This window comes from Uranotaenia lowii, chromosome 3 (assembly GCF_029784155.1).
Source record: "Uranotaenia lowii strain MFRU-FL chromosome 3, ASM2978415v1, whole genome shotgun sequence".
In the NCBI taxonomy this organism is placed as follows: Eukaryota; Metazoa; Arthropoda; class Insecta; order Diptera; family Culicidae; genus Uranotaenia; species Uranotaenia lowii.
The window spans coordinates 126,960,414-127,032,502 of record NC_073693.1 but is presented as its reverse complement, the minus strand read 5'-3'; the positions used below and the strand labels follow the sequence as shown (position 1 = coordinate 127,032,502).

The window sequence follows — 72,089 nt, the reverse complement described above, 5'->3', positions numbered from 1 at the left end:
CTTTTGATCGCGTTGATCGATTTTTTTAAAATTTGGCCAGATACTAGAATGTACACATTTTGAGTTGAAAACGAAAAATTTGACAAAGTTACCGCGGTGTTACGAAAAGGACACCCGATCAAGAATATCTATTTGGAAATTGATGAAAAAAAGGGATCAAAATATTTCAGTTTACCAGGTAACGGCACTTAGTTACGGTTTTAGACAAAGTTGTCGATCGAAAAATTTCTTTCCGAGAATTTATAAATTTACACAAAACTTATTTGATTGCTCTGTTTCAAAGTGAGAAGAAAATCATGTTCGTTATTCAAAACAAACCATTAGCATCTTTTTCCATACAAACCCAAAAGTTTCAATTGACTCATATAAATGTAACTATTAAGTTCTGCAAAAAATCATGGATGAGTTTAGATCAACATATTCCTGGTTGAGAAAAAAGGGAAGTTTCATTCTTGTTACCCCACTATTGTGAAGTGGGGTGTCTCCCTCCTAGTGACTTCATTCAGACACAGCAGAGGGCCACCTGTAAGCTTGCCAGTGCTTCGCCACATCACACGAATTCCCCTCAGCTATCCCTCACCACCCTTCTGAACAATGTTTCGCGCGGAGTTAATCTTAAAAGCATTTAAACATAAATAAAAATATCACACAATAAGCTCTCGAGGCGACCTGCTGATCGAACCCTGTTGAGACATTCGGCAGAAGACCGAAAACACGCCAAAATATTTTACCCCAACCTCCAATTTCCAAACTTCCAAACCCCATCAATAGGCGCGGTAGCAGTCCGAAATTCTCACATCAGCCAATAAGCACCACCTCTTTCTTTTTTCCCCTCTTCAATGAACTCCCTTGACCAAGCGACTTGAATTGTTGGGGACAAACGACGAAAAAAAAAACCAAAACTATGTTTATGGGGTATCCATTTCTCTTGCTCATTAGACTTTCGGTGTGAATTTCAGCCTCAATCCGAGCATTCGAACCCAATATTGCCGGCTAGTTTGGCTTTTGGTGGCTGAATGGCTAGAGATGCCTAGCATAGTGCAAAGGCAGCAAAAAAAAATTAAGCCCGCACTGAAACCGAAATTCATAAATATTCATAAGCCAGGAAATATTTTGCATTTGATTAATATTACTGTTTGGGGCTGGCTCATATGTTTAGCACCAGGCCAACCAGCAGCGTCCGAAGAGCTGAGGAATCGGGCGAAGAGAGTTTGTTGAGTGCGACCCAAACATATACTTAGGAGTTAAGGTTCAGGAGTCACTTGCTTTGCCGCCGCCATCCTTACCTCATCGATGACCTTCCGAAGAACGCTAGACGACCGGGGGGATGGTCAACGTAATTCCGATCTCGGATAGTCAACGAATGTCAGTGAATGTTAACCAATCAATTGATTGAAATAGTTCATTTTTGGCTTATTTAGATTGTAGTGTCCGTTCCCGATCGTTTATTCCCAGGAATGAAAAAAATCTCGAATTTCCTAACCCCGGGAAATGAATGAAAATTCCCGGGAGTACTTGAATACAAAATTTACTTACCTTATGATCCCGCGCCGGTGCATAGGGCCGTGGTAAAAGACCTCCACTGTTGACGATCCGAAGCCAGCGTCTTCACCTGGTCCCAGTCAAGATTCGCGTCGACAGTTCGGATTTCAGCGGCTAGGCTTCGCCGCCACTAGTTTCTGGGTCTGCCTCTTTTTCGATGACCTTCTGGATTCCAATCAAGCGCCCCTCTGCAAATTTCGTTTTCATCTTTCCGCAGCGTGTGCCCAATCCATCTCCACTTACGTTCCCGAATCTCGATTTTTAGCGCCCTTTGATGACACCGGCGATGTAGTTCCTCATTCGAGATCCAGTTGCCAGGCCACCAAGCGCGGATGATGTTCCGCAGGCAGCGGTTTACAAATACTTGCAGTTTTCGCGTCGTCACCGCATATGTGCACCAAGTTTCGCACCCGTACAGCAATACGGATTTGACGTTTGAGTTGAAGATTCGGATCTTAGTTCGTAGAGAGATCTGGCGTGACCGCCAGATGTATCGGAGACTCGCAAACGCAAATCGGGCCTTTCTGATCCGGGTTTCTATGTCTTTCCTGGTACCACCATCAGGCGTTATCTGGCTACCAAGATACTGGAAGCACTCCACTTTCTCAACTTGTTGCCCAGCTACCATGAAACTGGAGGGATTTCCTGTGTTGATCTCCATCGGTCTTGGTCTTTGCGACATTGACTTTGAGACCTGCTGCCTTGGAACTTTCGGTGAGGTCGTCGAGTTTGCTCTGCATATCCGGTTGTGTTTGGGCGAGCAAAACAATATCGTCAGCCAGGTCAAGGTCGTTCAGTTGCTCCATTGTTAAAGGATTCCACGGCAATCCTCGGTTCGGTGCACAGTCGATCGATCCAGTCAGAATCTCATCCATTACGATGAGGAAAAGTAGCGGTGATAAGATACAACCTTGTCTCACTCCAGCAGTTACCGGGATTGGTTCGGACAAGACACCGTCGTGCAAGACCTTGCACGAAAATGCCTCATACTGTGCTTCGATGAGATGGACTAGTTTCTCTGGGACCCCTCGTCGCCTTAGAGCCGCCCAGATGTTTTCATGGTTAAGTCGGTCGAATGCTTTTTCGAAATCAACGAACACCGGCAGAAGAGAGTCCTGGAATTCGTTGATTTGTTCCAGTATGATTCGTAGCGTTGTGATGTGGTCCACACATGATCGTCCGGATCAGAATCCAGCTTGTTGCCGTCGGAGTGTAGCGTCGATTTTCTCCTGGATCCTGTTCAGGATCACTTTGCAGAGTATTTTGGGGGTTGTACAGATCAACGTTATGCCTCGCCAGTTACCGCACTCTGTCAGGTCTCCTTTCTTCGGGACCTTTACGAGGATACCCTGCATCCAGTCGGCCGGGAAAATTGCAGTATCCCAGATGTCAGCGAAAAGACGGTGCAACATTTGTGCTGATAGGGCAGGGTCGGCTTTCAGCATTTCAGCAGGGATGCAATCGATCCCAGGTGCTTTGTTGGATTTCATGTTTTTGATTGCCGCTTATATTTCAGCCAGCGAGGGCGCTTCCGAGTTGACGCCATTTATGCGACTTACTGTTGGCGCTTCAAGCTGCGGGTTCTGTTGGCCATCGCTATTCGTGACTCGGAAGAGTTGTTCGAAGTGCTCAGTCCATCGTTTGAGCTGATCTGTTCGATCGGTCAATAACTGACCTGCTCGGTCTTTCAGCGGCATTCTCGCATTAGTCCTTGCACCACTGAGGCGACGAGAAATGTCATAAAGTAATCGGATATCTCCATTGGCGCGGCTCTTTCTCCCTCTTCGGCTAGGGAGTTTGTCCAGGCTCTCTTGTCTCGTCTACAAGCTCTTTTAACTGCCTTATCCAGCTCCTCATAACGTAAGCGAACGGCTGCTTTGGCTGACCCGGTACATGCCTGCTCAATTCCGACTTTCGCCTTTCTCCGATCATCGACCATCCTCCAAGTTTCATCCGACATCCATTCACTCCTTCTTCCACAAACTTTACCGAGAGTACCATGGCTCGTCGTGATAAAGGCATTCTTGATTCCACACCATTGTTCTTCGACTGTTCCGTCTGTCGGCAACTCCGAGGCTCGGGATTACAGCTGTTCAACGTATGCCCTGTAAGCTCCCCGTTTTCTCACATCTTGTAACGGTTCCTCTCAACACTGAATTAAATTCAAGACGTTATTTGAAGTCAACGACCATTTAATGAAAATTTAGGCAATTACAAATCATTAGTACCATCTGTACTTTTAATTTAAATCGAAGTTGCAGCCTTTGTATAATGGTGCAATTGAAATGCTCACAATAGCTCTTAAAATTTAAATTTTATGCTCATAATTTGATGCTGGCACTCATGCACGATAATCGAATGCTAATATGCTTAATTGTCTATCGCAATTGATCTTAAGTTCTAAGTTTTCCTTAATGCTACAACCTGCCTTTCGCTCCTTGTTACGCTCCTCGACGGGGCCCCGGGAATCCTCCAAAATCAGCTCATGCAGTTCTCATTCCTTCATGCAGTGTTCTGGTACCTCATTTCCAGCTGTTGTTTTGGTCTGCATGCAATCCTGGCTTGGGAAATCCCCGAAGTCAGCTGTTTTCAAAATAGCACTAGCACTTAGACAATGCCTCTCGTTTCGGCTTCAAACACGTGAATCTTCGGTTTGTTTACATGCACAAACCTTCCTCCGACCAAAATCTTCCACTCTCACCAATCCAGCTCCTGTTGGACTACGCTGTTTGATCCTCGCTTCCCCGTGAATGAATCCGAAAGCTTTTCTCGCTCGAGTACGCACGTTAGGTTCCGATCGGGTGTTTCTCTCACGCATCAAAGGGGTATTAGATCTCCGACGACCGATCCGATTCTCCAACGAGTGTGCGTGGAACCTCGTGACTAACAGTGGTGGTGATGGAATAGCTATGTCGTGAAATCGGCACCTAAATAAAAGCCCTGAAGGCAGACAGAATGTTAGTAAACTCCAACGACTCCAACATAACCAATACGATGACGTCATACCTCTTCTGGAGGGCTTTGTTGCTGTACTGGTGCTCGTGCTTCGACGAGTAATGACGTCACGCCGCTCAGTGATGATATACACCGCTAAATAGGGAATCGCATTTTAGGAATCAGGTTTGAAGCAAACAATCCAGTTAGTTACCTCTCGCTATGCTAGATTTTCTTTTGGGATCCACTGCTATTATGTGTGATAAGACTACGTGCTATTATCTGCCCACACAGTTCAAAGCTGGAAAATCCTTCTTGAGGTTTCTCGGTGATGAACGGATGAGACCTTGAAGGGAGGGGTCATAATTTCAGTTCTGACGATTTAAACGTTGGAAAGTGGATTTTTGTTTACCTGCTCGCTTCTTGACCTGAGTTGAATTATCTCAGCAGGTTTCTCCACGTGTAATTATGTTGATATTTCCCCTTTGCCTTGTCGTTCTCCACAGCAATCTTCGAAGAAAGGTATTCTGTTGAATTCTACCGTCGAATAATCTTAAAGAAAATACCTACATTCAGCTGGTGCTGCTGTCGATATTCTCACACCGCTTCAATCACTGGTTAGGCACTTCGACACTTAGTATATTCGGGTTTATTATCCGACGGCGCTCTAGTCAACGATCGATCACTTGCTTATCTTGTCTTCTTAGCGGAAGTTCTGCTGACATTTGCTCCGATGACAGAGGGTGGTGAGGTGTAGGAATGGCTTAACGTTGAAGTGGTTCCACACTCGAGCAGTCATTGCGTTGATGAGCAGGCTTTTGATGATTGTCAGTGGCTCTAAATCTTATTACCATGATTACCGGGATTTTCACACGGTTATAATCTGTCCTAGACCATGCCCAGCAAACATGAAATCGTATCAGAAATGATTACTTAAGTCGTTCGTAATGGTGTTGCGAATCGCAGTTCCAACTGCATTGTCAAGAGATCGTATAAAATGTCGTCTGAAGTCAGTTTAAATCGGATATGATAGAAAGTCCGCCATGTTTGAAAATTTTGAAATGATTTTGCTCCCGTACAGGCTTCAAGTGAAAAAAATCATCGTTATGTTCTCTCTGCAACCAGAAATGCGTACAGATGGATAAAAATCAGATAGGAATTGAGAAATATTAGCCAGTGAGAGAACTGGAAAATATTGTCGCTGGCAACGATTCGAAGTTTATTAGAGCGAATTCTTGCGATATCTTGCATTCTTCCGAAAGGTACGAAAAAAGTTTCGTATAACGCCCAATTGATGTAAATAGTATTCGTCGCTTTAGAAATAAATGAAATTTATGTATTTATATTGCCTCCACTTTTGTCGGTAAATGCTGTTTTTTTTTTTTAAACATTCATACGATTATTTCATAATGTATATAAAACGCAGGGCCGTAGGGAGAACCGACTCATGGGAAAGGTTTTGGTGACTGATTGTTATCTATGATTTTTTTTTTTATCAACAATGCACGAATACATAAAAAAATATGTTTGTAACTATATGGTTATTCATTTTTAAGTACTTAAAAGTTTTCTAATTCAATCGTTTTTTTAGAAAATTTGTTCTGAACCTTAAAAATGAGCTAAATTCGCTTTCATCGATGGTTAAAATCTTTTATTTTTGTTTTAGAGTCTGGTTAATCAAACGTAGTTGATTTGGGCATAAAATAACCTTTTTTTACTAGAGTCTTCTATTTCAAAAAATGTTTTGTTCATATACAAACCAACTATTTTTAAAATTCAAAGGTTTTAACCTTTGATGAAAATAAATCAAAATTTAAAAAAAAGTAAGCGATTAAAATCATTAGATTTTTGGATCAAATTTGGCTTTAAAAAATGCAATACATTGCAGACCAAATTCGAAATATCTTTTTCGCTTGCCACTATTATACTAGCATAATTAAAATTTTTGAATCAAATAACGAAACCTCATTCTACAAAATGTAACACAGCACAGAGTTTTATTTATTGGTTTTTGAATCACAAAATAAAAATTTTTGGTGTCTTTATGTGTTAATAATGTTTAACAATACACTGGAGAAATTGAAAATTTTGTAAAGTTTTTTTAGGTGAAGATTTTTCTTTAACAGTAAATATTTTTCATGAAGAATCAATTCCGTAATGAAAATTATGTAGATGATATTTTTTTAAAATGGGTTTTTGAGGATAAAACAAAAAACTCAAATTCTACCTTCAATTTGTGATTTTGAGCTGTGTTTACAAACTTATTTTCTATAAAAAATTGAAATCTCTAAATTGAATTGACAAGCAAACTTAACACATTAAGAACCCTTTGAACACCGAAGTTTGGCATTCTGTATCCCAGAAACCTTTGGACTAAGTTTTAAAAATTTAGCATTTTTAAGTTACGGCAAACGTTTTATTCAATTTATTCCAATAAAGTTCGGTACTCAAATTTAGTCAATTCGAGTTATACTTCGTAGTGTAGCTCACTGTTGGCAGCTGAAAAAATGACATATCTCGTTTGGTCCACAATATGTTATGAACATTATATCTTGCATAGCTCAACAATTTATGGAGATTGTAAAATCTTTTTACAAACTAAACCTTTTATGTACAAAAAACACGATTTCTGAATCTTATTCCAGTTTCGAATTTTATGAGCCAAGTTATAAGGCCGTCATTCATGAATCTTTTATTTAAATTCTGTAGTTCAGGTTTTATCTACATAAATTCACTATTTGATTTTTTATTTTTAATCTGTATATGTGAATAAGAATTGACATATGAATTAACAAAGATCTTAATCTTACTTTTCAATTTTGGAAGCTTTAATTTTTTAAGTATGTGTAAAAATTAAGTTAAAGAATTTCGAGTTTGTATATAAATTATAAGTTTCTTTTTTTTCATATTCGGAAAACTATTTTCAAAATGTTGAAAATGCACATGATTTCGAAAAACATGATTTAAATTTGATATGAAATGCTAAACCTAACTTTGACCAAGATTTCAAAGCAGCTTTTTATTTCTAATTTATTATGATAATTCGAACTGAAAATAAAGAATCCTGAACATTGTTTTGAGTAAAGATTGCGAATAAAACTAAAAGAAAGCGAAAAAAGCATATCTTGTTTGAATTTAGGGTTGTGAATTATACCAGTCATTTTGCCTGGTCACGGTTAGGGTGTCCATGGTGAAATTTTATTTGCTTATTTTAAAAGCTAGAAGAATAGAAAAAATACACAGATTTGAAGACATTCGAAATTCTTGAAAAGTCGTATTTTTTGCAAACTTTTAAAACGAAGTTTTAAAAAAATATTCAACAACCAAAGTGTCAAACCAGTCATTTTGACTGGTGCAGCAGACTGAGTCGATTTGTGGTCATTTTTGAATTTCTCAAACCCTGGGGTCTAAAAAGCTTCGTCTTGGTCCAAAACTCATCCATAATTTTTTGTAGAATTTTTAAGTAACGTTTACATGAGTAAATTTGAATTTTTAGATTTGTATAGGAAAATTAAATATTTTGTACCGAAAAATCAACATCGTTTTTATTTCCAAAATTTAGAAAATTCCTAAAGGAAATTTTCCGCTGAACAACTTTGTCGAAGACCTAACCTCGTATCTTATTAGACAAAAAAGTTATTCGGTGTTGAATGGGGATATGCCTTTTCGCATTGATAAACAATAAACTCAATTGACATCCCTGCAAGGTGCCTAGCGAGATATTGCATGACTACTTTTCAAGCAATACTTCGCGAGGCTCCAGCAGTGATGTCAATTGAATTTATTGTTTTTCAATGCCAAAAGTCATACCCCTGTGAAACAGCTAATAACTTTTTTGCCTGATAAGATACGAAGTTAAGGTCTTCGACAAAGTTGTTCAGGGGAAAATTTCCTTTAGGAATTTTATAAATTGGCACAAAAACCATAAGCTGGCTTGTTTCCACAAAAGAAATAAAAATGAGGTTAATTTTTCAGAACAAAATATTCAATTTTCCCATACAAACCTGAAAGTTCAAATTTACTCATGTAAACGTTACTTAAAAAATCTGTCGAAGCATTTCAGACCCCAGGGTATGAAAAATTCAAAAATGACCCCAAATCGACTCAGTCTACTGGTGCAATCTTTCTAGTGTTGAAAAGCACTTATTAAAATTCAAATATCTCTAAAACGTGTAAATATAATTTGGTAATGTATTCATAAAAACATTCTTTAAATAAAAAACTCATTGTGCCTATCACGATATTTTAATGTATGTGTAAAATATTGAAGAAAGTTTACAGAAGAACAAACATCAAATAAATTGTTTTTTTTTTTTTTGAAAAAAAGGAGTTTAAGGAAATTATTTTTATCTCTTCAGATTTGAAATTTCTATCAATTTTTTACATCTCAATCAATCACAAACATCCTTCTGCATCCGATGAATAATGTTTGGAAAAATATGCAAAAATTGCGTTGAAATGAATTAACGATTTAACTTTTTTATCAACTTTGATGGGCACAACTTTTACAAGAATCAAATTATCGACTCCAATCCTCTTCAGTTGTGTTAACCGAGTTTAAATGTTCATATTCACTGCATTTCAATTGCTATTCCCATTTTTTAAAATGTTTTGCACAAAAGGGTTTAATCGTTTTGGAATTCCGCTAATGACTTGAATTGAGAACCACTGATTCCCGAATCGAAGATACACCGAGCGACTCGCGAGAATCCACAAAATGAAATTGTACCGATCGTTAACAATCAATAGGTAGAAGTGTTGCTGTCGATTCAGCCGCCCCTAGTGATTAGTGACGGAATGGGGGGATGATATTTGTTGGCCAACAATGAAAATAATAACAAAAACAACATCGGCCAGTCAAGTTGATTCGTTCGAGTTGGTTCCAAAACACTCCTTCGGTTTTCGGTTTGAACACGAAGCTCAATCCGGGGTGGATAATCGAAATTCCATTCCCTTCGAGTTTTTTGATTTCAATTCCGAAAAACAAACCGGTTACGAAAGAAAATCAGTGGATCCACCAACTGGGAAGAGACTCTCTTGCTTGGCTATCGTCGTCGTCTTCTTCTCTAAGTGGACTCAAGGTCATTTGTAATTTATTACAATCTTTGCATAAGTTATAGATTGTGGCGAGTGCCTAATTGATATTTGTGTTTTCACTAGTATATCATTTATTTCTTTTGGTGGGCTTTCGTTGGAAAAGTTTCACGAAACGATGCGTGACTTTTTCCAAGAAACAAATGGACTAGATAGTAAAACGATAATAATTTCAAATTAAAGCAAGGACTGACAGCTTTCTGTTAAATTAAAAACCATAGTTTTCAACTGGATATATTTTATTTCCATCATAACTACTTAAAGCCATCCAATCCAACCAAAAATGTATGATAGATGAGTTAGATACTGCTCAACCAATCGCGGGGAGCCTTAAAATATTTCGGTTTATGTTTACATTGAGGGTGCCTTCCCGATTTTTTCCCCTTACAAGTGATGGGGCTCATTTGACAGCCAGGAAGGATTTTACGAGGAGCATATTTTTCCGGTAGTATAAATAAAATGATCTTGAAAACGGCTTCTTGCGCTTTATTTTGGTTTTTTTTTCTCCTTCCCTCTCAATGTTCTTATTTATTCAACCGGATGATGTCGTGGTTTATTATTTATGATTCTCGGCTGTGAGCAGTTTTTCTCAGTTTTCACATGCTTAAAAGTGTTTCGGCTGTCATTTGGTGGCGGGATATATCTTTTTCGTTTGCAAAGACAAACCGCCGCCAAATTTTCGCATGAAAGCGTGCCAAAATTACGGCGGTCGCAAAAGTCGGCAGATACAGAAAATGAAAAAAAGAAGAAGAAAAAACTTGACAATCCAAATGGGTCATAAAAGCGTATGATAAATTTACAACGGTTGTCTCGCTTATGACTTCTTAAATGTTATTGATATCGTCAAAATCGGCAGAGGAGGAGAGAGTAAAAATACGACCCTGATAATCTGGTGAAATTGATACAAAAGCAGCTAAAGAAGAAACGGAAGTGAATTCTGAGGCCAACGGAAATGGGCATTCCGGATGGTGTTAATCATTGTCCTCGTGAAGGCTCAGCTCTTGGAGGGGTGGGCATTGGCAATCGATCAAAAAACTTGGCACTGCTTCTTGGGCTGTTTATTATTTCGAATAAACACTTTTTTCTGTAGGGTTCATCGGTTGTTTCTAATGAAGAAAGATGAAATTTCAATGGTTTTCCTTTACACACTCTCGTCATACTTTTCAAAATAAGGGATTTTTTTTACTCTCTGATCATCTTTTGCTCATCATACTGTTAGTTTTGAAAAACTGAAAAAGCAATTGTGGTTGTTATCCAACAGAGTTGTTTGTTTGTTGTTGAATTATAGAGACTTTAAACTCAAAGTTCATTCATCTCTTCCAACAGAGTAAAAATTTTAAATTTTCATTATTTAACGGCTTTTCAGTCAACTTTTGTAATCAAAACGATTATGTCACGAACATTTATTTTTATGTTTGGATTTCTAACTTTGAGTGTTTGTGAGACTTTCCTATTTTTGGATAAACTTTTGCATCAATAAGACTGCAACGCTTCACAATTTGTAGATATGGCACATTTCTTTTTTTTTTTTTTTTTAATATGTCTTTATTAGTCTTTTAATCATTACATGTAAGTTACACTTTTAAGGTTAATTAAGAGTTCAGATCAATTATGATCAGTTCAACTCTTAATTATTCAACAGTTCAACAGTTAATTATAAACATTGTTAATTGATTTAAAATTGCTTTAGCAATAAATGATTTGATGTATAGGAGAATATCCTGTTGAGCAAAAAAAATGTATAAACTTAATCCTAAATCCTAAAAACAAACTTAATTATAAAGAGAACGAATCTCTGCGTTGGAAAACTGCATCGATTTGCCTCTGAAGTTGGAGATGATTTCGTTGGCCATCTCTTCGATCGATTCAATGCCCGCAATCCGATGAAGATCTTCGGTGCTGTGCCAAGGTGGATGCCGCAAAATCATTTTCAGAACCTTGTTCTGAATCCTTTGGATGGCTTTCTTCCTCGTCGGGCAGTAGCTAGACAAAATCGGAACTGCGTACATTATCGCTGGTCGGAACACGTTTCGTAGATGAGCAACTTATTTCGCAGACACAACTTTGATTTCCTGTTGATTAGAGAATAAAGAGATTTAGTGTATTTATTACATTTAGATTGAATATCTTCAATGTGATTTTTGAAAGTAAGATTCCGATCAAGTGTGCGTCCCAAGTACTTCACGTGATCAGACCATTCTAATGAAACCCCATTAAAAGTTATGGAATGATTTTCATTAGGTTTTAAAAAATTTGCTCTTGGCTTATGGGGAAATAAAATAAGTAGAGTTTTGGAAGCGTTAGGAGAAATTTTACACATTTTCAAGTAATTCAAAAAGGAATTTAAATTTTGATGCAATTTAATGCGTACCACCCGTAAATTTCGACTTTTGGCTGAAAGCAAAGTGTCATTAGCAAATAATCTTCTCCCTTTTCCTTCTGGTGCATAAAGAAGATCAGAAGTAAAAATATTGTATAAAATTGGCCCAAGTATACTGCCCTGAGGGACACCAGCTCTAATGGGTGTCCTTTTAGAGCATGAACTTTGATAGCTTACTTGTAAGTTTCGGCTAGTCAAATAATTTTGAATAATTTTGGTGAGATATGCAGGAAAATCAAATCGAGCTTATTAAGCTACTAAACCTTTGCGCCAAACACTGTCAAAAGCCTTTTCAATAGCAAAAAGAGCAACACCAGTTGAATAACCTTCAGATTTGCTAGAGTTGATCATATTAGTTACACTCAAAAGTTGATGTGTAGTAGAATGTCCATGACGAAAACCAAATTATTCATCAGGGAAAATAGAATTCTGATTAATGTGAATCATCATTCTATTCAAAATAACTCTCTCAAATAGTTTACTTAAAGAAGGAAGCAAACTAATTGGTCGATAACTTGAAGGCCCTGAAGCACTTTTCAAAATTTGAGTTACTTTGGCATTTTTCCATTTATTGGGAAAATAAGCCAAGTGAAAACATTTGTTGAGGATTTTAACTAAAAAATTTAAAGTGCTTTCAGGCAACTTTTTAATAAGAATATAGAAAATCCCATCTTCCCCGGGGGCTTTCATATTTTTAAATTTTTTGAAAATCAATTTAGACTCATCAATATTTGTCTCACAAGAACTTTCAAATACATTTTGTTTAGAAAAAATGTCATCAAATTCAAGGAAAATTTGAGCATCAATTTGACTTACAACGTTTAAATTAAAATTATGAGCAGACTCAAATTGTTGGGCTAATTTTTGAGCTTTTTCTGCGTTAGTTAAAAGAAGTTTATCCCCATCTTTCAATGTAGGAATTGGCTTCTGGGGCTTTTTAAAGAATTTTAGTTAATTTCCAAAACGGCTTTGAGTAGGGTTTTATGTCCTCTACTGCTTTGGCAAAAATTTCATTACGAATAAAATTTAAACTACGTTTGATCTCTTTTTGAAGGTCGCAATAATTAAATTTCAAATAAGGATCCCTAGTACGTTGATATTGGCGTCGACGAATGTTTTTCAGTTGTTTCAAAAACGGAAGATCATCATCAATTAAAGGTTGATTAAATTTATATTTAACTTTGGGTATTGAAGTGGCTATTGACTATTGAAGTTGTCAAATTTTCTACAGCCAAATCAATATCTTCTATTGAATTAAGTGGAACTCTTACATCTAAATAACGTCCAATAAAATTCCTATATCGCTCCCAGTCAGCTTTTTGAAAGTTAAAAGTTGATTTTAAAGGGTTTTCAATGGGACCTTGGGATAAAGAGAAAGTTACTGGAAGGTGGTCTGAATCGAGGTCCGCATGAGTAACTAATTGACTACAATGCTCGCCTAAATCCGTTAGCATCAAATCAATTGTGGAAGGATTTCTAATCGAAGAGAAACAAGTATGCCCATTAGGATATTCGACAGTGTTATAACCTGCAGATCAGTCATTAAATGAAATATTCCCGTTTGAATTTGATGAAATATTATTCCAAGATCGATGTTTTGCATTAAAGTCACCAATAATAAAAAAAAATAGATTTATTTCTGGTGAGTTTTTGTACATCTCCCTTCAAAAATTTTGTCTGTTCACCGCTGCATTGAAAAGGCAAATGTGCAGCAACAATTATAATTTTCCCCATAGAAGTTTCTAATTCAATTCCAATTGTTTCTAAGACTTTTGTATTGAAAGAAGGAAGAAGTCTAAATTTGAGACGACTATTGATGACAATAGCTACACTCCCACCTTGTCGATCAAGTCGATCATTTCGTAAAATTTTAAAGAAAGCATTACTTTTCGAGTTATTGTCTGGCTTTAAAAAAGTTTCAGTGATGGCAGCCATGGCCGTAGGAACGGGGGGGGGGGGGGGGTTTGGGGGTTAACCCCCCCCCCCATGAGGGTTTAAAAAAGCAAGCGAGGTATTCTACTCTAGACTCAAAATTTTAAATTCATAATCAAATTATGATAATAGAGCAAAGATATTCAAGAGTAACTATCTGGACTAAAAACTAATACAAAAACCTCAGAAAACCATCCCAAGCTTAAAATCTGCTACAGTTTTCAAAATTTTCTCACTGCTTCATAGAATAATGTTGTCAGATTCTTTCAGCACGTATCCGGACAAATCCATGCTGTTTTTTTATTAAAACCTGGCAAAAGCCTGGTATTTGATTTCAAAATTATCGACCAAAATCCAGGCAATACCGGGCAATTTTGGTCAAAACCTAGGAATTGCTCATCAAAAACCTATAAAAAAAAAACTTTAAAAAACCTTTCATGATTATTTTTTTGAAACTTACTGCAAAAATTTTGGACGCATAATAAAAAAAAAAATTTACACAATTTGTTTTTTTTTAGTTTGATTTAAGAATGAGAATGAAAACAAACCCGGGCAAAATCCGGGTTTTTCCAATGAAATCCGGGAAACGGGGCGGACCGGACTTTTCCCAAATTTTATATTAAATATCCGGGCCAATCCGGTTAAAACCAGGCAATCTGGCAATCTGATTATAGAAATTCAGTTCTGAATATTAAATTTTAAATCAAACCCATTTTGAAGCTTCTGGTTCCATATTCCCATAACAAAAATTATATTTCGACATATTTTCGTATTTCTGATTCTGTATCAAGTTTAGGATTCTTGATTTTCAGTTCGAGTAATCATAAAAAATTAAGAATGGAAAGCTGCTTTGAAATCCTGGCTCAAATTTGGTTTTACATTTCATATAAAATTTGAATAATGTTTCTCGAAAATCACATGCATTTTCAGTAGATTTCAAATTATAAAAAAGAAAAATTTTGTTTTATATTCATATTCGAAATTCTTAAACTTTATTTTAGCACAAAATTTAAACATATAAAGCTTCTAGGTGGCGATCCAAAATTGAAAACTCAGATTCAGTTTCATCATTTGAAATTCACATTTTTAACCAGATTAACAAAACAGATAAAAAATCAATCATTGAAATGATGAATGAAGATTAAACTTGCTCTACAGAATTTAAATAATAGATTCATGAATGAGGGCTCAAAGGCTTGGATAATAAAGTTCTAATCTAGAAGTAAGATTCCTAAATCATATTTTTGTACATTTCAAAAATCGTATAGAAATTTGAAAAAAAAAAATTCAAAGTTCAATTGAATGAATTTTTCAATCAACATAAAATAGTTGAGAAATTCAAGAGAACATGAACTTAGAAATTTGCTTGTCTATTCAATTTCCAAATATATTTTTAATCAGAATTAGTTTGTACATACAATTCAACTGAAATTCACAAATCTAAACTTAAGTAAATTTTCAAAGTTATGATTCCTGCAAAATATCCCAAATTATATTAAAAAAATCATCCACAAGATTTCTATCATGGAATTGAAAAATATTTCCAGTTAAAGAAACATGTACCTGATCTTCACTTAAAAAATCTGCATGAAATACTTTATTTTTTCAGTGTATTGTTAAACATTATTAATATTGCAGTTTTTTAAGCCTTATTTCAAACTAAAATCATAAATTTAGTTCAAGTTTGCATCAATCATACTTGATCCGAATTTTTTCTTCTCTTACTGTTTTTTATTTTGTAAAATTTTATTTACTTTCATCAAAGGTTAGAATCTTAGAATTTGCAAAAGAGTTTAGAAGATTGGGCTTGTTTGGTTTGAGTATCAGAATGGGGGTAGGCAAATAGCGGCACGTTATCCAAACATACGAGAAAATTGTGCCTTTTTTTTAAAGAAATTGAAGGCTATCCTAAAAAGAACTTATTTTATGCTCAAATCAAATAACTTTGATCTACCGGATAAGTAGGCGTTGTCCTGATGGCAGCGCACGTGTTTTTTTTCGGGTCCGTGAAAGTTTTAGTTTAATTGATTGTTTTAAATAGAATAATTTTTAATAATTGTTCGAAGTTGTGTAAAAGGAGTAGCCGAATGTCTACTGAATCTCTGGTTGCCGGAAGTGTTTCGAACGGGCTTGTGGGATAATAGCTATGCATTTCATAAAGTTTGCATTCAGAAAAAGGCATGCATCGTTTTTAGTTTGGGCAACTGAAATGAAGTTTGTGACTCCAGTGCGTTCAACTAGTGTAAATCTAAGTTTACGAAGGATTTTCCACTGATAGATCTGAGCTCCGCCGAGATATCGGAGGTTTTGTTTCGGTAATGAACTGTAAATTTAGAAACCTGCGTAAATGTGTTGCGTCTGCAGTTTCTTCCACATTCCGTGATAATCGTTGCCGATTGTTGTTATTAAATAATTTTCTGGGATGTCTATGAATTAAATCCCCATCAAGAATACAAGAACTTTGAAACTAATGTTTTGAATGTGACCATTGAAAAAGTGATTGTTATGTCAAGTTGGAGCGGAAGAGAAAAGTTTGCGATTTGGCTGATCGCCGTAGCGATCTAGGCATGCTGCGATCAAATAAGTTTTTCTAATATGGTTTATTGGCCGCTTCGAAATACCCGAAGCTTTTAATGGAAAAAACGATAAGTATGTCCTATCATTTTATGAATTTTAGATTCCAGGCAAACATAAAATAAATGTTTCAAATAGGTAAGATGTAAAACATGAGTGAAAAGTGTATAATGATTTTAAATTATCAATAGCTTAACTCTATTATGGGGTCTTAGTGGAGGTAGGACAGGACATCAAACGAACGGAAAACTGATATACAGTCCCCCCACAATCATGGGTCACACACAATTATTAGTCACGGGCCATTTGAACTACTGATATCTACTGAACTAAAAGAAAATTTTTCATACTTCTATTTTTAGTTTATCGATAATATCATCAACATGCATTTAAACTATTATGTGTGCGCTTGAAAACAGTAAAATTGTTGTTTGAATAGTTTTTGTCATACGTTAAAAATTATCTGTTGAACTATCGCAAAAATTTCCAATGTTATAAGGTTGACATCTTAAACCATTAAGCCTCTTATGCGGGTATTTGAAAAATTCCAACAAAATAAGTAGGCCTTATTAAGCAAAAAGGACGAGTTCACGTTTTCCAAATGAAACTGAGAATTTCTAAATAATTCGCAAAATAAAATTGACCCATAGTTGTTACAATATCTACCAAATTTCACACAATCATGGGTCACTTTTTTGCTAGCAAAGCAAAACATTTCTTGGTTGCTATAGCTCAAACCAAATGCTCCTTGAATTTATACTATCAAAGAATGCCCCTGAATGTTTGCCAGAAACGCGATGATTTCCATGTTGATATTCGGGTGTTGCCATGGACTTCTATGTGACTAATAATTGGGAGGAATTTGACTAATAATTGTTACGGCATACAATTTTGACTCATAATTGTGGTTTTGAAAAACGCTGATTGTTTCGGTAAATTATGTTATTTTTTAACAAATCTGAAAATAAAAACACATTTGAACTCAAAGAGGGTGCATTTAATGACTGAAATTCATGCAAAGCTTGATATTTGGTCAACTAACACCCGAATAAATAAGCATTTTGTGTTAAAAGGATACGTTAAGTGACTAATGATTGTGGGGGGACTGTACAATGGATTGTGGGTTCAAGCCAGCCGGAGTATCTCGGCAAATTTGGAATCATGTTTAGGGAACTAAAGTACCTTTCCAGGATTATTTATTTGTTTCGAACAGTTTGAAGGGAGTGAGATGATTCAAACCTGTCCCAAGCCAGTGGTAACGGACCTCTTGGTAGTGCTGCAATTATTGTTGATGAGTTAAGCATTAACAATATTTGAATATGCTATCGAGACTTCCCGTACCGCCCCGGGTCGAAAGACCTATCAGCCACTGGTGGGTTCTCTTACATACATACATACATACAAATCAAATAACTTGATCTACCAGACTTTTAAACAAATTCAAAAATTTTAACCATCGATGAAAGCAAATTTCATATTTTGGCTTCATTATAAAAATTAAGCTCGGCCTTTAGGCTAAGGACCACTGTTTTAAAGTTACTTTTTTAAGGTTTTTTTTAAATGACACTTTATCATCCTTGTGGCATTCGTGTCTTCTCTAAAGTTAAGATTTCATACAAAAACTATTAATGAGTACTTAAAAATGAATAATCATCTAGTTACAAACATAATTTGTTTTATTTTTTTCTATTCGTATGCTGTTGGGCAAAAAATCATAGGTTAAAATAAGTCATCAAAACCCCCCCCCCCCCCCCTTCATGAGTCAGTTCTTCCTACGGCCCTGATGGCAGCAATATGTATATTTTGAGTTTTCAAAAATAAAAAGAATTCATCTTGGTTAGCCAGCAAAGATCTAGTGTTCTAATTCATAATATTTAAACATCTATTTGAATCCATGAGGCAATCGTAAAGTCATAATAATTTGTTTAGCATAATTAAAACAAGTTTGGAAAGCTTCAAACATTGAATTTTCTTTCAACATAAGTTGCATCATTTCCATTAAATTTTGATGCAAAAATTTTTATTTTTCCTCAGTAATCTCACCCAAATCAACAAAATTGTTAGGATCAGAAAATGAAGGAGAAGAACAAGTATTTGAATTTCGGGGATTTTCCCAAGTCTTCGCATGAACGTTGAGACTTGGTTTTTTTTCCCATTTTTATTAGTTATGCCTGGAGAGGGCAACCCATTTTCAACCACCTCTGAGAACGAAAAACAACGAGTCTGTGGCGCAGAATCAGAACAGGTAACATTAAAATCACTTCGATGATTCCAATGTAGGCCGAGGTTGACCGCGAACAGGTAGGTTGTTTGCCGGACTGACGTGTGAAGACGAAAAAGAGGAAGGAGGAGAAGAAACTTTTCTGGAAACTTTGTAATTTTTCCTAGAAGCAATAATTTTTGCCCTAACGGGATAGTCTAGAGCAGGGGTTTTCAGATCATTTACTCGGCGGAGCACTTTTTAAAACCAAAATTTTTGGCGGAGCACCTACATTTTTGAAAGATATCATGTTTCAGTTTTGTACCTTAAAATTAACCTAAAGTTAGAACATTTTCAAAAAATCGCACTCAATATCCAAAGCCGATCATCTCGGGACAGGGTGGACCAAATTTCAAAATTTGAGTTGCATTAGAATCCTTATTATTTACTTCTCAAAACACAATAAATAAAATTGTGCAAAAATATAGGAATGTATTTTTAATTAATAAAATAGACACTTAAGTTATCGTTCAAAAGTTTGGGATCATTAATTTCTGAAGAGAAGATCAGATCTGAAGAGTTCATTTGAAAGCTTAGGAATCGTTGTTTTTTTCATAAATTCATTCAAAAATTATATTTCAAAGTGATAACCATAAAAAAATTCAGAATCACAAGTGTGAACTTTCAAAAAACAATTAATTTCAGGTGAATTTTTTATGGTTATCACCAAGGTCATTGAATTACTAGGTTCTCTGACTTTAACAGTAAGTAGGCGTGGAGAGCGCGGTGAAGTGGGGTGATGCTCATTATCTTTGTTTACAAATGAGCAGTGTGCCAAAAAGGGAAGGCAAGCTTAGATCTCAACTATCCTATGGATCAAAGGTAAACAAACGCAACCAAGCAATCAACATGGCTGGTTCTAAAATTTGAGAGATCGTATCACCTTTTATGTACCCCCCTTGGTTATCACTTTAAAATATAATTTTTGAATGAATTTATTTTTTTTCGGTCTTATCAGGTCAATTATAACACTTTTTATATGTGCTTCATCCAACGTTTCGAATTATATTAATTCTTTATCAAGGAACTAAAATTAAATACAGGAGCATAAAACATATTTTCTCATAATTAATATTAACATTAATTACTCACTCGGACATTCGTGTTATTGTCCAAAGCAGATGCACTCCTACAGCGTTCATCAATCGTCGGGATTCTGGCTATAAATTTTGAATTTGAACTCTCATTTCATGTCGGAAGTGAGGAGGAAAGCTTGCGTGTGACTTACGTGTCCAATATTCTGGTATCGGCCAGGGCGTCGGCGCCTACTCCGTCGTTTTGGAACACGTCCGTGGCAAAACTTCTATCACTCGACTCACTGTTTGTTATTATTGTTTGAGTTTTCGTAGCGTTTTCTTTACTCGAAATGTGCTACATACAAAGTACCCCGAATACCGTCAACATCCAGAGCGACACAGACGGGAGAGCAATCTCGTACGGCGGAGTGTTTCACTCTCTCGCAAACACTCGCAAGCACTCATGGACGCCGGGTTCTGGCGGTAAAGAAAACGCTACGAAAACTCAAACAATAATAACAAACAGTGAGTCGAGTGATAGAAGTTTTGCCACGGACGTGTTCCAAAACGACGGAGTAGGCGCCGACGCCCTGGCTGATACCAGAATATTGGACACGTAAGTCACACGCAAGCTTTCCTCCTCACTTCCGACATGAAATGAGAGTTCAAATTCAAAATTTATAGCCAGAATCCCGACGATTGATGAACGCTGTAGGAGTGCATCTGCTTTGGACAATAACACGAATGTCCGAGTGAGTAATTAATGTTAATATTAATTATGAGAAAATATGTTTTATGCTCCTGTATTTAATTTTAGTTCCTTGATAAAGAATTAATATAATTCGAAACGTTGGATGAAGCACATATAAAAAGTGTTATAATTGACCTGATAAGACCGAAAAGCCAATACATAACCTCAAAATTATTCCCGGTCGAACAACAAATTGAATGAATTTATGAAAAAACATCAATTCCTAAGCTTCCAAATGAATCCATCAGATCTGCAATACGATGTTAGATGAGAAGGATGTGAATTAAATAAATTTGCATATTTTTGAAACAATGATCCAAAACTTTTGGCCGATACAGAAGGGGTGATCCCAAACTTTTGGACAATAACTTAAGTGTCTATTTTATTAATTAAAAATACATTCCTAAATATTTGCACACATTTTTTTATTGCATTTTGAGAAGTAAATAATAAGGATTCTAATGCAACTCAAATTTTGAAATTTGGTCCACCCTATCCCAAGATGATGGGCTTTGAAAATTGAGTGCGATTTTTTGAAAATGTTCTAACTTTAGGTAAAGTTAAGGGCACAAAACTAAAACATTATATCTGAGCATAAAACCTTCGAAATAGCTATTGCTCATCATCGTTCCAATGAGATCAGAAGATTTGCAATATGTCCTAAGGCGGCTGAGATATGAACGATCAAAATGTGCATGTTTTTAGTGGGTGATCCCAAACTTTTGGCCAGCAGTGTAGATAAGTTGTGGAAAACGGCAGAAGAATAAGTTTTGCTTTATCGGACAAAATTTGAAATTAATTTTTCTGTTGACACCAAAACTCCTCCAGCGACGTTTTGGATATCAATCTTTCCTGAAGCTTTGAATCCGATGTTATATCTATCAAGCATTCATATTCTTGCGATGTTAATTATTATGGTTTCTTTGACCTGTAAAGGCTGTTCTTCGCATTTAATATCTTTGATCTTTTTAAAATTTAAGAGGGCTTGTGATATAGCTCAGTTGATAAGTCTGTTGCTTCCTGGGCCGATGTCCGCGAGTTCGAGCCCAAGAGTAAATATCGAACACAGTTGTACCGGATAAGCTTTTCAATATTTGTCCGCCAACTGGAACTTTGATAAAGTCGCGTATGCCATAAAGATGGTAAAACGACTATAATCGAAACAAAACAAATCTTTTTAAAATTGTATGATGTTCTCAGAGGAAATATTGCTGTAAGCTGCTCAATAAATCATGCGGCAAAACATTGTAATTGTATTTGTCAATGACTACATTAGACACGTGGGCCTGTTTAGTTTAACTTTACAACAAGGAATACAATCATCATCAGGAATACAACATCATTCAATCGTACCCCCAATGCCAAATTATTGTAGCTCAAAAACGCTCTGACTTCCGATCTCCGATTCCGATTCAAACAAGCGAGACAGCATTTTTCGAGATAACCAGAGATATTCGGTACGAACTCGTAGCGTGGAATGTTGGCTACTCATCTCTTCGCACAACGCTTTTCGGTCGAGCCTTAATAAAGATGATTATTTTTACGCTTTCGTCCAAGACTTCCTTCAAAGATGATGATAGTTTCTCCATACCGTGTGCATGTCGATGCCATGTCTTTTCTTCGATCTTGGCAACGACTCCAAAAGTATTTCCGAATACAGCTTTCGCGCCGCCAATTTTCCCATGGAATATTGTTGTCCGTAACATAATCACCAATTAGCTTGAAAATTTCAGCCCCCGTCGTGGAAGTTGGCAACGTTTGAAAAGGAACAAATCTTCATCGAAACCTTCAGAACCTTGATAGCGAACAAATATCATCAGAATTGCTAGTCCTGCTACATTTGTGGATTCGTCAAACTGCATGTCGAATTTTGAAGTTCTCAATCGAGAAACTAAAATGCTTCCAACATCTTCAGCCATGTCACAAATTCGCCAAAAAACCGTATTGTCCGTTATGGGAATCGAATTTATCAATTCCACTGCTTTGTCATCAACCACGATACGGACGACTTCTTGAATACAAAGTTCGAATAATTTTAAGCAAGAGTATGCGCTTCTCCAGCTTTTCCAATCGGTAGCTCACTAAGTACTGCGCAAGAACAGCCTGTTCATTGAGTGTTTTGCACGCCCAGTCCTGCAACACAACGTTGTTCGATCAAAGCTGGATATTTCAGCAATTCACCATTCTTTGCCAACAGGACCTTAGCCGCCAGTAAAAACAAAAACAAAATTTATTCGTTCGTACCGTATGCCCTGTGATTTTTTTTTCATGCTTCGATAAAAATGAAACGATCAAAAAATATCTGAGTTTTTCAAAGTTGATCTATGATTTTCGTTGCGAACGTCGCGGAGCACTTTCAAAAGCTTTGCGGAGCACCAAGTGCTCCGCGGAGCACGATCTGAAAACCTCTGGTCTAGAGAATTCGAGGAATGATTACCTGCGCAATTCGCACACTTGAAAAATTTTGTTTGTGGATTTTAACCACCAAAAAGGCATTTAGATATTTCATGATCGAATGAGCCGCAAAGCATGCATCTGGCATTCATTCTACAATTTTTAGAGCCATGACAAAAAGCTTGACAACGACGACATTGCGTAATATTTTGGAGAAAATTGGTAGACGATTTTCGAAAAGGTTCGAATTTGCTTCGACAATGAAACATAAGGCGAGTCTTTTCAAGAATTTGCAAATTATTAACCTGACCCTTTTTAAAATGGATAAAATAAACCTCAGGAGCAAATCCAACACTACTGATATTATTCGTGTTGGTTCTTTTCCTCATTTGAATTGCTTGGATTGGAGAAAAACCTAACAAAGAATTTCATTCAGATGTGATCTCATCCGGTGTCTTATCGCCGGTGAGACCACAAAGTACAACTTTAAAAGGACGATGACTTCTAGTGTCGTAAGTAAAAAATTAATGTTTTTTATTATTCAAATAATTTAAAATTTTTTGAAAATCATTTAAAGATTCCGCCAAAATACGAGCAGTCCCCCTTCGACCGATCTGAAAAGAAATCTTCACATCCTTGACGGAAGTGACGATTTCTTTTCGAAAGGCATTGAAGTCGGGAATCGTGACCGTTATTGGTGGAACCTTTTCGTTTTTAAGGGTATAAGAAGAAGAAGGTTTCTTAGTACTCTTATCAGAATTAAATATGACTATTTCCTCATCACCGATGTTATGGAGAACATCGAGTGAATTGGAAATTTCAACTTTTTTGGGCGATGGACCTGAATTAGTTTCGGCAATCCATTTTCTTCCGGCTCTTGAGCCAGCCGATGACTTCCCCATGCTGGAAAGAAAGGAGAAAAATATGAATAAAAGAAAATGAAAATAATTTTAGCACTGAAAAGTGCTGATTGAAAAACAGGTAAACAAAAAATTAATAATGTAAAATGTTCCTGCAGGTACACAGCAACGAAACGATACACCGGCGTACGTGTTGACGGCTCAACGGTACAGATGGAAGTGAGATAACATCACAGTTGATTTTTGTTTTGAACTGTGAAGATTGGATTTGATTTTTCGAAATAGAAATCTTTTTTTATTTAAATTGAATATTCCCTTTTATTTTTTAAAGAACGGTCGACATAACACATCAGAGATCAAAGTTGTCGTTCATTACTTGTTTTACGTAAACGATGCCATGGTGTCGGGTATGTGGTGATTTGCATTGCATATTGGCCGAACAAATAATATAAAGAATGCAATTTAGCGCATACGTTGGTGAAACTGCGGCAAATCCGTGCACCTATGGTGGATTATCTACATACATACAAACAAGTAATAAACGACAACTGTGATGCCTGATGATAGTCTTTATAGACATTGAAACGTCGGAATAAAATATACGTCGTTCATAAAAATAAATTGGACTGATTTGCCGTAAATGAAACACTAAAACATACAGTCGACATCTTCGAAATCAATATTAATATTCCTTTTCAGCAAACATATTAGAAGTTGCCAAAAAACTTGTAAACAATGAGAAATCAGTTGACAAGCTGGGAAATGGCTAATTAGACCATAGTTGCCAGGTATCCTGATTTGTCCTGATTTTCGAGAGACTGTCCTGATTTTTCAAAAACCCTTCAGTTGTCCTGATTTTTTAAAATTTGTCCCTGAAAGGTCCTGATTTGCCCTGATTTTCATAAAAACTTCTTAAATATGATCGAACTTGTAGTTAAACAATGAGAAAGTCATTAAATAAGTTAGAAAAATAGTTAAATTCACAAATGGTAATCTTCGGTTCAGATGATATTCAAATGGTGTTTTTCGAAATGAACTACCGGTCAGCCAAGAAACTGCGTACTATTGTTGCATAAATCAAGGCGCTAACAGCACCTGTGTTGAGCCTTTATTTATGCAATCATAGCAAAATCCTCATTATTTTCATGAATCAATAGGTGTCCTTAAAAATCTTGATTTTTAACTTCACGTTGTGCTGATTTTTGATAAAACCACCTAGCACCCCTGAATTAGACATCCGTTCGGTAATCCACGAATACCAAATGTTCGATTTCTCCCCAGTGACACAAATCTTACAATTTCGAGCAAGTTTTCATCACAGAACACATAATTTTGGAATATTCACAGATTTCACAGATTTTTTTAAATTTTGAATGGATTTCCGAAATAGTTATTTCATTGTTATTATCGCACTTCTTTTCATCACCTCATAATATTGATCAATTACAGACTAATTTATCAACTTCCACACGTCTTCGAGGGCTCAAAATAAAAGCGGACCCTATCACATTACCCCACTCTTTGAATTTTATTGTTCGACCGATTTACAATGGAAAGCAAATCTTTTTGAACATTTCTTCCTTCCATTGAACTCCTGTTCGTATCGCTTGGCCGCTTGCCGCCAGAAGCTGGACTGAGGAGGGTCATTGCATCAATATTTCTGTGGGTAATACCCAACAACAACTTCGAACTCCCATTGATGACTTGCAACGAGGACACAAAAAAGGACACGCGTCAATATTAAATGTGCTGAAAAGGCGTGTTCCTCTTTGTGTTTGGTACCCTATGTGCTATTTTTTCGGTATTTTTCCCAATGATATCCACATCTTTTTGGTCCCTTTGTTACCTTGCAACGGACCTTTGCGGCTATTGAATGTGTAGACAGTTTAGCGCCCTTCAAAAACATCGATTTCCAATTGTTTGACTGTTTGTTACCTTCGATGATTTCTTCTTCAATTCTAATAGTTATGGAATGGACTATTTGGCTCTTTTATTGTTACATATTTTTTTGTACAGTGGTCTTTCTCATTTTGCCATTATCTTCCTTCTTCCTTCTTCCTTCTTCCTTCTTCCTTCTTCCTTCTTCCTTCTTCCTTCTTCCTTCTTCCTTCTTCCTTCTTCCTTCTTCCTTCTTCCTTCTTCCTTCTTCCTTCTTCCTTCTTCCTTCTTCCTTCTTCCTTCTTCCTTCTTCCTTCTTCCTTCTTCCTTCTTCCTTCTTCCTTCTTCCTTCTTCCTTCTTCCTTCTTCCTTCTTCCTTCTTCCTTCTTCCTTCTTCCTTCTTCCTTCTTCCTTCTTCCTTCTTCCTTCTTCCTTCTTCCTTCTTCCTTCTTCCTTCTTCCTTCTTCCTTCTTCCTTCTTCCTTCTTCCTTCTTCCTTCTTCCTTCTTCCTTCTTCCTTCTTCCTTCTTCCTTCTTCCTTCTTCCTTCTTCCTTCTTCCTTCTTCCTTCTTCCTTCTTCCTTCTTCCTTCTTCCTTCTTCCTTCTTCCTTCTTCCTTCTTCCTTCTTCCTTCTTCCTTCTTCCTTCTTCCTTCTTCCTTCTTCCTTCTTCCTTCTTCCTTCTTCCTTCTTCCTTCTTCCTTCTTCCTTCTTCCTTCTTCCTTCTTCCTTCTTCCTTCTTCCTTCTTCCTTCTTCCTTCTTCCTTCTTCCTTCTTCCTTCTTCCTTCTTCCTTCTTCCTTCTTCCTTCTTCCTTCTTCCTTCTTCCTTCTTCCTTCTTCCTTCTTCCTTCTTCCTTCTTCCTTCTTCCTTCTTCCTTCTTCCTTCTTCCTTCTTCCTTCTTCCTACTTCCTCCTTCCTTCTTCCTTCTTCCTTCTTCCTTCTTCCTTCTTCCTTCTTCCTTCTTCCTTCTTCCTTCTTCCTTCTTCCTTCTTCCTTCTTCCTTCTTCCTTCTTCCTTCTTCCTTCTTCCTTCTTCCTTCTTCCTTCTTCCTTCTTCCTTCTTCCTTCTTCCTTCTTCCTTCTTCCTTCTTCCCTCTTCCCTCTTTCTTTTTCCTTCTTCCGTCTTCCTTCTTACTTCCTATTTTTTTATTCTGTCTTTCTTAATGGTGCTTCTCTCTTTACAAGTGTTTTTCAAATAATTTAATCTATTAGAATGTTCGTTCGCAATTAAGTCTAAAACAGTATTTTCTACGAAAACAGAAATCAATCAGTTATCTAAACCCATCACTACTCTCCTACTCGGATCAACCGGTGTGTATCGCAGTGTAACCTGACGCCAAACCATTTTATCTGGTAACAAGGCACCGGAATGAATTGGCATTCTGTCAAGAAATCATCTCCGCGATTACGTCCACCGATTAGCCTCATAGGCGTACCAAACCTACCACGCCGCCATCGTCCTAAGTGAGCCAACCAGACTGAATGACTGACTGACTGGCCGACTAAAAGCCTAACCCAACCGACTGTCTGACTGATGGACGGCCAGAAAAAAAACGTGGCTCCCTGCACATCATCTCCGTGAACCGATGATCATCGCTGGGAATTATCTCAATCCCCGTTAGACTCTCGTCAGCCGAACTTCCCTTTCGGAACCTTTCTGTCCGTCTTTCTTTCTCGATTCCGCCACCGAAATCGAGCAACTGCTGCTGATGGACCAGAAACCCCGATTGACGTCCCAGGAGGGATTATCACCGGCCTTCGGCCACACATTAAATGGATTTCGAAGTAAAAATGGATTGTCGAAGGCTTCTTCCTAACTAAATGAGGGAAACAGAGAGAAGTGAGACCATTGCAAGGAACCAACCGTGTGACAGGCGTAAACAGAGAAGGGACCCGAAAACGGCTACGTCACCCTAATCGTGGGGCTGGGAAAAGTTTATGAAGTAATCAAAAATTTTCGAAAGACCTCATGAGTAGCGATGCAGCAACGAATGTTTGTACCCAAACACAACCGGCCAAGGTTCTGAAACAAACACTGGAATGAGAAGGAGAGAAAATTGAAAAAAAAAACTCAAATTGACTTCGTGCTAATCAATCAATCATGCCTTAGAGAATCGAATTTCATACCTTTCAAATGGTTGATTATCACTTACATCAAGGCGTGTGTGTGCGAGGAGAATTTCTGCTGCTCGATTCGGTTTGCTTCTGGAATTGCCAACAGCAGGAAATATTTAGAAAACACGCCTTCACTTTTGTTGCTCATCAATTTCGATTTTTGTTCGAAATGCTTTGTGCAGTTTTCATCGATTAAAGCATAAAATATTTTGCTTTAAGTGACTTCATGACGAACCAGCCCGAGGCTGAAAGTCTCTATAATAAAGAAAAAAAAAGTGACTTAATTTTTATGCCATCCCTTCTCTGGAAAGCAAGAAATGTACCACAAGAAGGCTTACTTTTACAGTTTTTACTAATCAAGATATTTTAATGACAATTTTTGCATAGAAAAAGCACGAAATTTCGATTTGTTTATAATTTTCTCAGCTCCGCCGCATCATCAACGTATTAGAAACATAAGCGAGAAATCAGTCAAGCTTTATCTCTTAAATCAAGTGAATTTCAAATCTCGCCCACATGTGCAAATATGCATCGGTTGTTCATATTTTAAAATTGCTTATACTGCTCTAGGGAAGGTTCGCATTTTGCCCCTTCAGTGACCAACTTTAAGATTTCGATCAAAAGTTTTGAAACGCATTTTTAAACTTTTTCTATTACTTTTTCAATCTTCAACTTCCAGACTTCTTTTTAGTGACTAAACATGAAATGCATGCAACCCACATGCATTACGGAAAAAAACGCTGTAGGAATTTAATTTTTAGGAATTATATCTTCAGCTTTCGCTTATAATCAGATAAGAGAGTAAACATCACGTTGGCCATGGTTCACTGTCACCGGAAAGTGAAGAACGGCAAAAATGGATGCTCCGTCAGTGAAAAAGATCGCAAGCACGTAGTTAAGCAGTTTAGACGTGATCCGAGTAGTTCGGTCCGGGATGTCGCCAGAAAGCTGAATTTGTCAAGTTCATTCGTCCAGCGGACCAAGCAGCGGGAGGGCCTGCGTACATACAAGGTTCAGAAGGCTCCTAACCGCGACAAAAGGCAAAAAATGGTGGGGAAGGCGCGAACCCGGCAACTGTACACCGAAATGCTGACGAAGCCGCATTGCCTGGTAATGGACGACGAAACCTACGTCAAAGCGGACTTTCGTCATCTGCCGGGCCTGTTGTTCTTCACAGCAGAGGACAAATTCAGCGATCCGGATGAGATTCGCAAGCAGAAACTATCCAAGTTTGCCAAAAAGTACATAGCGTGGCAAGCGATCTGCTCTGACTGAAAGCGGAGCGCCCCTTTCGTGACGACCGGCAGTGCCTACAGAAGCGCTTACTACTACTGTTGAAGCAGCACGAGGAATCGACCATCTTCCGACCGGATCTCGTTTGGAGTGGTACGAAGCCAACGGGGTCACCTTCGTGCCAAAGGAAATGAACTCACCCAACGCATCGGAGCTTCGCTCAATAGAGGAATATTTGGCGATTATGAAGCAGGCCCTCCGGAAGAACCCAAAAGTTGCCTAGTTGGTCACCGGTATTACTTCCGAACGTCGGATCGGTCTGCACATTTGGCGACCATGGCAGGTTTTGGAAGTCGGAATTGGAGGATCCTAGTACGAGGAGAAATAAAGAATCGAACAGAAAATTTTTGTTTTTCATGATTCACGGTGCAGTCATAGGAAGTTGAGATGAAAATGAATCAAAGCCGTCGAATTGAGAGGACTACCTGATCATACTGAAGCGAATTCCAAGCGAGTTGAGAGGACAGCTTCAAATTAAGAGGCGAGTTAAGAGAACAGCCTAAGCGTTTGGATTGCAATTTCAAGCGAGTTGAGAGGACCGCCTGATCATACTTACGCGAATTTCAAGCGAGTTGAAAGGACAGCTTAAATTAGGAGGTGAGTTGGGAGGATCGCCTAAGTGTTTGGATTACAATTTCAAGCGAGTTAAAAGGACAGCTTGAGATTTGAGAGTGACTTGAGAAAACCGTCTAAGCATATTGAATTTCAAGCGAGTTGAGAGGACAGAAAAAGTGTTTGGATTACAGTTTTATGCTTGTTGAGCTGCCCATATTTGATAAACGGTCTAATATGCCATTTTTTTCAAAATGGAGAAAATTGTGCCATTTCATAGCTTATACTCTGTATAATATTCCTACTTCATTCATTTTTCAAAAAATTCATTGGTGGAGGAATACAACCCTAAAGAAAATTTGTCTAATGTGCAATATATTTGATAAATTGTCTAATGTGCATGATGTGTTATTTATTTTTTTTTATTTATTCATTCGATTTGCAGCTAAGAAGTTTTTCAACTGTTGAAGCCACCACACTGGTGAAACATTTTGTGTGCAAGTCTTACTAACTAACTTTTTTTTTGTAGATTTATAATTCACCAATTTAGCTCTTAATTATTATAATTCAAATGGAACACCGCATCAGAGTTTATGAGGGAATAAAAAGGGAATCAAAAAAAGGAAACTAGAGAATATTTTCAATTAACAATTGTTATCTGGTAAATCATGAACGTCACTAATTTTCAATGCATTTGAGTTTTCATCTTTTTTTATGAAAACAGAACCATTCGAGAACCAAACAAACTTATAATTGTTATCATTCCTAAATTTTCTCGCTATTCCCAGCAGCCGTTGATTCAAGCTCGTTAGTCGGTGGTTAAAGTAGATTCGTTGGTCGATGTTCAGTCCTATATCGATGCAGCTTAGCGGTTTTGCACGACCCATCTTCATGATTTTATCCTTCAGCGAAACGTTTATGAAGCGAACCAGGATCGGAGGTACACCTCTTGCATTTGATGAAGTTAGACGCGTGATACCAATGATTTCGTGGGAACTGCAGGATAGCCCCAACGCACTCAAGATGTTGCCGAACAGGTTATCGAGATTTTCGTTCACTAGCTGCACTACATTAGAGATTAATAAGTGACTCTCTATGGAACATTGTTTTATTTTGTTTAGCTCATAGTTCAACTCCTCAATATGCTGTTGTGCTTGAGCTTGATCATTCTTCAATTCGGTTATTTCTAATTTCATTGATGAAACCAACGTTTTCTGATCATCAACAGAAATTTTAACGTTCTCGAATTCATCCGAAATAAATTGTTGAGAGGACTTAACTTCTTGAACTTCATGTTGTAGCTTTTCGATTGACTTCTCAATATTTTGCGCGATGTTATCAATCCGTGAATTAGTTGATTTGCTGGCATTCATGATATCCTCTTTTATCATGCGATGTAATTCCAGAAGAGTAATCTCTGAACCACCCTGACCTGCATCCAGCTCATGATGATCATCGCTATTCATCTCACTAGCGGTTGCTTCAACTCTTTGTTTTTTTCGGGTTTCTTGTTGCTTGTCCGGTGAGAGCGTATCATCAGTAGAATTGTTTGTTTGCAGCTTGTTTTTGTTGCGCTTCGTCATTCCGTAACAGTGAGAGTCTTGCGATCCCGAAATGATGACCGAAAACAATGGAATGGAGATTCACCAATTGTTCAACACAGAAAAAGGCTTAAAAATTAACAAATTTAAGCAAAACTGGTTGTACTTCAATTGTCCGGGGTAAGTCGGAAGTTTCTTCAAAGCCTTGCACAAATTTGAGCGGCGTATGCGAGATAATACACTTCAATTAGTGATAGCGAAAGCAGCACGTAAAGAAACCGGTACCGATACTTGCACACGATTCACGAATCGTTGAATCATCCTTCGCAGCAACCGGTGTCTTTGTATAGAAAGTTTTTCAAATTCCTTCTTGTTGTGATTTTGTGGCTTGGTGGTTATGGGCGTGAGCAATCGCAGCAATATTTGAAAACGTATGCACATCAGGCAAATTCAGAGCTATTTGTCAACTTCTGTTCACGTTATATTTGATAAAGTGGCTACTGAGATTGAAATTATTTTTTTTCATTAATTCTTTATCTAAATTTGCAATTTAACTCAACCGCCTATGTCCTACACCTACAATGGTTGTTATGCACATTAATCTACTTTATTTTGAGTATAAGGATGCAAAAAAATTGTTAAAACATTTATTTTGAGTTTTTCTCGCGTTGGTGTTCATGGCACATTAGACCGTTTATCAAATATGGGCAGTGAGGGGACAGCTTGAGTATGGAAGGTAAGTTAGGAGTACCACCTGAGCTTATTGACGCGAATTTCAAGCAAGTTGAGTGGACAGCTTGAAATTTCAAGGCGAGTTAAGAGGATAGGATAGGCTAAGCGTTCAGATAACAATTTCAAGCGCGTTGAGAAGACAGCTTGATATTGAAAGGTGAGTTGGGAGGACCACCTGAGCTTTTTGACGCGAATTTCAAGTTAGTTGAGAGGACATCTTGACATTAAAAGGCGAGTAGTGAGAACAGTTGAGAGGACAGCTTGAGACTGGAAGGCGAATTGGGAGGACCACCCCAGCTCATCAACTCGACTTTCAAGCAAGTTGGGAAGAATGCTAGGTGAGATGAAAATATTCAAGCGAGTTGAGGAACAGCTTCACATAAACTTCAAAAAACACATTGAACAAGTTGAAAATTAAAACTCGTGCGTGTGTAGAAGACAGCTTGGTGAGAATGAAAACACAAGAGGGTTTAGGGAACAACTTATTGATAATTACTTTAAAAAATCACCTTGAAGCGAGTTAAGACCCAGCTAACACGAATTTGTAAGTAAATAAAATGATAATCCAAATCGAATATTTAGACATTTTTAATTACCATCGTAAACATTTTGGTTTGAGTGATTTTCTATCATTCACTTACGCCAATTTGCCCGAAAAAAATTAAATCGGATAGCAGTTTAGTCAATTCGTAAATATGTCTCCAAAAAATTGGGAATATGTGAATTAAACATTAACGTTATGAGCTTTCTGCTGGCCAACAGTCCCGTAAGATCCTGGAGAAGGTGATTCGTAACCGACTTCAGAGGTACACTGGAAGTGAGGGCGGACTCTCAGAGAAACGGTTTGGTTCCCGTAGGGGACGCAGCACCGTGGACGCCATCCACTCTGTCATTGAGAACGACTTCAACAGAGTCAATTGGACAGCGATAGCGTAGTCACTCATAAAAATGAGGGTTCCAGGATATCTGTATAGGTTTGTAGAAAGTCCTTTCCTCAATCGCCAACTACAGTATATGACCGGTGAGGGCATACGGACAGATGAGGTTTTGGCAGGTGTGCCACAGGGGTCAATTCTTGCCCCGATCCTGTAGAACATCATGAGCGACAAGCTCTAACGAATGAGCCTCCCATCGCGAGCTGAACTCCTAGAATACGCGGAGGATGTAGTCCTCTTGGCGAGAGGCTCCTCGACTGCTGAGATACAGCTTCTTGCCACAGTAGCTATCCAGGCAGTGGAAAGCTGGATGTACTCTAAAAACCTGCGTCTAGCCCACCACAAAACCGAGATGGTGCTGATCATCACCTGATCTCACCCCAAACAGTTACCATAGCAGTTGGACCTTTGGATATCGTTTCCATACACAAAAGTATCTAGGGGTGATGATCGACAACAGACTCAGCTTCACGAGTCATGTCGTCAACGTGTGTAAGAGAGCGGAAATGGCCACGGCCGCACTCATACGGATGTGCCGAGCTCTTCGGCAATCCGCAGTAGCAAGAGGAGGATACTGTCAAGCGTGACCACGTCAATCCTGCGGTACGGTGCAGCGGCCTAGAGGCAGGCTCTTGGAAGACAGTGTAACCTGCAGAGATTTAGTAGCGTTTAGTGGCTGAAGAACCTGTCGATCTTGGTTTTGCTAGAGGAGGATGTCCACTGCTACGACAATAGAGACACGCCCAAACGTACGAAATCTCGCCAATGAGGACTCGATGACAATTGGCAGTACACGATTAAGTGAACTTCTATATGACGCAATTCCTGACTGGTCATGAATGCTTCATGAAGTACAACTATCGGTTTGGACATGTGGCTTCGTCATATTGCCCAGATTGTGTTAACGTAGAGAAAACACCAAAACACGTGGCGTTTGCCTGTCAGAGTTTTGCGGCGGTACGTGCCAACAAACTTGGCATCTGTGAACCCGACACGACAGTAGACAACGCGGTTGAGAGGATGTGTATGGATTCCAACACTTGGCATGCGGTCAGCGATGGGTTAACCCGGATCATGACAGCCCTGCTTAGAAGCTGAAATCAATGGCAAACCGCAAACGGTGTAAGGTGACTGTGTCTCTGGGGAGCATCTGAGTAGTGTGCGTCCGGTCCCTTGATCGGAACTACGAAGATAAGGCATCGTCTTAAGAGTATAAGAGTAGTGTCGCTTTCTAAGGGACAAACTGCGGGGATAATACTTCCTCGTAGCGGACTTCGCAGAGGGTTTGCCACTGTCGGGGTATACCCACGTGTAGAGAGGCTTTCGATGCCGTGGGGCCTTTTGAGTCGGTGTACACACAAAACTTTCGGGGCTCCACTTAGCAAAATTTGGCTGTTACTTTCCCTTAGCAAAAATATTTTTTTACTGTTGAGTTATCAAAAAGTTCAATTTACTTGATTTTAGCAATAAAAAGGTTCATTTTACTTGATTTGAGCAAAACAAAATTTTTCTAGCCGCTTTGTTTATGGACAGCAGCCGCCGCCGGTTGATCAATAAAATAACAACTTGACGCGATTAAGTGCGGTTCCGGAGTTCGATGCTGACGGTTCTCGTTGTGGCTAAGTAAACGACAAAATGATAGCCAAATCGACACCGGATTCGGACAGGTAAGGGCCGATCATATAAAGCGCAAATTTTGGATTTTTAAAATTGAAAATTTCTTGTTTTTTTCTAACAGGTTACAACTGGCAGCGAAAACGACAGATTTAAGCAACTGTCCGGAAATTTTGAGGGTTGCATCCGGCGAATTCGTTAGTTAAGGTCGGAAACTTGGCATTTCCCTTGCCGGAAGGTACATTTCCAGAACGGTACTAATTTAATTACATTTTACAAAAAAGTGTTTAATAATGTCACGAAAAAAGTATGAAAAATAAACTAAAAGTTTAATGATTTGTGTATTCTAGTCAATAATCAAACATTCCCCTGATTCTCCAGAGAAAAAATAACAAAACATGAAATTACGGATCCGGACAATCTTTTTCTCCGGTTTTTGCTAGAAATTTGAGCAAAAACTGCGGCGGCTAACTTTTTTCTCGTTTACTAAAACTTTAGTTAAAAAATATTGCTAAATTGGTTGCTAAGTTTTTAGCTGGTCAAATTTGAGCAAAATTTTGCTAAATTCCGGCCTCGAAAATTTTGTGTGTAGGATGTCGTCACTGTCGGGAAACATCCGAGTCATAGCGTTCAAATTCTCGAATGTCTGTCGTAAGAGGCACGAGTCCAGGTCAAATAATCCTTGGGTTGCCAGCCAAAGCGATACAAGAAGACCAGACAACGGTCGGAGTTGACTAACCACATCGACGAGGGGCTGTCAAGTTGAGTGCGTTCGACCACACGGTTTGAAGCTACAAAGATAAGGCATCATCTTCTGCGTAGCGGATGCCGTGGGTACGCGCCGCGTTCGTGCGCAGGATGCTCCACCTTCGGGGAGTATCTAAGTAGTGCGGTTCTTAAAGATCGAAGCCGCGCAGTTAAGACCATACCTTCTTCGCAGTGGAAATCGTTTGGAAGGGGTTATTCCACAATCGGGGAATACACACGGGAAGAGTGGTTCTCAACGTCGCGTGAGTCATTCGAGTCTGTGTAAGATGACGTCTTCGTCGAAAATCATTCGATTAGTTGCGTTTAGTCCCACGCGTGTGTTTTGACATGCGTGAGTCTAGGATAAGCTGCTCTCGATCGGCACATGACGGGCATAAAGGTGGCTAACCTTGAATCCTGAATATAAGAAGGCGGGGTTCGAGTCGTTAGAGGAGAGGTCAGCATCGAGTCTTCAAGAGGAGAGGTTTGTGTGGTCAACCCTGAGTCTGTACGATGAGAGGTCGGGTCTTGAGTCTCAAGAGGAGAGATCAGGTCTTTAATCAACAAGAGGAGGAGTATAAGTGTTCACATCGAGTCATTACGAGGAGAGGTCAGATATCGAGTCGCAAGAGGTAAGATCGGGCCTTGAGTAGTGTGTACTTCAACGTCGAGTCGATGCGAGGAGAGGTCGGATCTCAAGTTGTAAAAAGAGAGATCTGGCTTTGTGCCTGATGGGGAAAGTCACTGCGAGAAGATGCCGGTTCTTAAGTCGTGAGAGAACAGTTTAGACTTTGAGTCGTAATGTTGAGAGGTTTTGCTTTAAGAAGTCTCGTCTATTGATGTTGCCTTGGAGTGCTAACCGCAAGCCTGAAACATGAGAGTACCCTTCTCACCAACTCTTGGTTCCTTTCAGACGTATCTGGACCCATAATCTGTTAAAATTAAAGATTCAATGCAGGTTTCAAGGGTGAAATAGAGTTTATTCTTCAATCAATACTTCAGTAAGGTCCTCACATAGGCTATTCTCTACAGTAGCGATTGCTTGTTTCACAAGCGCTCGTCAAAACGTGAATCGTCAATTGGATTAATCTGCTGCGAAAGTGCAGTGTTGCTTTACATAATTTATGGACGCCGCCCCAGCACTTCTTTTATTTTTTGTTTCGACTTTTCATGACTAATATCAACGATTCAGTTGGTGGAGAGTAGACTGCCCCAAATATGTATGGGAAATTCAAAACCTGTGAAATGTTATGCCATGCAGGCTTAAATTGATCCTAGACCTAGTACAAGATTTCATGCCAAATTTAGGCCAGATCGGATCACGGGAAGGGGTCACTCAACGAGCCTGAAGTTTGTATGAGATTTTGAGACAATTTTTTCAAGAGAAACATGGAAAACCAGTTTTTTATCAAAAACTTTGGTTCCCGTCAGCCGATTTCTTTCAAAATGGTTTTTCTTTAAGCCTAAACTAAGAAAACTATTTCATCCGAAGACTGCTTTTCGATAAGCGCCAAGATAAAAAAAGTTATTAGGCTTCAAAAATGGGCTAACCTTTTAAAGGATGGTATTCATCACTGTTAATTAGTCGGGGCGGTCGAACATATTGACGCCTCATTAACTATCCATCACTGTTAATGAGGCGTCAATAACAGTCTACCGCCCCGACTAGTTAACAGTGATGAATACCATCCTTTGAAAAGTTAGTCCATTTTTGAAGCCTAATAACTTTTTTTTACTAAACTCTTATTGGAATTCAGTCTTTGGATGAACTATTTTTCATAACTTAGGCTTTAATAACAATCGTGTTTGGAAGAAATCGGCCAACGAAAACCAAAGTTAACCAGTTTTTCATCAATACTGATGTTATGAAATCGCTTGGTACATCTTTGTACCTGAAAATAATCACATTTTCTTAGGTGATGGAAAGAATTAGAGAAACGTGAGGTATCAAAGAACAAAAGAACATAAGCCGTAAATATCATGAAATTTTCGAAAAAGATACAACGGCTCACCGGCAGGACTTGAACCTGCAATCCCCGCTTCAGTACAACGACACGTTGTTTTTTCGGGGCAACCCGACGACACAATCGAAACAGGACAGAGCAGACGAATCAACAAAAATAAAACACAGGGCAGTTTGGAGTCGTAAAGTATTGCCGGGACCTATAATTTAATAATTATATAAATTACAATCTATATTTCTGGGGTTAGTCTTCATCGAGTTCTTTCCCCGGCCTCTTGAGAGAAGGTGAAGAGTGATTCGATTCTTGGTGTGGAAAGGAGGGCGTCAACTTAGAGCTAAATATGCAGCGCTTAGCACTAGTGATGGAAAAAGGTTTTGTTGCTGATTTGTAACGTTTTCGTGTTTTCAACATAAAAACTTCAACCGACAGTCACATATTTTCAAGCGTTGGTATTGAAGAATTTGGATGAGCTTAAAGATATTTGTAGAAATGTATTTTTTTTAATTTTTAACGTATACATTAATTTTCTTCTATAATGATAGACAGAGTTCAGGCATATAAAGGGTTTGTGATATAGCTCAGTTGGCAAGTCGATTGCTTCCTGTTCCGATGTTCGTGAGTTCGAGCCCAATAGTAAACATCGATCATAGTTGTACCGGATAAGTTTTTCAATGTCTGTCCACTAGAGTGCCCCAAATGACCCAACTTTTGAAAAAGTTATGCGCTGCCGGCTAAAATTGATCCTAGACCTAGTACAAGATCTCATGCCAAATTTGGGCCAGATCGGATCACGAGAAGGGGTCGCTCAATGAGCCTGAAGTTTTTATGGGATTTTAAGACATTTTGTTCTGGAGAAATATGAAAAACCACATTTTTGTAGGTGATGGAAAGAATTAGAGATACATGAGATATCAAAAACCGAAAGAAAATAAGCCGTAAATATCATGAAATTTTCGAAAAAGATACAACGGCTCACCGGCAGGGCTTGAACCTGCAATCTCCGCTTCAGTACAACGACGCGTTAGCCAATTGCACTACGGTGAACATTATGAAACCGGCGAACACGAGCAATTGAGCTCTGCCGGGATATACATGGTGTTTCGATAGAAGGTCCAGCAGTTGATCGGCAGAGCTCGATTGCTCGTGTTCGCCGGTTTCATCATTTTCACTGTGGTGCAATTGGCTAACGCGTCGTTGTACTGAAGCGGAGATTGCAGGTTCAAGCCCTGCCGGTGAGCCGTTGTATCTTTTTCGAAAATTTCATGATATTTACGGCTTATTTTCTTTCGGTTTTTGATATCTCATGTATCTCTAATTCTTTCCATCACCTACAAAAATGTGGTTTTTCATATTTCTCCAGAACAAAATGTCTCAAAATCCCATAAAAACTTCAGGCTCATTGAGCGACCCCTTCTCGTGATCCGATCTGGCCCAAATTTGGCATGAGATCTTGTACTAGGTCTAGGATCAATTTTAGCCGGCAGCGCATAACTTTTTCAAAAGTTGGGTCATTTGGGGCACTCTAGTGGACAGACATTGAAAAACTTATCCGGTACAACTATGATCGATGTTTACTATTGGGCTCGAACTCACGGACATCGGAACAGGAAGCAATCGACTTGCCAACTGAGCTATATCACAAACCCTTTATATGCCTGAACTCTGTCTATCATTATAGAAGAAAAATAATGTATACGTTAAAAATTAAAAAAAAATACATTTCTACAAATATCTTTAAGCTCATCCAAATTCTTCAATACCAACGCTTGAGAATATGTTACTGTCGGTTGAAGTTTTTATGTTGTAAACACGTAAACGTTACAAATCAGCAACAAAACCTTTATCCATCACTGGTGCTAAGCGCTGCATATTTAGCTCTAAGTTGACGCCCTCCTTTCCACACCAAGAATCGAATCACTCTTCACCTTCTCTCAAGAGGCCGGGGAAAGAACTCGATGAAGACTAACCCCAGAAATATAGATTGTAATTTATATAATTATTAAATTATAGGTCCCGGCAATACTTTACGACTCCAAACTGCCCTGTGTTTTATTTTTGTTGATTCGTCTGCTCTGTCCTGTTTCGATTGTGTCGTCGGGTTGCCCCGAAAAAACAACCCACCTCCACATTTCCCATACCTATTATTTTCTTTCTGTTTCATTCCCTGCGTTCCTTCAACCGGTATGGGTCATCGTCTTCGAATCCAAAACGGCACCATTTAATCAGTGACGAAACTTTTGATTTTGTTTATGGCCCTAATAAAGCTCCAAATTTGAATGACCACGACGACGCTGTAAAGCTGCTGAACAAGCTTGGGGCTGCTCCAAATTGTTGCTGGTACGAACGGGCAACCAGAAATGTATCTGAAAGAAGAAAAAAAAACCCGTTGAGGTATGTCCAATTTAGAACCAAGAACATATCTCGACCATTTCTTATTGCAGTTGATTGTTATACTGCTGGAGATATTTCTTGATTCCAGCTTTCGTTGCATTCTCCAGACTGAAAGGAGAGGAAAAAACAACCTTGAACAACCAAAAGCATAAAAGCCAAATAAACTCGCTCCTCTCGAAGAAAGCTGCGTATCGACAGCAGTATTTTTTCTTTCTTTTATTGTTTAATTGATATTTTACGTGTGGCAATCACGCGAAATCATTTATGTCATTTATATTGGTTCCAGTTTTGTTTCTCTGGGCCTTTCTGCTGCTCGAGTTTAAATTGTGCCCTGCATTTCAACTTGTTTCTTCAAGCAGCCTGACTCGGACATGCTTAAATCTTACGAACCCGTCGTGGTTAAAATTATTGCAGCGTCACTAAATTACAGATAATTGGGCATTTCTTAATGACATTATTAACACACAGTCAGTCAACACAGCCAAGAAACACGCAGCTCCGGGGACCGGAAATCAGAACCACAATCGGACGACACATCCTCTGACTTAAATACGATACGAGGGTTTTACACGGAATCGGAGTCTGATACGAAATCCTCACCCTGGCACGAGCCCCAGTTAATTTGACGGACTCTCTGTTGTTGATGGATCTGTGCGGGCTCTTTCCGTTTTTCTTCCAAAGCGTCATTCATTTGTGGTTTCTGATGTAGTCGGCTCGTGGTTTCAATGAGTAAATTAGAGGGAGTCACGTGTGATCTTGTTGTGGTTTTCCGGCTCTTCTCAGGTGTTGCCGTGTGTGGTTTCCGATACCTAAGTGGTGTTGATTGATGTTATGATTTTTAATAGCCATGCGAGAAACATTCCAATAGAATCCAGTGATCCTCCCTATCAACATGAAATGATGGCTCAAATAGAGTACAGCTATGTTTATTGAACTGAAGAGATGAAATATCATATTTCGCTACACTTAATCCTTCGAAAAGTAAAAAGTTAAAAAAGAAAAAAAAAAGAAAAAATAAAAAAATTAATAAAATTAAGCTAAGATTCAGTCTTGAAAAGTTTGAATAATCAAAAATAATGTTGAAGTGTGTAGAAAAAACAACCAAAAAAGTTAAATAAATGTAATTTCTAAGCCCCTGTTAATGTACACTATTTGATTGCAACGTATCTCTTTTAATATTTAATAATGTCTTTCTTAGAAAAAATTAGTTAAAAATCATTAAAATAACCTTCTATGATTTTTAAGTGGAAAATGGATTATTTTTGAGATTTTAATAGTTGAAAATGAAATTTTTATTTATATGTAAAATTTGAATAATCATGAGAAAAATTATATCGGAACCGGAGGAGATAAAAAAATACCACAATAATCTTCATGCTACGCTTGAAAAATTCAAAAAGATTGAGCAATTGTAACCATTATTTTTGAGTTTTATATCCAAGACATCGCATGTTTGTCTTGAAACGTAGAATTAATTTATTAAAACTTAAAAAACGTTGATTTTACTAATGAAAACACCATTAAATATTTAAATCATGAATTGATTCATTAAAAACCAATACGGATTCTATGTTGTTTGAAAATGTATTCTTGAAAATTAATTTCAGAATGCTTTTTTTTACATTGGACTGAGTCGATTTTGGGTGTTTTAAAAATTTTCAAAGACTCAAGTCCTTAAAGTTTTATATTGGCTAAAAACTCATCCAGGATTTGCAGAATTCGAAAGTAACGTTTTCTGGATTGAATTTGAAAATAGAAAAATTAATAATAGAAAAATTTAAAAAAAATTTTACTCTGGAACCGAGTCATCTCATTTTTTTCAACAGTTTATAAATTTATCTAAATGGAATTTTCTTCTGAACAACTGTGCCGAATATGGTAACCATAGAGCCAAATCATGATCTTTAGTATGAATGAATAACTTCCAGCATTTAATGCAATTCAATCAAGAATGAGTTTTGAACTAAATTGAAACATTTTAGAGAAATTCAAAAAAACCATATAACAATTACTTTAATCATGATTCTATTCAACCATCTCACACAGGAGTATTTCACCCAAAAACCTGACCAAAACTCAAAATTTAAATTTCTTTGGTTACTTTTATGTCAATTTTTATTTGATTCTTGAATAAATTTAGCACCATGTACCGGCCATTTTTTGGCATTTAATTTTTTTTATATATAAGCTGTAGCAGCTGTCGAAACTTTAGTATTTTAATGAGGATGATTTTTTCTAAAAATAGTTGAATGGGCGCAACTATGTATAATATATGAATTAAGCTTTCTTAACTGACTAAAAATGAACATTTGAAATGGAGAACTTCAATGGAGAGATGTCAAATAATTTTAAGTATAAAAGACAAAAATTGATGATTATAGAGACATTAGAAAATTCGTTTATTAATTTTTTGTTTTAATTGTTGACATTTTAAAAAATTAGTGTTTTTGTTTATGTTCTCAGCAAGTCCCGGCGAAATTGAAAATTTCAAAAATCATGTGCAGAAGAAAAAATTCGCGTAAACTCGCGCAATTTTGATATTTTTAAGTTTTAAGTCAGCTAGGGCTTTATTTATTTTTGATTAATGGCCAGTGAAATTTATGTTCTTTTTTGAATATTTTCAATTGTTTTCTTCACTTTTAAAACAAACAAAAATTTGTTGTTTTTTTGTAAATTTTCTAAGTATTTTTAACCTGGAATATGTATCATGTCATTTAAATGTTGGAGAATTTTTGAAAAAAAATATATGAAAAATTACGAAAACGGTTAAAAAACATATTGAATGATCTAAAAAACGTTTGATGAGTCAATATAAACGCTTTTATTGACTTCAAACCTAAAAAAACATTTTTGGCCTACTTTTTCTTCAACCTACTTCTGTGTGCGTCTTCTGTTTCATTGAACCATTGTCCCGGGATTCCAATTTTTTTACCTAATTTTTAATTTTATAGAGGAGAATCTTCCATATTCAACGCAATTTCAGAAGAAAAATCGATCGAGGGCCTAAAGAAATTTTTTAAGATTTTCAAACAAAATACACAAGCGATATTTTCAAGTTTTCGTTAATGTTTTTTCGTAGGAACTTTGAATTTTGCTTTTTTGAGCTAAGATGTGTTAATATCCCTTGAGAAATAATTACTAATTTCAAAAACTTCGATAAAGATGATTTTCAATCAAACTTTTTAGCAAAAATGTAAATTTCAAAGAAAAATTTTAATTAACAGTGAAAGAATTATCCAGAACTAGCCGTTAAAAATAACTGACAACACGGTAAATTTATAAAATTATAATAATTCGAAAATCGAGTTAGAACGGTTGATTGAAAATTATATAAAATATTTAAAACTTATTAAGAATATTAAAAAACATCCTACTGAGTGTTAAATGAATCTCACTTGGCGGTCGGTAGTGAGCGTTTTCTCAGATTTTCATTAAAAGTTCTAATCTTATAAAGACAATGTGTGTTTTAAAATAGGAAATCATATTGAAATGTGGATTCTAAGATACGTTGCAATACTTGTTGGGGTTGATCAAACAAGTTTTATCAAAATACGTTGATTTATGAAAAAAAAAAAAATATTTGTATGCGCAAATATTACACGACTTATGCCCAGGGTTGCCAACTGTTTTTCGGAGAAGTCTGGAAGATTTTGTAAAAATGTCTGGAAATGTCTGATAGCTTACTTTTGAAGGTGGTGACCTTCTATTTTTGGTCGCCAGATCTCAATGTTGCAGATAGCAACTAATCGTTCGTTTCTGTCACTATCAGTTACATGTTCTATCTGACTCTCAATTTAACACACATCTTCGAAGCATTTGTCATTATTAATAGCTTTCTACCAATTCTGAATTCATAATTCATAAATTCTAATCATTTTGTGCCATATTATACCATAGTCATTTTGAATTTTCATAGTTTTTTAGAACAATTTATGTATATCCTAACCCAAAAGTCTGGAATTGTCTGAAAGAAATGACAAAAGTCTGGAAGTCTGGAAACCTGAAAAATGTCTGGCAGATGTCGAAGAAGTCTGGAATATCCATACAAAATCTAGAAGGTTGACATCACTGCTTATGCTTAAGACCAATGAGATCCTACTTGGCTCCAAAATCAGTATAGGCATTCAATTTACAGTTGAATTTATCTAAATCTAAATGATTTCATGACACTCTAACCTGATTTCGCTTCTGTACCACCATCTGATAAAAAATGAAAGTTTTATATAAAAACGTCAGATTGCAGATTTATACCCCTTTATACGTGGAAAACTAAGCAGGAGGTGGTTGAAGTGTGTTAAGATGGGATAAAGAATATGCAGAAAATAAATTAATTTTGTTAAAAATAAAAAAAAAATAATTGTATTCGGCTATACTGAAGATAAATAAAACAAAATAAATGTGTTGGCAACGTTTGTTATTTTGGCAACACTAGGTAAAACAAACAAAACAAAGTAAGTCATTGATCTTAATATTCTTGTGCGCGACAGACGTGTTTGCGTGCATTATTGAATTGAGATTCGTAAAATCACGACGAAGTGATCCATTAATATTCAGTAACCTTCATTCCCTAAGTTATATTTGGACAAATACTTTTTTCACTATAATTTCGAATACGTCTGAAACGTTACGAAAAAAATTTTTTCCGGCAAAAAGCTCTTGATATTTAACGAAAAAATCACTTCCAGCCGTCTACTTATACATCTCGGGCACCGGCGCCTATTTAGTTTTTTGCTAGTATAATTATCTCAGTTTGAATTTATTCGCCACTTGAAAATTAAAGAGCGAAAAATAAAAGAAGCGAAAAAAATGCGTGCGATTTCAAAGAATCCTCATCTTCTCTCTTCCCTTAACCCACACTCGGATGTGTCCAAAGTACGAAAAAATCATGAGGGGAAAATAAATTGTAAATGATTTAATTGTAACTTTCTTCACACAACCTTTAATTATATTCTGCGTTAGATAAAAATGATCATAGAGAAAACACCTTTTAGACCTTCCTTTTGTAAATTTGTTACAGTGTTGTTCGTTTATTTTAAGGCTAATTCTAGATGATTTTTTTTGTTTAAAAAAATTTTCTTCGAAATTAAACATTTTTGCAAAAAAATTAAAACTTGTTTTTATTAATATTTTTTTGAAGTTTTGATTTATTTTTGGAGGGAACACAATAAAGCTAAGTAAAATGTAAAATTTGAAGATCAAAGGAAAAGTCATCAGCCAAAACTTGAAAATTATGCCTTTGAATTTTGGACGCATTTGAAAAAAAATTGTTACAGACCCCCGATCGGTTTTTTTCCCTTAATAGTGCGTTGGTTAGCAGATGGTCTGTGAGAAATTTTTTAGGAATGAAGATGTTTTTTCATGAAGTTGTTCATAAAAAGATTTGTATCAATCAGGCATCCTTAAGAGCAAGTTCACTGGTGTTGGGGGAAAGTGGTAGAAATTTTGACACTTGTAGCACATTTTGAAAATTTTATCATGCGAAAAAGATTTCAAGATCTTTGGACGTTATATTTTTTTAACAGCACTGTTTCAATTCCAGCCGTATGTGATAGAAATATTCCTATTTTTACATCACAGCATGTGAGAATACAACACGTGTTGTGAAAACTCTTGAAGGCCACTGATCCTGAAATGTTTTCGCATGGTAAAGTTTTCAAAATGTGCTAAAAGTGTCAAAATTTGTATCACTTTCTCCCAACATCAGTGAACTTGCTCTTACAATGCTCTTGGATTCAAACTTGAAGTAAATAATATTTAATTTACTATATAATGAGAATAAGATAAAAGCTAATGGCTCGTGTGCGAAAGACTCGTCCACGGGGGGGTGGGGGGGGGGGTTAGGAGAGTTCGGGGGTTTCAAAATTGAAATTTAGCTAGAAATACCAACAATACCAAAAAAAAAGGCACGGTGTGTTTAGTAGAAGGACTTAATGAAAAAAATACATTAACGCTAATTTTTGCATTGGCTGAAAGTTGAGCTTTTTCCAGTCCATTTCCACCAAATGTTAAAATATTTGGGTGGTGACCCCCCGTAAAAATATTTTTCTTAATTTTTTTTATTTTTAACCCTCCAAAGCTGTTCGGGTCAATATGACCCGAAGCGCTCGTTTCAAACATCTTTACATCATTCCAATATACTGAAGAACTGTAAATTTTAACAGACCAAGTGTATTCTATGAAAATGATGATCAAATTAACGACAAAAAACTAAAATTATTGTTTTGCAAATCGGTTCATTGTGAAATGAAATACAGCTATGCAAAGTCAAAACTGAAAGTCGTTTTTTAAAAGTAAGATTTTTTCTACCGGAAGATCTTAGATAGCGATCAAAACCTTCATTGGACCCCAACATATCTATACATTGTCGGATAGATGGATTCTTCTCGATTTGAAACATCAATGAAACACTTAAATACATCAAAGCTGTCAAAAGTTATGAGTATTTTAAAAATAAAATTGATTTTTCGGACTTTTTACTTTTTGAACCAGTTTATGATAATCTGGAAGAACATATCGACTTTGTTTTTGAATGTTGAGTGATAAGAATAAATTACCTACACAATGAATATAACATCATCAAAATCGGTTAATATTTATAGCCAGGAGAACGAAATCAAGCCACAACTCAAATTTCCTCGAAACGGATATTTAGCGAACGGCTTTGGAAGGTTAATACATTTAAAAAATATATTTTAAGTGCTTTATAATTATAGTGGTTCTAATTTTTTAATTTTAAATTTCAATAACATTAATTGAACATTCTCATCAAATTTCATAAAAAAAAATTCAAAAATATTATAAACTGGTTACAGAAAATACGCAATTAATTAAAAAAAAATTGGCTGGCAAATCTTGTCGGCAGTCTTGGAGGGTTAAATTTACTGAAATCATAAAAAATATCTGTAATTATATGAATATATATGATTTCATTTGAATCCATTCTCTTTTGATTTTCTGACTGTGAAAACATAGGTGATATTTTTAATAATCAAGATTAAAGATTTAAAAATCACTTTGAACTTGAAATCACCTTAACTTTTTGTGAACGCTGTGCGATCTAGAGTTGGAACGTTTGCATAATTTAAGCTCTAGGAAAACTAAGAAAATTCAATAGTTATTGAGTCATTACGCATTTAAATTAAGCTTTGAAGTTGCTACTTCGAATCATTTAACGAACTTTTCATGGACAAAAGCTTAAACAAAAGATATTATTATTGAAAATTTAAATTTTTAGGCTTCCAAGAAGATTATGTTTTCAAAACACAAAAATTTGAACTTGAAAACAAAGACAAACATTTATTTTGAAAAAATACTGTATAACTTGGTTATTTTTTTGTAAGTTATAAAAAAAATGTTACCTCAATTGATCGGCCTTGTCAGTAATAGTCATATTATTTGAGTAAGAACATTTCAAGATTATGAATATGAAAATTTATTCCATTAAGAACAAATCGATGTCATGTGATTAAAATAATTCTTATCAAATTCTACTCGCAAATTTTTAATATTTATTAATTCCATTTCTTTCAATCTGCCTAATTTTTTTTTATAGAATTCAATTGATGTTGCGGACCCCTCGTTCATAACGAACCTACCTTCCAAAAACATTCAATCCTAAATAATAGTACAAGGTTGGTAGCAAATGTCATTGACTAACTCATTATAGTTTCATGCGATCTCAAAGTGGTGAGTCATTCTAAGCAAATTTGCAGATGAAATTTAGCTAATTTTCCCTTTAATATTTTCTTTATTTACTAAAGTGTTTCTCATTAAACACCACGAATCAAAGTTGCTATAGAGTTGAAAAAGAAAAAAAGTGATCTATGACCGAGGTAATAACTTGGAAACTTATCTTGTTATCAAACCACATTGTAGGTTAACCTTATCCTTTACACAGTTACAGCACCTATTTGTGAACCAAGATAAATGTTATGAAGGCACTAAACGTAAGTGATTCAATTATTTATATAAAACCCTACCTAATAACAAAATGAATAATCTGTCATTCTCATGCCGTAGAAACTTTTTAACCCTGCGGAAAATAAATCAAAGCGAGGTTAAAAAATTGGAATCGTATTTCACTTTAACAATTGATGATTCAAATAAAGGAACTTCTAAAAATCGGCAAGACGATTTGATTTTAGTTAACCCTTTAATGCATAGTGTTGTTTTAAAACAACACTAATTCAAATCCAAATATCTCGGAAACGTGCGGAAATTTTTTAAAGATGTATGGACAAAAAATGTTTTTGAGATTAAAAGGAATTAGCCCATGGTATTTTTTGTTACGGTATTTCATTGTTTTTGTGAGATATCGAACAAAGTAGGCGGAAAAAATGCAAAATTCAAATTTATTTATTTTTTTTCGAAAAAAGTAGTTTTTGGAAAATTGCTGATATTTCTTCAGATTCGCAAATTCTATCAAATTTTTTAACCTCAATCAATCACAAACACCTTTCTGAACCCAATTGAGAAGGTTTTGAAGAAATTTGCAAAATCGTATTGAAATGAATTAAGAATTTCAAAAAATATTTTTCAAGTTTAATGGGCCATAACTTTTACAATACTCAAAAGAACGACTTCAAACCTATTGAGTTGTGTTATTCGAATTAAAATGTTATTATTTCACTGAATCAATAACTGTTATTCCCATTTAAAAAAAGTCATGCATTAAAGGGTTAATACATGAAATTTAATAAATACGTCTTTATAAGTTCGTTTAACATCTGTTAATTTACAAAATTGGGAAAAGCGAACAAATAAATACTTTAATAAGTTTTCTTTCGCAGAAGTCAAAATGACTTATAGTCTTGAGGAAAAACCTTTGTTTAATTTTTTTTAAATGTTTTAAAGTTTTATCAGAAAAGTGCAGAATCTTTTTTATAATTTAAAGATATTTTCAAAAGTTGCAAGAAACCAAAAGTATTCAAAATTAGCTGTTTGCACCTGATTTAAATGTGAATTAGGGGGCCTTGTGTAATTTATCAAAATCCTTTAAATGTCGAGTTGAGTATTTAGAAAAAAAAACACAAATTAAAGTTAATGTTAAAATTGGTTGATCTCTTAAAGAATATTTCTTATCAGCAATAAATTTTTTATGATATAAAAGTGTTAGATAATTATAAAAATTATTAGTAATAAAGCAACGGATAAGCTTGTTAAGATACATTTCTAAATAAAAACCAATTTCAAAGACCAGATAGGATTTTATTTTAAAATGTAAATCGAAATTGAAAGTATAAAACTAGTTTCAATTCGTAAATGATATGTACTGTTGCAGAATGAAATGTCTTAGGCCTAGAGTTAAACAGGACTAAAATTTTAGACATGTATGTTAACACTTATTTATAACCACCTTTTGGGATGAAGTAATTTCCCGTTACTATGGTTAATTCATTTCCTTAACTGAAAAATTGCACCTTGAAAAAATGTCCATGGGGGGGGGGGGGGGGGGGATAAAATTTTTTGTTAAGGATTCAAATTCCAGGAGATCGTAGTTTCAAAGTACGATTTCTGGATTCAACTTTTAAATTTTATATTTAATCAGAATCAGTTTGGAAACACAATCCAGTAGAAATTACAAAAAAGTGGATCCATTTTGAAGATTTGGTTTTTCCAAAAATGTGGATTTCAATTAAAAAAAATAAATTTAAACTCTTCAAGTTACAAAACTCTCAACTTTTAAAACAACTCAATTCATATTATAAAATAAATTATTTATGAATAAATTACTCAAAATTCAAATGCCAAGTTATTTAAATATGAAGATTTATTTCGAACTTAAAACTTGAAATTTAATCGAGTTTACAAGAGTAGAAACCAGTTTTAAACAGCAAACATAATCTCTCACTTTTATTTCAAAAAATTTTGTGGTTGACAAGAATAAGGTTATTATTTGCTAATTTGTGTAGATAGAACAAGTTTTTCTCTTAAAAGAAACCTTGAAATCCATCATTTATCATTTGAAACTTTAAATGAAAAACATGACTAGGACCTTATTTCAGAAGTTAAGATTTAAAATAAATTCTCTATCATTATTGTAAAAAAAACTCAAAGCTAAATAATTCTTAAGAACTTAGAGTATGGTGGGGTAAAAGTACGACCTTAGTGCTATCCTATTTTAAGAAAATTTTGCAGTTGTTTTTCTAAAAAACCAAGAACAGCATTGGATTCCATAGACTTTTATCTTTCTTCTAAAAAAATACGAAGATAATTGATCAACGCATTTGATAGCAGTAGTGAAAATGCCAAACTGCTATCGAAACGTACTCTTACCCCACCTCTGGGGCAAAAGTTCGAATGATGTGGGGTTAAAGTGCGATCATTCAGAATTCCACAATTTTGCATGAAATCAAGAGGAAAATTACTTAATATCAATCTTTGCTAACTTCTGTGTTCGCTTCTGACACAAATCCTATACATCGGCAAACAACCTGCGTGGATTTGGAGTTCTTCACTTATTGTCCATATTCAACAGGTTTACGAAATCCAGTTCTCATCGTATTTCAGCAATTTTTCACGCGAGCAAGTCTTTGTAGAAACAAAAATATGCGCTGATGTTCCCATTGAATTTTAGAAAGAAGTTAAAACTTTCCGTTCAGATTTTCTTCATTAGACTGTGTATATCATTCGTACTTTTGCCCCATTTGTAGTTCGTACTTTTGCCCCTTCAAGGTTTCTTGTGATTCACAGTTTATTGTGCAAAACAGAGACATATTAATTGAATTCTTTCTTCGGCATTTGCTAGTGGTTAAAAACAACTAAACAGCCACATTAAGACTTTAATTGAAAGCCAAAATTTTGATAGCTCAAACATGTTTGCCGTTATTTTAAATATTACATCATTTGGGAAAAAAAGCTGCTTCACCTCATTTTTCGGAGTATTTTCAATTTTTCCAAATAAAACTTTTGTCTGGATAAAAGCAGTCCAAATCACTATCAATCCACGCCAGAGTTTTGGATTTTTCTGTTCTTGGTTTGTGATAATTTCAAAACGTACTTTTACCCGACTCGTACTTTTACCCCACCTTACTCTATATATTATTTATACTCCTTATGTATGAATTGTTCAAGCAAAACTATGAAGTTAAAAATTTGTTTCCGAACCTCCATAACATGGGAACTATTCCAGCAACTGAAAACAAATTTGGCGTGGAAGGGTATTTGGGTAGGAGAAATGGTTATATGAATATTTGCCCCCCCCCCCCCTTCTTCCAGTGCGGATTTAGAAAGTAGGGAGGAGGCTCCTTAAAAAGTTTCAGCATAACTGGAAAATTCCTTATCTACTCAAATGGAACCAAATTTTGAGTGGGAATGTATTTGAATACCAGAAATGTATTCAAAATGAAAAATCTTAAAAACTCTTCGTTCTTCCAGAGGGAATATTTTAAGGGGTGATGATCCCATACAATTTTAACTTTTTTTTTCTTTTTGATAGGAGTTTAAGCCAATTTTTACATCATACAAGAACTTATCTAGCAAATGGAACTATATTTGGTGAGGAAGGGTATTTGAGTACGAGGAATGTTTCTATGAATATTTGAAACTACTTCCTCGTTCCAGTGAGAAGACAGGAACGGAAGAAAGGGGGCTCCTTCACAAATTTTTGAATAACTCGAGAACTTATCGAGCAAATGGAAACAAATTTGGCATGGGAGGGCATTTTGACACGAGAAACGGTTTTATGCTTATTTGAGACTCCTTTTCCCTTCAATTGGGGAAAAAGTTAAGGAAGTCAAGAACTTATCTAACCAATGGAGCCAAATGTGATATGGAAACAATCATGCAATCGAGCAAATGATACAGAATTTGACATGGGTAGGTATTTGAATGCACAGAATGTTTCTATGATGATTTGAGTCCCATCCATAGGACAAAGGTAGGAGGGAAGGGCTCAAATACAAATTTAAGTAATACCTCGAGAATTAATATTGCTAACGAAACCAAATATGGCATAAAAGGGTATTTGAGCACATGCAATGTTTCTCCTGTGGTTTAAGAGCCCTCCCTCCATTCAGTGGAACAATAAAAAGTGCGAAGGAGATCACTCACATTTTTTTAGTATTTCGATAATTTATCGAGAAAATGGATCCAAGTTTTCATGAGAGCATATTTGTGTACAGAAATGTTTCTTTGATGGTTTGAGACCCCCTTCTACTGACAGAAGGGAGATATTAAGTGGAGAGAGGGGTCACCCAATTTTCGAATAACTTGAGAACTTATCGAGAATCAAACTATGCAAGGTATGGGATCATTTTTGTATGCAAGATATGTTTTTCTCATGTTTTGAAACTGCACAAATTTTTTATACTAATTCGATAGTTTATCGAGAAAATGTGTCCATATTTGGCATGGTAGGGTAAATGGAGCCAAATGTGGCCCTTGACGTTATTTTCTAACGAAAAATGTTTCTACGATAGTTTGAAACTCTCTCTACATTGGAAAGGGACATAACTCAAGTAACAAAGATCAAGCCAACTAGCATTAGGAAGTTTTATTATGGTTTAAATATGGCATTTTTTGTGCAGCTCGTTTTATGACGGTTTAATTATGGTCATGAAAAATGCTTATATTTTTGTTTCGACCATATGTTTTTAGATAGTTTTGAAAACGTTAATAAAACTGTAATTAAACATACTGTTTTAGTTATTTTGAAAGAGTTATGAATGCTCTGTTTAAACTATAAAAAAAACACAAACTTAGAAGTTTGCTCCAAGCTTTCTTTTGCATGTTCTATAATAGCACTCGGCACTCAGTACCTGATTATTAAACCACCATAAAACTTAGTGACAGTTCTAGATCAAGATGTCAAAACAAGACACGCTCAGGTTAGATAGCACATATTTGAATTGGAACTCCCATTTTAACACATTTTTGATAAGTTCTGTGTGTTGGTTTTGAGTTTAAATTAAAAAAAAATATAAAAATCTCTGAAAACTTGAAATCACCGGAAGTGGTAAGAATATCTTTACAATACGTATTAGTATTGAGTAAAAGAGCCCAAATAGTAGGAAGAAAAGTTATTGCTTGACGCCATCATTAATCCAAGATGGCGGCTTTCACTTTTATTTTCAAAGCTGTAAATTACTGAAAATATCATGAAACCTTCACAATATAGTAATTAGGTGAAAATGATAAAGAGTAGAAGTCGAATTTCGTTGTCCGTCGCCATCTAAAATTACAAAATGGCGGCAACCACTCAACTTGAAAATACTGTATATGACTGAAAATCGTATAAAACCCTTACAATATGGGTATAAGTTGAAAGAGATCAAAGGGCTAAACGAGTTGAAGTCGAATTTCGCTATCTGACGCCATCTTGAAATTCAAGATGGCGGCGCTCGATAAATTTTAAAAATGCTATAATTAATTGAATATCGCATGAAACCTCCGAAATGTGGGCATTTGTTAAATGGGATAAGCTATAAGAAGTTGATTTTTGCATTCTGGCGCTATCTTGAAATCCAAGATGGTTGCTTCAGCAGAACTTAAAAATACAGTAAATGAATGAAAAAAGCATGAAACCCGCAAAATATATTGTGTTGGGTTAAAAAGCTAAACGATAGAAGTCGAATATCGCTTTTTGCGTTTCTCTGAAATGCTGTAAGTAACTGAAAATCCCATTAAACCACCACAATACAGACCCCGTTCGTTTTTGGCAACATTCGATATTGACATCATCCAATTTGGCACATGTGGCTCATGTGGAATAATAAAATGACATTAATAGCAAATATGGCAAAAAAAATCAAAAACTGTGCTAAATGCATCAGAAACATAATAAATTAGTTCATTTACCCATATTGTGGGGGTTTAATGCGATTATAAGTCTTTCTAGTATTTTCAAGTTGAGCAGCAGCCGCCATCTTGGCTTTCAAGATGGCGTCGGACAACGAAATTCGACTTATAATCGTGTTGCCCTTTCACCCAATACACCGTATTGTGGATGTATAATGAGATTTTCAGTTATTTACGAAAAGAATAGCTAAAGCCACCATCTTGGATTGATGATGGCGTCAGATAACGAAATTCGAATTCTTCTAGTTTAGTCCTTTCACTCAATACCCATAATGTGGTGATTCCATGCGGTTTTCAGTGATTTAAACCATTTTCAAGTTCAGTGGAAGCCGCCATATTGGATTTCAAGATGGCGTTTGATAGCAAACTTCGACTCCTACTCGTTTGGTCCTTTCACCCAATACCCATATTTTGGGAGTTTCATGCGATTTTTAGTGATTAACAGCATTTTAAAATTCAGTGGAAGCCACCATCTTGGATTCCGAGATGCACCTGATAGCGAAGTTTGACTTTTCTAGTTTAGCCCTTTAGCCAATACTCATAATAATTTTTCATGTGATTTTTAGTTATTTAGGGCATTTTAAGGTTCAGTGAATTTCAGATGACGCCTGATATCAAAATATTCTACTCGTCGATCCTTTTCAACTTATACACATATTGTGGGAGTTTCATGCGATTTTCAATGATTAACAGCATTTAAAAGTTCAGCGGAAGCCGCCATCTTGGATTTCGAGATGACGTCTGATAGCGAGATTCGACTTCTTCTAATTTGGCCCTTTCACCAAATACCCATATTGTTGGTGTTTCATGTGATTTTAAGTCATTTACAACATTTTAAAGTTCAGCAGAAGCCGCCATCTTGAAATCCAAGAAAACGACAACGAAATTTGACTTAAACTAATGATTTATTCCACGGGTGATTAACAACCAATCCGTTTTTATTTAAAACTAGCTGATCCCATACGAACTCCGTTTCGCTTTCAACTTGGAATAAGTCACGAACAGTTTGTAACAGTCGATTGCCAAACATTTTCCGGATGCACTGCCTAATTCATTGTTAATTTATAATTGCAGAAATATTGGACGATCACGACGTCAATTAACCGTGCCCAAAAAAACCCGTGTATAAATTTCGACTCGATCGTTGCGTAACAACGCAATTATTGCCACAAAGTTGAATCCCTTTCAATGGCCTCTTATACAATCTTTGATATTTGAAATTGATTGCCCTTCTCTCAAAACTCTCGGGTGCAAATTTTCAAAGCAATATATTGCATAATAACGTCAATATTGTCAAAAACAGTGGAAACATAATTAATATGGACGACCCCTTTCGTCAACCACTGGCAAAACATTTAACATCTGAAATTGATTGCCCGTCGCCGAGAACTACCGTGTGCAAATTTTCATCCCAATCCGATGTATAATAACGATGATATTGCAAAAATATTGAAAGGTTAATATGGACGACCCCGTTTGCCGGCCCTTTACACTGAATTTAATACCTGAAATCCATTGCTCGTCCCTCAAAACTCTCGTGTATCAATTTTCATCTGAATCCGATGTATAATAACGACAATATTGCATTAACAGTGAATAGTTAATATGGACGACCCCTTTGGCTGATTTAAATTTGAATAAGTGAAATCAATTGTTTGTCCCTAGTAACTCCTATGTGCGAATTTTCATCCCCATCCGATGTATAATAACGTCAATATCACAAAGATATTAAAAGTTAATATGGACGACCCCTTTTGCCGGCCCCTGACGCTAAATTTGACACCTTAAATCGATTGCACGTCACTCAAAACTATCGTGTACCAATTTTCATTTGAAAACGATGTGTAATAACGCTAATATCGCAAAAACAGCGAACAATTTATATGGACGACCCCTTTGGTCGACCCCTTACACAAAATTTAACACCAAAAATCGATTGCTTGTCTTTTAAAACACTCATGTGCAAGTTTTCAACACGATCCGACGAAAAGTAAAGTCAATACTGCGAAAACAATATTTGTCTTGTATGGACGACCCCCTTCAGAAGGGGTCATCCGAAAATTTGAAAACATTTTTCATCATTCCTGGTCTTAATGAGCATCCATGCCAAATTTCAGACCTCTAGCTCTTAAGACGGCTGAGTCTATAGAGGACAAACAAACAAACAAACATACAGAAATTGCTTTTCATATATATAGATGTCTGTCCTCATTAACTGTACTAAGGATTAACAACTCAGAAATGAGGAACTCATCCTAAGCGTGTAATTGATTGGCTTGCGAGAGAAACGTCAAATCGAATTGACTAACGCCATGTTGGTTGCAAAATCGAAGGGCACAAAATGACGCCATGTTGATGGATTCACAATACAAGCATTAGAAAATATTTTTTCAGGTCTATTTTCCATCAATTCCATCATGATTGACCATCAGATTTGACGAGACGCATTAATTTTAAGATACTATTTCATACACATTTTATCTAAAATCTTGACCGGAAGTACAAAAGAGGCTCATCATTTGGTTGAAACATTGGTGTTTTGGCTATTAATTTAACCAGATCCTATCTCAATAATGCAATCATCATTCATCAACCATAATGGTTCCTGGAAAAAATAAAAATAAAACTCCGAGAACTCACAGAATCGAAAAAAACAAAAATTACTAACATTAATAAAAGCTTTTAAAAAGCTTTGGTGACCAACATTGATGACCAACATTGATGACCAACAATGATATGTTTCTAGTATAGGGCCAAAAAGCCTGATTTTGGCTTTATTAGAGTCCAGGTGATGTTATAGAAGGCGCTTTAGCTTTTTATGAAGATTCATGCTATAGTCCAAACGAAATTTTGCTGATCATAACAAAGCTAAAATTGTTACTTGGGAAAGGATTTAAAAAAGATTCATATACATAAGTAATAAACTTACAAAGCAAAGAAGTCCAGAGTCATTAAAGGATTCAAACAATGATGAAAAACAATTTCGACAAAGTTTTAAAAATAGAAAAATAGTTGCTGTTTTATTTTGAAGAAACATCTTAATGATTTTTAAATTGAATTGAAAATGTATAGCAAATGAATGAGAAAGTTAATGAGCAGGTCTATTTCATTAATTTTTGTAAGGTGCAGCAAAGCACACCAGGTCTGCTAGTTTTCATAAACAACTCGAATCAATAAATCAAAAATCAAACCAGCAAAAAGAATTATCGAAAACTGGACCGATTACAGGAACCGACAATAAAAAAATGAATCCAGGAAACGATCAGAGACGGATAATAATTACTGCTATTCCCCGGTATCGGAAACATGACATGGAACGGTTTAGAATTTCCTTTTTGCTTGTTGAGATTTGAGATTTTTTCCTCTAGTTGTTCTGCAATAGGGAAAAAAACTGAAACACAAAAAACGGAAAAAAATAAGAGGCGGGTAAGGAAACTCGGATTCGATGCTACCTTTCCTTTCGATACAAAACGGCATCGCCACCGGGAGAGTCCGTTAGAAAGGACTTCTATTGGTAGCTGTCCCTTTTTTTTTGGTTTTTTGGTTCATTCGTCCACCATCATCCCCGGTTTTCGTTACATTTTCCGGACGAAAAAGGGTTTGGGTCCACATTACACCTTACCCGGTGTGTTGTTTGGTATGGCGTTATAATTGCCGGGTTCGAAAGTATCAATTATTGCATCAGATATTATATTTCTGGTGCCGTTTTCTTGCTACCGGAATTTGATTCATTTCCAAAACATAGATAGGTGTGTAATAAAGGGGTTTCCTTTTCGTTGCAGAAAAGGGCGGGAACAGGTTCTATCTGGATGTTGAACAATTTGTAAAAATATGGACGTGATTGTGCTTTTTTCGGGTAACGGTACCAAGTAGGTGCAAACACGTTTTCAATGGGTAATGACGGTCAACATTAAGATCGAAATCTTAATGGAAACCTCCCAAGAAGTTTTAAATTGCAAAATTTGTTTGATTAGTTCATCAACTAGAGAGCACTGATAAATAGTCCGATAAACCTCTGAAAAAAAAACCTGATGAAAATATGCCATTAATATTTGGTGCTGCTCTAGAAAGTGCTCTGAGCTCCTCGCAGATGAAACTTTTCCAACTTTCATAACTCAAGCTTTCATAGATATCATCCTGCTTAACCTAATGAGTTCGGTACACCGATTAATCTTCTGCTACATGTTAAAATACTTTTGCTAACGGTTTCGCACTGATAAATTATCGCTCTGTTCTCATTTTTTGGACATTTTTTGTTCAGTTTGTTCCCTGTTTTAGTTCCACTGCCTCGACTCGACCAAACCAACAATCAGACGCCTTGCTCCAATAGGAGAGAAAAAACGAGAAAAAAATAAGCACCCGAAAAAGCACCAAAAAACTATGGGCTAGAAAAATATTTATCGCCATTCGTTCCACCGACTGAAAGTGCTCTAATTTATTGACTTTTCTCGTTTACTGGTGGCTGGCTGGTTGGTTGCTACAAAGTTGTGTTTATTCTGGTGCCTCTCGAATATTTTTGCTGAACCTCGTGTGTGCTGCAGCCAGCAGCACACATTTGGCATCATTGGGCCCCCCTTTCTAGCACTACGGCCAGCAACTTGCCTTCTGTTATCAATTCATATTTTTTTACTTCCAAATATGCGGGTATCCCTTATGAAAAAACAGAGGAAAAATGCCACAAGTTCAAAAGTGGTGCATTTTAAGCTGCAGTAAAGCTCCCTACCAAATTTGTGGGTCCATATGAGAGCGTGTGGTTTAAAGAATTCGAAAATCGTTCTACAGTAAACTACATATGGCAATGCAATGGTGCGGTTGGAAGAAAGGTGATTATGATGGGGAAACTGAGGAAATCTGCTCCCTATGGATTTCTCGATTTAAATCTTCGGTAGCCCCCGATCGGATCATAGCTTTCCGGTTTGTACCTCACAGATTCATCTAGAGCTATTCATCTACCAGTGCTGTGTTGTTTTTTATAGCGAAAAACATCACTGATCATGGGTAAATAATACAAATATTTTCTGAGAAAAAAATGGAACACAAAACCAACATATCATGACCAAGATCTTTAATTCTCATTCAATCATTTAACCCTTCATTTCATGAATTTTTATTTTTTCTGGAAAAAATTCTAAATAGTGCGCAATGATGAGTAGATGAAGGGAAAAATAACGAAAAAATATTATTTTCACATATTTCGAGTATTTAGCCAAAATAATAATTGTTGCAAATTTGCAACAACATGAAACGGTTACACCTTTCCGTCCCTCACACAAGACAGTTAGCAATAAATCATAGTTTTAGTTCAAGAACTACCAAAATTTAATGCCTGGACACCATTGGAGCTGAAAGTTTAGCAGGGTGTAGTTCCTATGTATGTTAGTTATCCATCATGGGTGCACGGATTCACCGCAGTTTCTGCCTAAGTATGTGCTTACACAAATTATTTAGATTAATTAGTTCGACAAATCTCCAATGCAGCTTACACCATGGTTTCGGATGAGTTAAATATGATATTAAATATATATTTCGTATGGATTAAATGTATTGCGTGTGTTGATGAAAGTATATTTTGAAAGAACGAGTCAATCAGGTGTCAGGAGTCAATACTACGTGAACTCCGGATTCCGTTAATATTTACCTGGCCTGGGCAACTGATTGAACATTCTCATATATGAGAATTTCAATAAAGTACATCTTACCTGTTGGCCGTTTATGTCATTCGAACCCAAAAGTTTTCTGCCGATACCTGGAATCGAACCCATTACGCCTAGCATACCAAAACCAGACTCGCACTAGCGTATTCGTTAGCGGCTTGACCACCTCGGCACAGAATTAAGCTGGGGGTAGTTATGCGATAGTATACCAGCTAGTGACTTATTCTTTACATTTGCTTGAAGGTGCTATTTGGAAAGCTGGAACGTCCTTCCAATACAACTTTTTTGAAAACATAACCTTGTCAAAAACAATACTTTGAACTTCAAAGTTAGAAGTTGTTGTTGGTATAACATTCAAGCTCTGGACTTGTATTCAGTTCTTTTTAAGTAACTTCATTTTTTTGTGAAAGGTTTTATGATAATCTTCGTGCTCATAGTTCTTAAGCGCAATGTGTAGTAATCTAAAAAAAAATCATTTTCGGCTGACAACATTGTTGGAATTTTAAAACTATTTAAATATATAAAAAAGCGATTATATTGTGCATGGTATACCAAGTTTTAAAAAATCAAGTTACTAGAAAATCAGGAAATGCAAATTGTTGAAACAATTTGCGATCTTTACTCAAAAATCTGTAATGAAGAAAAAAAAATAAAAAAATATGTTTAATATTCCATTATAAAGAGAACCGATGGATAAAATACATTTAAAATGGTTTTACCCGTACAACATTTGTTGAATATGGTACGCGTCTGGAAGAGTAAACAAAATTATAAATGGGACTTAAATGGAACTGCCATTTTCATGTAACCTTTATACATAATTTCCATATCAAATTCGTTCTGAAAACATTAAAACTGTTAACATAAATACTATACAAACGATAAAAAGTAATTGAAGCACATTCTGAAACAAAGGGTTACAAACTAGGATATAACATTGCATCATATTGAGAACATGCGTTTTTATTACATATGTAGTATGTAGAAAAAAGATTCAGATGTTCAGTTAGAGGCGTATTCATCTGCATTATTTCAAAAATATCTCGACAACATGATAATATAACATTAAAAATAATGATACTTTCATCAGGAAACATATACACTTTTTAAACGATGAAACATTGGAAAGCACACTTTGTAGCCCATAGACCTAACTAAAAGTGCTACCGTTGCATGATGTTGCAAATTTGCAACAATTAATGAAAGGCCATTATATCAGACAAAAAATCAGAAAAAAAATTTCAAATTGTATTCAATTGCGTTAATTGCATTACTGAAAATGCGAAAATATTTTTTTCAGACAAAATTTTTTTTCGCAGTGTGAATTGGACTAGGTCAAAACTCTGAAAAATAAGCCTTTTTAAATATTTCATATTTTTCAGATTCAAGTTGGTCTAGTTCGTATATGTATACTCAGAAAGTTCTTTTTTTTAATTCAGCGTTATCTTGAAGTTAGAAATATTATTGCCATGAAGAAAAAAGTTGACTATTTGGTTTTCTGTAAAAGTTACAAAAGCTTTAATTAATTGTTGCAAATTTGTTACTTTATGAAACGAAGGGTTAATCTGGACTGCTTTGGAAGTTTACAATCGAATAACATTTTTGGCGCCAAATGAAAACTTATAAGTTTCAGGTTGCTATGAAAGTCAGTAAACAATACATTCAGACCGGTCCGCATAACAGTCAAATGATAGGAAAAACTTGTTGAAAATCTTCAATTAAGTAAATTATTCGTCTAAAAATTTATATTATAAGAACGTTTTTTACAGAATCAAGCTGTCAAAATGGAAAAAAAAAGATATGTTTTAAATTTTTAGAATTTTTTGTTTGTTTGTCAAATCGATCCCTCTTACTTTTATCAATGATTAATATGAATATTAGATGAATTTTAAGTTTTTGGTCCATTTTCTTTATAGAAAAGTTCAAAATACAAAAAAATAAATATGAAAAAATACATAAATATAACAATTTTTATTTTCGTTTGAAATTGAAGATCTTGATTTTCATTTGAAAATCGTCAGGTGCACTTTGAAAATCATTAACATCATTATCATTTGAAACACCGTCAAATTTGAACTGAAAGCATCGCAAACAAACTTACAGTTTTAAGCTTTTGCCTTCCTTTTGACAGATTTTTGTGTTGTGAGTGTGAAAATTGGAGACGCTGATCATGACATTAATACTCAATCTTAAGATGCGTTTCAGATCAAAAGCTGTTAGTGAAGCTTCCTATGTTATTCCATTCTAAAGCTATTGATGAAGGAGAAATTTGCATCAAGTGAAGTTTAATCCCAAATAAAAACACCCACAAATCAGATTTTACTCCAATAAAAACCCTCCTGAGAGATGAATTATGGACATAGGATTCTATGCCGGACCTGCACTAACAAGCTTTCTCATCGCTGGCATTGACAATCAGCCAGCAATTGCAATTGGGTTGATAAAAGATACTCGGGATGGTTAAAAATCTGAATAAAACCCTCAAAGCAATCGAAAGATTCCTTTCAACTCAACCACGGTATAAGTACGTTATTGAAAACGCTCACTGAAGAAAATAGTAAGTTGCTATCGAAATACCGGCATCTGAACTTTTCTCATACCGTAGTTGAATCAAAGGGAATCTTTTGATTGCTTTGATTCAGTAGAATTATTCAATCAAGTTTGCAAGTCGAATCTCTTGAGTTTGTTATCGAGTTTTGGATGAGAATGAATGTTAAAAAAAGTACCTTAAACAAAAACATCAATTTTTGGAGCCCAAATACGTTTGAAATAACATATGACCAATCGCATTTTTGAACGAACTTTTGCGATCTTTTTGGTTCTATAGATAAAAGGGAGGGGGATAAGAAACTGTTCCAAATTTTTATGGAAAATTTCAAACTTGTAAAATGTTATGCGCTGCAGGCTTAAATAGATCCTAGGCCTAGTAAAGCTTAGTTCTTTTAGAAATGGGACACTTTCTTTTGCTAATAGCTCATTTACTAGTGATCGGACATTCAAAACTTTAACAGCATTATGCTGCCTGTGAAAACTACCTATCCCACCTATTTTTTTCATAATTTTAAATTCACGCGTTTTTTGAAATATTCACGATGCAAGAGAAAAAGGAAAAAATAATTTTGCACAGTTTCCTTAAAAATCCATCATTATCATATTCATAGCTGAAAAAACCGTTGATCATTTAAAGAATTACTTTGTGTGAGTGGTGAAAAAGTATGCAAACACTGTCAAAAATGTCCACAAAGTTCAAATTAAGAATTGGAGTGAAGCACATGATCGGCAACTACATCATCAGGGAAGTCAAGTCTCATACCGGCATTAATGATGAATAAGCGAAAAACTAAGTGTAGATCGCTGTAATTTCCAAAAAAAAATCTCCTGTAAACAGACAGTGTTGCCTGATGATGAGTCATTCAAACCTAACCTCAAAGGACAATTTTTTGCTAGGTCCAGAGCTCGTAAGCTGTATAGCCGATACCAAGGCTATGAGACAGATGATTTCTGATGAACGACAAAACTTAAGGAATACTCTATTTTAAAAAAATTCCAGCGTTTGAATCCTTTACCATGGCTGCTCGTGGCAAGGTCACTAGCATTTTAAAGTATGTATTTGCTGGTTGTTATTTCTATAAAATATAATGATTTGCTTAAATTCTGCTCTTGAGAAAAAAAACAACAATTTTCAAAACAAAAATAATGGTTTTCGCTGTTTTTAAAAGCCTAAGAGGAGTAATTTTGTATATATCCTTCGCAACCTACGATCTATGATAACCGATTAAACTTGAAGTTCTATCTCATGATGGTTTACTTGGTTATTGTAGTGTTTTGCCAGCAGAAATTCCATTGAAAACACTTTAAAGTGGCTCAAAAATAATCAAGTTTTGGCAATTTCGAAACATCTGTATCCACTAAATTGGCCTCAGTTTCTTTTAAAAGAGTCGTATTGGACCGAAAACTAGCATAAAATGAAGGAGGAGGATGTAGGCACCTAAAATACTAATAAGAGGAAGAAAAAACTGATCAATATCATGGCTGAAAAAAGTGTGCGCTGGCCGATAAGAGATACCAAGAATAAAGTAGAAATTTCTCTTACAAAAAACGAAAAAAAAATTTTTCAATTTTTTTCATGCATTACCGTAAGATGACCTTCATTTCCTTCATAAAAAGTATTTAGATCAATCGAATGATTTTTGAGATACAAGCATTTGTAACTGTCCCATTTCTAAAAGAACTAAGCTTTACAAGGTCTCATGCCAAATTTGGGCTAGATCAGATCACGAGAAAGGGCCTAAATTTTATATGGGATTTTGTGACATTTTGTTTGGAAGGAAAATGAAAATCCAGTTTTTCGTGAATAACTTTGGTTCCCTTCGGCCGATTTTTTTTTAAACAATTTTTCTTTAATCCTAAACTAAGACAAATATTTTAAAAGAAGACTGCATTGATGCTATGGATTTTTATGTTCCTCCGGAACAAAAGGTCTCAAAATCCCGTTCAAACTTTAGGCTCGTTTAGAGACCCCTTTCCGTGAAATAATAGTTTTAATACCAAACATATACAATAAATAAGGATATGGTTTTCATCATTTCCTTACTCGTAATTAAAACAGAAACTCAATTTCACTAATAAAATAAATCAAAACGTTCAATACAAATCTCAATAAAAATTTCAAATCAATGATATTATCGGTAAGTTATTCATATTTTACTAGCTGATCCCGTACGAACTTCGTTTCGCATTAAACTTTAAAGCTGATGATTTTGTATTTTGTTGGTAATTGGGACGAAATTTCACCAAAAAAATGCTTAAAATATTAAACAGAATTTGCAAGTGACCTATTTGCTTGTCTATCAAACGGAAATTTAAAATAATAAATTGATTGACCGTCGAAAAGAACACCCGTGTACGATTTTTTGTCTTTTTTATGCAGAACAACGAAATTATGTCTAAAATATTTTAAAGGTAATATTTAAAAAAAGTGTGGACGACCCCTTTTTCTGTCGTCTAATAAAAAGTTTGTTATCAGGAATTGATTCCTCGTCCTGCAGAATTCTCGTGTTTAAATTTTTGCTTCGATATGATGCCTAACAACGTAATGATTGCAAAAAAAAAAACGAAAATATTAAGACGAACCCTTTTACTAATTCCTTGTCAAAATTTGACACGTGAAATCAATAACATGTGCTGTAAAACTCCCATGTGCAAATTTTCATTATAATCCGATGTTTAATCAAGACAATGGGGCTTATTCTGAGAGTCACGTGACGTGATGTGCAAAATTTCACATCGTTGTACCGACTCCAGAAACCACTCCAGGCTAGAAGTTTCAGCTCAAATGTCCTGTGATTGAATTTTGGAGCTCATTCATACTAACGTTTCTTCTCTGAAACATTTCCTGGAGTCAGGATAAAGAAGTGAAATTTTGTGAGTCACGTCACTCGAGTCGCAAAATAACCCCCAGAACAGAACAGATAATATGGACGACCATTTTTGCCGAAACCTGATTCGAGATTTGAAATCTGTAACAATTGAGCGTCCTTCAAAACTTCTATGTGGAAATTTTCATCTCTATCCAATGCATAACAACATCAATACCCTAAAAACATTAAACAGTTTATATGGACGACCCCTTTCGCAGACTTCTGAATTAAAATAAGACTCCTAAAATCAACTACTTGTTCCTTGAAACTCCCTCGTATCAAGTTTCCATCTTAATCCAATGTATTTAAGCATTAATATCGCAAAAACAGTGTTAATATGGACGACCCCTTTGGCCGACCTTTGATCCTGAATTTGAAACCTGGAATCGATTAATCGTTCCTTAAAATACTCTTTTGCAAATTTTCATCAAAAACAAATCTATAATAACGCCAATATCGCAAGAACATTGAACATCTACAAAATTTGATAACTGGCATCGATTGTCCGTTCCTTAAAATCCCCGTCTGCAAATTTTCATCTCAATCCAATGCGTAATAACGCCGATATAGTAAAAACATTAAAAATTTGATATGGACGACCCCTTTGGCCGACCTCTGACTCTGAATTTAATACCTGGAATCGTTTGCTCATCCCTCAAAACACTCATGTGCAAATTTACATATCAATCCAATGCATAATAACGTCAGAATAGTAAAAACACTAAACAGCTCATATGGACGACCCCTTTTGCCGACCCCTGACTCGAAATTCAGTACCTGGAATCAATTCATCATCTCTCAAAATCCCTATGTGCAAATTTTTGTCACAATCCGACAAAAAATAACGTCAATATCGCGAAAACATTATTTGTCTTGTATGGACGACCCCCTTTAGAAGGGGTCATCCAAAAATCTGAAAACATTTTTCATCATTCCTGGTCCTAATGAGTGGCCATGCCAAATTTCAGCTCTCTAGCTCTTAAGATGGCTGAGCCTATAGAGGACAAACAAACAAACAAACAAACAAACAAACAAACAAACAAACGAACAAACAAACAAACAAACAAACCCACAGAAATTGCTTTTTATATATATAGATTCAAAACGATGTTTCTTATTATGGAACAGAATTTTGTTTTAAAATAGTTTTTAAGGAGTCTAGTTTTAAAACTTGAAATGAATATTCCCAAAACGCAGATTTAGAAAATAAAAAAGAAATCTGAAATGAATGTCAGATGAAATGAAAAATTCAACATGCTTAATTGTTATTTGAGATATTTTTATTTTTTTTTACCTTGAAATTGCCCGCCACACTCCCCCACACCAAGAAACTCATTTGAGCCCCCTGGAAATGGACGCTTCTGTTCCCAGCATGTCGACAGCACAAAAACAAAAACAAACGCGAACAAAACTCTACTCATGCTGGGAACCAATTTTTTTATGTAGCTAGATGCGAGAGAATGTACGAGAATAAATACTATATTAACGATTACATGTGAATCTCAGTGGAAAAATATCCTTTTAAGAGATTCACAGAACAAAACAAAAATTTACTAGATTATGATTAACTTAAAATAAGGCTATACTAACATTAAACTAAGGCTGTCTTAAAGTTAAATTAAAAAAAAAATAAGGTAAAAAAGAAAAAAAGAAAATTTCGATTACTGATATGATGTTTGATAGTTATCGAACATTAATTCCTTTGAGATAGTGTTTCAATTTGGATTTAAAGGCAAGTCGATTGTTTATATTTTTTAACTCATTAGGCAATGTGTTGTATTTCGTAGGCCCAATGAAGGAAATTCTACATTGACCAAGATTGGTTGTTGATATGCTTCGTTGAAGATGACGCGATTGACGAGTATTGTGCAGTCGTTCTCCGATTGTGAAATTTATGTTCCTATTCGTTGTGGAATGTATATTATCAAATACAAAAAGAAGGGTTTGCAAATCACACATTTTAAAAAGGGGTAAAATATTATGGGATATATTAGAATAAAGCTGGTTAGTTGGAAACAATAACGGAAGGCTAAATATAATTTTCAAGCAACGATTTTGCAATGTTTGAAGGCGTGTTAGAAGTGATATCGAGGCGCGTCCCCATAGCGCAATCAAGTAATTGAATAGAGAATGTATAAAGGCGTAATAAAATTTTAATAAAATGTGACGCGGTACAAATTGCTTAATCCGCCAGAGAATTCCACAAAGGGAAGAGATTTTACTCTCCAAATGCATGATATGATTTTTCCAAGATAAGGTTTCATCTATTAGAAGCCCAAGATATTTAAAATATTTCACTTTCTCAATAACATTGTTAATGACTACTGGATCTCCGTGAGAAGGGACGATTTTTCGTGAAGAATGTATTATCATATATTTTGTTTTTGAGAAATTTAAGGTAAGCAAATTTGCATTGAAATATTTCAAGAGAACTTTAAGATCATCTTCAATTTGACTAACGATATGCAAGGGACTGTTTGCTGGATAAAAAAGTGCAGTGTCATCTGCAAAAAGCCTTAGAACACCATGTAGAGGAAGTTTTTGTACATCGTTCACATAAAGTAAGAAAAGCAAAGGGCCAATATTACTCCCTTGAGGGACTCCAGTGTCCATATCTCTTAGTGAACTATGAGTGTTACCGATAGAAACGTATTGTTTCCTACCTGTTAAGTAACTACGAATGACATCATTCGCAATTCCCCTAATCCCATAAAATTCAAGTTTACGCAACAGAATATCGTGGTTCAAAGTATCAAACGCCTTCTTCAGATCTAGAAACAAGGCTCCTACAAGTTTTTTCGAGTCAATATTTTCTATGATTGTGTCCATTAGTTCACAGGTTGCTATTAAGGTGCTAGACACTGCTCTAAATCCATATTGTAGATTATTAATGAGGTTGTTCTCCTCCAAAAGTTTATTGATTCTGTTGATTAACATTTTTTCGAACACTTTATTAAAAACGCTTAAAGTGGAGATCGGACGGTAGTTATTTACGTCAAGGCTGTCTCCTGATTTGAATATAGGTACCACTCTTGCAATTTTAAGAGAACTAGGATACACTCCTGTCTCAATTATATTGTTGAAGCACTGATGAAGAATTCTAGCGAAATCATTACAGTTATCTTTAATTAGAGAGGTAGAAATTTTGTCATGACCGCAACATTTTTTATTTTTTAGTGAATTTATTATCAAAATAACTTCATTTTGCGTTCCCGGGTGTAAAAAAATAGAGTTGGAGACACGATTAGTAAAGGCCAACGGATCAGAATCTGGTTCTCTGGGAATATCCTTTGCAAGAACATTACCGATATTAGAAAAATGTTTGTTGAACGCTTCGCAAACTTCGTCGTTTTGCTCAAGGAGCACATTCTATACTTTTAGAATTGTTTGAGTGTCAGTTTTATTTTTCCCCAAGATTTTATTAATGTTTTGCCACACTTTATTATTGGTCGTTTCGTTAAGTAGACTTTCATAATATGATAGTTTGCTCTTCTTTTTACATTTGTCCACCTTATTAGAAATATGCTTTAGCATATCCTTTAGGTGTGAATCATTTGGGTGGCGTTTTAAGCGTTTAAGATAGTTGTATTTTATTTTGATTAAAGCACAGAGATCGAATGACATCCAAGGGCAAGGCTTCTCTTTAATTTTCATTTCTCGGGATATCTTTCTTGTACATTCCAATACCAATCTATTATAAACAGAAGTAATTTCTAGAAGGCAACTTTCGGCGTCTTCAACACGTTCTATGCTCTTAAGATAATCTGAGAACAAACGATTCAATTTTGAGTGATCAATTATGTTTTTATGTAGGACAACTTTACATTTGTTGGATGGCAGTTTGAGGGTCGTTATTACTTGAGAGTGATCGCTAACATTATTATTGATAGTATCATTCCTTAATAAAGACAAGTCATTGAGTTTACAAACTACGTGATCGAGTATGTTTTTACTTTTTGGTCTTGTGTAGAATGTGTTGGAACATACAAAAGCGTAAGATTCTAGAAGCGACGAATATTGTTTAACATTGTTATTGTTTTTCATGTTTTTCATTCATTTATAATTCATCTTAATTTACATTTCTTCTCTTCATTTTCAACTGAAGGGTTAATTGAAATATATCGCTGTAGTGTTTTGAATTATAAAAAAAATTATCGCGATTTGAAATGTGATTTTAAGATTTGTACAAAATTTAAAGGTTTATGTTTAAGAAACACCGAAAATTCTGAATTGGAAAATATAGACAAACTAATTAAAATTTTCCCTAAATTTTGAATAACTTGACTTTAAAATTTGGTTAATTTATTTAAAAATTGAAAAAAACTGTACAATAAAATAATAATTAAAATAAAATAGGAAAATTAAAAAGACAAGATTTTTATCTTTAAAGGAGGATTTTTTTCTCAATAAACAGGGTTTATCATTATAAAGCCTTATTTATAGAATTTAATTGAAAGCTCAAGGGAGGAGCATTTTTTGCTTGTTTTTTTTATGCTTCATTTTGTAAATTTTAGCGTCATGAAAAGTCGTGTTTTTGCGAATTTAAAGCGAAGTATATAAAAGATATTCAACAAACAAAGTGTCCAACCAATCATTTTGACTGGCGTGGTCTTTTAGTGTCAAGACGAGCAAGGGTTTTTGTATATCATGTTTTGAGTTTAAATGCAAAAGGTTATTTTCCGATACTACGATGAAAATTTAACTTGGAAAAATCTCTAAGGAAGTTAAACTCCTTAACCCCCCCCCCCCCTCGTCCTCCCTCCCCCCATCGCTCACATGGCCTTGGCTAAACTTTAAATAAGCTTTCTGGATTGCTCGGTTTTATCCGGGCTTACTGGGAACAGCACGAACAGGCCTGGTTCAGGGGCGGTCCTAGAGTTGGCTCTTGTGGGGGGGGGGGGGTGATGGTTCGAAAATATCTGACAAAAACGTTTATTTTGTGAAACAAATTGGTGGAGGGGGGAGGGTTTCAGTTCCAAATAAGATTTGAATTTTATAGGTTTGTATAGTTGAAGGTTTGTAATTTAAAAAAATTGACATTGGAGAAAAAAGTAAAACTTTTATTTAACAATTTATCTCAATACACTTATTTTGATATCCTTTTATACAACAATCTGCGAATATTAGATTTTCACTGCATAAAAATGTTGATAAAAAGATAATTTTCGAAATTTTTACAATTGGTAGTTTAAAATTTATAACTTTAAAAATTCTTTAAAGAATTTCCCGATGTGAATGTTATTTCACAAATGAAAATTAATTAAAAATTTTCGTAGAAGAAAATTTAAAAAAAATCCTCAAGTTATCCACAATATTTTTACTAGGCATCTCAATATCAGCGTAAGACCCTAACAAAAATTTTAATGATTCTCATTTTGCAACAACTCCGAAACAATCATTTGAGAAAAGTTTTCGTTAATAATTTCTCTGAATCAAAAACTGAATGTTTAATTTTTTTTCTGAAGAATTTTGCTGAATCGTTGTTCGAAAGTTTCGAATTATTATTAATTCTTGTTCCAATTCTTCAATTTTAAAATATAAATTTAATTCTAAAGATCATCAAAATCACATTCTTAGGTATGAAGCTTTTGGAACTTCATTTTTATTTGTTTTTCTTGAATTTCAAGCTAGATTTTTAATTTATTGTAACTGAATCCAAAGAAATATTAAATAATTTTCAACGATTAATTTATGAAAAAAATGAAAAGAAATATTTTTTCTTCGTGCTCTCAATATTTCCATTTTTTTTAAATAAACTTATAACGAGAAAACACATTTTTAACTTGATGTGTTTGGCCATTTTTCATATATTTATCTAATTTTTTAAACGTTAAAATATGTAAATTAAAATACTAAAAATCTGATAAATCCCCAAATTATGAAGAATCGCTTTATATCAATAAATCAAAATCGATCATTTTTGCTACGTCGAGAGAAATACAATAAAAGCTCATTTTTTTCTAAAACGTTCCAAGATCAGCAATTATTAAAAAAAAATCCGAAATTTAAATAAATCATTTTATTTTCAATCGTCTAGTCAGCTTCGGTATCTTTAATTCAGAAAAAAATATGTGCTTTGAAGATGCATTCTGTTAAAATCGAAGCTTGCAAAGAAAAATAAACCAAGACATGAAAATGTAGTATTAGATGTAGGCAACAAAAATCGAATCTGTTCAGGTGGACATCTAGGGAAGGGGGGTACGGGTTGCCAAATATCCACACTTGTGCACGGAGAGGAAAAAGGGGGTAAAAATCTAAATTTTTTTCATCCACGTGGTATCTAAACGGCCCCAAAGGTAATTGTACACTTAAAAGCTCAAGTGTTTTTTACTTCTAAAAAGGATCGAGCTTTTAAGGAAAACACATTTTTACTAAATAGCCAAAAAGCGAAAAAAACTCTTGAGCATTAAAGATAACTTATCAGATAAGCGAAACGTTGTTTGATGACAGAGATACGCACGAAATTAAATTGCATGTTTCGCATGATCCCGATACACCATACTGAGGGGTGAGCCCAAACTTTTGATCGATAACTTAAGTAGCTATGCACTATGCAAACTTTTAGCACAAAATTGAATTTTGATATTTAAGAAAAAAGATTCAAATGCAACTCAAATTTGTTTATTCGGTACACCCAACCCTGAACTGATCGGATTTAAATATAAAGTGCGATTTTTTGGTTTTCAACTTTAAGCCAAGTTTAAATCAAATTCAGTCAACATATAAATTTTGCCAAAAACATACGAAAAAGGTTTTGATCATCGACTTTAGAATGAGATAAAAAAATGCAATATGATAAGATGACTGAGATATGGCCAAACAAATTAGATTTTTTAAGGGGGTGATCCCAAACTTATGGCCGGCAGCGTAATTATATGGTCAGCAAATTCGAATTCAACGCTGTAAGTACCTGAACAAAAGTTATTCGGTGAAATTCGGTCCAAATTACAGCTGTTTAAACTTTGACGGACCGATTTTTTTTTCCAATTTTAAGCTATTAAGTGATTAATAAATTCTTTTATTGAACAAACCCCCCACGAAGTGGAAAAATTTAAGAATTCAAAAGTACACCTACTAGGAAAAGTTTTCAGTTTTTATATAAAGTCCAGCGTTTGCAAGTGCTTTGTAACGGTTTTTTGCCGCTTGGGGGGGGGGGGGGGGGTGATCGCCCCGATCAACCCCCCCCCATAGGACCGCGCCTGGCCTGGTTGCACGGATATTAAAGAAAATACATTGATTTATCCACAATACTGGCAAAATCATCAACATAATAAAATTTTGAAGCTTTTTCCATCAGAACAAACTTGCTATCGTTTTTTTGGAATTGTAATAATCGATTCCAACGCTGCTGACGTGCCTCAATAGAAAATAATTTTTCATGTGTTTATCTGTTTCCTTTTCTCTTAAATTTTTATATGACAATTTTGGATTTTGGTTGAATTCTCCCGGATACTAGGGGCCGTTCAAATATTACGTAACGCAATTTTAGGTCTTTTTCCAGCCCCCCACCCTCTTACGTAACACATTTTTATCAGATTTTTTATCAGAAATTCACAAACCGTAACAAACTGCTATACCCCCTCCCCACAAAAGGCGTTACGTAATATTTGAATGGTCCCTTACACGTTTTTTGAGTTGGGAATTTTAAAACACAATGCCCGGATTTTGATTTGGATTTGTCCGGCATTGATACGATAAGAAAACATTTGGAAAGCTTACCC

General features: G+C 35.6%; 1 protein-coding gene and 1 long non-coding RNA gene across 2 annotated transcripts; one reads left to right on the top strand and one right to left on the bottom strand.

The window, feature by feature from the left end:
* Positions 1–30,217: 30,217 nt before the first annotated feature.
* LOC129752590 (uncharacterized) lies at positions 30,218–31,156 on the bottom strand. The gene has a single exon (XM_055748365.1). It carries the CDS (start codon positions 31,154–31,156, stop codon positions 30,218–30,220), a length of 939 nt encoding a protein of 312 aa, XP_055604340.1.
* Positions 31,157–34,156: 3,000 nt separating this feature from the next.
* LOC129757846 (uncharacterized) lies at positions 34,157–34,731 on the top strand. The gene is made up of 2 exons (XR_008739829.1): positions 34,157–34,448; positions 34,520–34,731. It is a non-coding gene; the product is annotated as an uncharacterized LOC129757846 (long non-coding RNA).
* Positions 34,732–72,089: the final 37,358 nt, after the last annotated feature.

Excerpts from the sequence above, each read along its gene's own strand:
- LOC129752590 (XM_055748365.1), bottom strand. The coding sequence starts at position 31,156 with ATGACGAAGCGCAACAAAAACAAGCTGCAAACAAACAATTCTACTGAT.